Source organism: Ovis canadensis, chromosome 3 (assembly GCF_042477335.2).
Source record: "Ovis canadensis isolate MfBH-ARS-UI-01 breed Bighorn chromosome 3, ARS-UI_OviCan_v2, whole genome shotgun sequence".
NCBI lineage: Eukaryota > Metazoa > Chordata > Mammalia > Artiodactyla > Bovidae > Ovis > Ovis canadensis.
The window spans coordinates 184,960,969-185,031,207 of record NC_091247.1 but is presented as its reverse complement, the minus strand read 5'-3'; the positions used below and the strand labels follow the sequence as shown (position 1 = coordinate 185,031,207).

General features: G+C 52.1%; 2 protein-coding genes across 2 annotated transcripts; both read right to left on the bottom strand.

The window, feature by feature from the left end:
- Window positions 1–31,493: 31,493 nt before the first annotated feature.
- Window positions 31,494–49,614, bottom strand: MCM5 (minichromosome maintenance complex component 5). Its single transcript, XM_069581087.1, has 17 exons — window positions 49,476–49,614; window positions 49,054–49,228; window positions 47,597–47,723; window positions 47,374–47,502; window positions 44,759–44,931; window positions 43,771–43,926; window positions 42,021–42,187; window positions 41,448–41,619; window positions 40,346–40,457; window positions 39,129–39,272; window positions 38,752–38,817; window positions 38,354–38,530; window positions 37,606–37,718; window positions 35,798–35,926; window positions 34,687–34,829; window positions 32,691–32,818; window positions 31,494–31,756 (listed from the first exon to the last, which is right to left on the bottom strand). Exons 2-17 carry the CDS (start codon window positions 49,218–49,220, stop codon window positions 31,655–31,657), a joined length of 2,205 nt encoding a protein of 734 aa, XP_069437188.1. The 5' UTR covers window positions 49,221–49,228; window positions 49,476–49,614; the 3' UTR covers window positions 31,494–31,654.
- A 2,463-nt stretch (window positions 49,615–52,077) lies between these two features.
- Window positions 52,078–66,424, bottom strand: HMOX1 (heme oxygenase 1). The gene is made up of 7 exons (XM_069581086.1): window positions 66,275–66,424; window positions 61,344–61,500; window positions 60,246–60,483; window positions 58,961–59,081; window positions 56,293–56,784; window positions 53,789–53,888; window positions 52,078–52,811 (listed from the first exon to the last, which is right to left on the bottom strand). The coding sequence occupies exons 3-7, from the start codon at window positions 60,266–60,268 to the stop codon at window positions 52,681–52,683; spliced, it is 867 nt and encodes a 288-aa protein (XP_069437187.1). The 5' UTR covers window positions 60,269–60,483; window positions 61,344–61,500; window positions 66,275–66,424; the 3' UTR covers window positions 52,078–52,680.
- Window positions 66,425–70,239: the final 3,815 nt, after the last annotated feature.

The following is a 70,239-nucleotide window of genomic DNA, read 5'->3' as shown; positions in this document are numbered from 1 at the left end:
AGTCCACCCAACACCTGCTCATGAATTGTGCAAAGTTCCTCAGGCTCACGGTCCTACAGGTGGGCACAATCTCTATTATGACTATAGCTGTGCTGCCCTGCCCAAGTTGCTCAACTTCTCTGAACTCAGCGGGAGTCACAGCACCAATGCCTTGAGATGGGAAAGGCATTTCCCCCTGTACACAGCACTCTTTTGCTCGAGCAACTACTCAGCTACCTTAGCTCTTTCTGTCCCCGCCAGGTCAAAGCAGGAGAGAGGGGGCGGGTGGGGCGGATATTCAGGGGACCATTTTCCTTCAGTGTCATCTGTTTGTTTAACCAAAGGCGGGTGACAATCCCCAGGACACCTTCAAGGTGTAAATATTTACCCATCGAGGGCTGTGGGAGGCCCTGGTCCTGGGGTGCAGTGAGGTCCTGAAGAACATCTCCCAGGCTCAGCCAGAGGGTGGGGTAGAGGGAGGGGATGAGGAGGAGTTGGAGGTGGAAAAAAAAGGAGAAATCACACAGAAATATGTCTTTTCATTATTTTATTTTCATTTTCATTGGAGTATAGTTACTTTATAATATCGTGTTAGTTTCTGCTGTACAGCCAAGTGAATCAGCTATGTGTTTACATACATCCCCTCTTTTGTAGATTTCTTGCGGTTCCCCGTGCTCTACAGCAGGTTCTCATTAGTTATCCATTTTATACCTGCTGCTGCTGCTGCTAAGTCGCTTCAGTCGTGTCCGACTCTGTGCGACCCCGTAGACTGCAGCCTACCAGGCTCCTCCGTCCATGGGATTTTCCAGGCAAGAGTACTGGAGTGGGGTGCCATAGTAGTGTGTACATGTCAATCACAATCTCCCGGTTTGCCCCACCCCCTCTTCCCCCGCTTTGTTTATACGTTTATTCTCAACATCTGTGTCTCTATTTCTGCTTTGCAAATGAGTTTCTCTGTCCCATTTTTCTAGGTTTCGTATAGAAGCAATATCATATGATATTTGTTTATCTCTGACTTACTTCACTTTGTATGTCAGTCTCTAGGTCTATCCATGTCTCTGAAAATACCACTAAGAAATATTCCTGAAGGAGAACAAACTCCACAAGTGTCAGAATTATTTAAAAAGTGTTTTGTTTGCACAAGAACAGGCCACGCGGGCACCAATGTCACCACCTGGAGGGTAGGTGAAGGTGGGTCTTGAGCAGAAATACACACACATACGGCAAACCACGAGCTGGAAAGTCGATGGGGAGCGAGGCTTTGGCTCCTGGAGGCTCCCTTTTCACTCTGCACATAACCCAGAAGGTGCAGAGAGACGACTGCCCTTATGGAGGCCTGGCCTGGCGCCAGGCACCTTCCCACCTGGAGGCAAGCATGACCCGCCCCCCCGCCAGTCTCCCTTTTCCAGGGGCACCTGAGGCAGCCGCTGCTCCCTCCTCCATCATACTCACTGGGGAGGAAGGGGGACACAAAGTGACATCGAGCTCCCAGGGAGGGCACAGAGGCCTGATTCAGAGCAAGGGCTGTGAGCCAGGCCAGTGTGCGAGGGCGGAGGGGAGCAAGGTGTCCCAGGGAGCGCGATCCAGGCAGGGCTCTGCAGGCACGCAGGCCCGAGGACCGAGCTGAGGGCCTTTGGGGGAACAGGGAGCGGGGCAGAGTTGCTGGGATGTCCGTAGTCAAGTGGACCACGGAGGGGGCAGGGTGGGCTCATATGTGCAGCCCACCTGGTAAGTAAGGCGGGCCCTGGGGTCATCCCTGAGCTGAGAGCAAGTGGGCTTCACACAAGGTCAGAGGGCAGGATTGGAGCAGAGAGAAGGATGAGGGCAGAAGTTGGGACTGAGGCCGCCAGGCCGTGGGGCCCATTCTCTTCCCAGCCAGCCCCCCTCCAACTGCCCTGCAAGACCAGCTGCCCCCAAAATAGCCCAGTGGGACTCAGACAGGCCCCAAGGCAGCCAAAGGGCCTCTAAGTGGCCTTGTCTGTTTGTGGATCGGATGCTGGACTCTCCTCGCCACCTGCTGGCCTTGGCGTCTCCCCTGTTCTCCCCAGAGAGATGCTCATTCTATTAACACACGCGGCAGCCACTCCTAACAAAGCCAAGGCCACATTCTCTGTGCTGACAGCCCTCTTTAACTTCCGCCGTGGGACAAAGGACAAGCTAGTTAACAGAGGGGGGGGCCAGTAAGATGGTGACCAAAAGTGCAACCCAATACAGAGGCGATGGAGGATACAATAGCCCCACTCCAGGAGCTCCGTCCACTTGGAAGCTGTCCTGTGTGAAGCCGCCTGGGGCTTATTGCCTGTCGGAGGAAACCAGAGACAGGAGAGCAAGAGTCTTGGCCCTTCGAGGCAGGCCTGGCAGTTTTCCTCCCCACAAACGCACAACAAAGCGTTGGCAGAACTGTCTGGCAAGGGGGCCCAGTCTGTTTGACTTGCTAAGGGTGGTAATCTCCCCACACTGAGACCCAGGCGTTCGACTTAAATATTCCAGTTGCCATGGCAACCTTCTCAGCTGGCTCTTCCCCTGTCATTTTCCATCACACATCGTGGCAGGTAGTTTTTGCTCCAATTGGAAACTTATGGTTGCCCAGGCAACCTCCTTAGAACATCCTGAGGATGCAGGTGGGCTGCAGGTGAGGTGAGGATCTGTCTATTGGGAGCCCCTAGATGGCTGCATGGTGGCCAAAAGAGGGCTCTGGGATCATGGTAGGCTGTGGTAAACATGTTTGGGGTAGAACATGGTGGGGAGGGGTAGTTCTGGGAAGAGAGGACAAAGGGGCTCTGCAGACGCACTCATTCATTCACTGCCTCGCTTGTAAGCCATTCACTCATTCTCTCCCTTGCACACTCACCCCTCGCCATTGAGCATCTGTTGTTTTCTGGCCCTTTTTTGCTTGCAGGCTGGGTAGATGGAGGAGCAGGCAGAGCCCCCACACACACACAGCACACACAGAAAAGCAAAACCAGAAAGAGCCTGGCTTTGGAGTCCAACAGATCTGGATTTTCATTTAGACTCCTGACTTTCTCCTCTTATAAGTGAAGTATAAGACTCAGACTTGCTTCTGAAGATGCTGGAAGCAGAAAACACTTGAGAGCCCACAGCAAGGCATGGAGACAGGTCTTCTGCACCTGAGGAGCGTATGGGCAACGACTGTGGCTCCCATGGTCCTCCGGTGGCAGGGAAGGCTGATCCTGGGGAAGGGGGGCAACTGGGAAACTGGGACTCAGCCAGTCAGAGAGCAAGGCTGGCTTTGTCACACCCCCTCGGAGGGAGAGAACAGGGTTCCTTCCTTCCTCCCCTGAGCTCAGTCCCAGAAGAACGCGAGGGAGGGATGCAGAGGAGAGAGGAGTGTGACATCCCAGGAGGGCCTCCTGGCCCCCACTTAATCCCAACAACCCTGCCAGGTAGCCTTCTTTCCCCTATTTTGAAGTTTAGGAAACTGAGGCCCAGAGAGGTGGAATAAGGTCACCCCGAAAGCAAGCAAGTTGATTAGGAATTCATCTGTGGGTTGTGCTCCTTCCACAATCTCTCATTTAATTCTCACAACAGGCCTAGGAGGCAGATTTCATCATCCCAACTCTGGATGTGAAAAGTCAATCAAAGCCAAGTGAGGAGGCTCACCTAGGATCATACAGCTCCTTCCCAGGCCCACTCGGCCCAACACCCTGACCTCGGGACCGGAGTGGGCCTGTCCAGCCCAGAAGTCACCCCTGGGAAGGGGGAATGGAGAGAAACTGACATCAACCCATCATTTCTGCCCCATCTGCAACCCCCACCAGCCTGGCTTTGCTGGGACCTGCGCCTGGCTTCTGGTCAGAGCAAGAGATGGGGAGAGAGGCCTGGATGGGGCCCAACGAGTTCCTGTGTCCCCATGGAGGCGGACACAGGCAGGAGGCCAGGCAGACAGCTGGGACAGGACAGCCCCGATTCCTGCTCCTTCAGTGAAATTGTGAACACCAGATGTCCGGGCACCACAAGAGCTGACCAGAAGCCCCTTAGAAGTGTGAAGGCTGGGGTGGGAGGAGAGGGGAGGGAAGCAAGCGAGCTGGGGAGGTGGAGAGCTGGGAGTCCTCCTTCCAGAGCGGGAGGCCATGGCTCAGACACAGGACGTGACGCATCCAAGGCAGTGGCTGTTTTTGTTCAGCCACTAGGTTGTGTCTGACTCTTTGCTACCCCATGGCCTGCAGCACGCCAGGCTTCCCTGTTCTTCACTATCTCCTGGATTTTCCTCAAACTCATGTCCATGGAGTCAATGATGCCATCCAACTATCTCATCCTCTGTTGTCCCCTTCTCCTCCTGTCCTCAATCTTCCCCAGCATCAGGGTCACAGTGACCAAAGGATGTGCAGATCTGAGATTCAAACCCAGCTTTGCCTCCCCCTCAGGGCCTCTGCAGCCCACAGAGGGTCCACTTCCGTCACGGTCCGGCTTCTGTTCCCCCCACGCACAGAGGGGGCAGCCCCGAGGACTCAGACCTTCACTGATACCTCCATCCACCAGTTCCTCCTTCTTCCCCGAACCCTGCAGGCCTCCTTCCTCCCCAGGAACTTGGCCTCTTGCTCCTTTTCCTCCCCAGAACACTCCTCTCCCAGCGATGCTCACATTCCATGCAAGATTACACGTCCCCTCCTCTGAGAGGCTTCCTCTGATCATCTCATCTGAAACAGGCACCTCCTTTGCCAAAAATGATCAGTTTTGGGGGGCAGAGGATGGAGTGCTAGACAAGGGAGGCAAGACAGCCGTGCTGGGTGATGGGTACCTCGGGCGAGGGAGGCCAGTCGTTGATCCATTCTCTGTAACTTTCTATCTGCTCGACGTTTCCCGTCATAAAAGGCTTTATTCATTTATTTAAGGCTGCACCAGGTCCTCTTCGCCGCATGTGGGCAGGGGCAACTCTCTCCTTGCGGAAGGCAGGCTTCTCATTGCAGTGGTTTCTCACGTTGTGGAGCACAGGCTCTAGGCACATGGGCCTCAGTAATATGCTCCAGAGAGCTGGCTCAATAGCAGTGGCCCACGGGCTGAGTTGCCCCAAGGCACGTGGGATCATCCCAGACCAGGGATCAAATCCCTGTCCCTTGCATTGGCAGGATTCTTTACCACTGAGTCACCAGAGAAGCTCCCCATCATAAAAGTTTTTTAAGGGAATTCTCTGGCTATCCAGGGCTAGGATTTTGTGCTTTTACGGCTGTGGTCAAGGTTCAATCCATGGACAGGGAACTAAGATCCTGCAAGCAGTGCTGTGCAGCTGAAAAAAAATTAAAGCTTTTAAAATAACAAATACTAGAAATTTACATTCCTTCCCCCCCCCCCCATCACCCTGTTTTATTTTTCTTCATAATACCTTAACTCCACCCAACATCGCTTCATGTGTCTAGCTGACCGTTTGTAAGCGGTTCCATGAGAGCCGAGCTTTGTCTTGTTCACCTCTAAATCCCAAGGGTCTGTGCCAGACACGTAGACACACAGTTGGTGCTCAGTAAATATTTGTCGAGTTGAAAAAAGAACCAGATGCAACAATGGATGTGTGTTCTAAAGAACAGAAGTACGCCAGTTCAAGTTTTGGGTCTGAGCCCATTTTAACCACAGGTGTGGGACTGAGACAGGGATGAAGATACTCCTCATTTACTCACTCCACAAACGTTTAAGGACACCCCTTCTCGCCAAGTCCTGCACTGGCACTGGGTTCTCCAAGCCGAGTCTTCAGGGAGTATGCTGGAGGCGGGCCACGTGCTGTGCAAACCCTTGGAAGGCAAACCTCACTCAGTCCTTCTCAAGAGGGCATCGGGGAGGGCCTCCTTATAGGAGTGACCTCTAAGTTTAATCTTAGGATAGTAGCATTTCTCCAGGGGAGGAGGATGGATGTTCCAAGCAGAAGACACAGCCCAGTCACAGGCCTAGATAGGACAGCTGGGACAATTGCCTACTTCAGAGTGACCAGGGCAGAGAGGGCCAGGGAGGCACCCGGAGGCCCAGGGTGGGGTGCTCAGCTTGGACCAGAGTGTGCAGGTCTTGATGGCAGGCAGAGGAGGGTGGAGGATGACAGAGAGGTCGTGTCTGTCCCACCTGCCTGTCGGTGCCAAGGACCCGGCAGCTCATCCTCACTCCTGGCTTTTGGTGCTTGGGGTTCCCTCCACCGGGAATGTGTTTCCCCGTCTCTGCACAGGTTCTCCTCCTCCTCCAGGTCTAGACACGAGCCTGGGCTGCTCTGAGCTGCCAGCATCAGAAGAGGCAGCCTCAAGGATTATCCATTTCCACTCCCTTTCTGCCTCCTGCAGAGCCTGTGGCAGGTTCTTCTCTCTGCGTCCACACCACTCTTGTGTGGCTTTGCAGAGTCTCCCCCGCAACTCCCAAGAGACAGGGTTTCTTCTCCCAGCACACTGATGATGGACGTGACCATGAGACCTGCTTTGGCCAGTGGAATGTGGGCAGGAGTGTCCCAGTTCTGAGCCTTAAGAGGTCTTCAGGTTGCTCCCTGCCCCCTCACCCTTCTGCCAATCCCAAGGGACAAGTGTGTCCTAGACAGTCCAGGGATGGGAGGCTACTGAGGCCTGAAGCCAAGTCCCATGGAGCCCAGAGAGATCCACTGATACCCGGTGGATCCACAGATTTGTGAGAATAAGTGACTTGATACACAGCCCTTAGCCTTCTATCATTGTTCTTCCCATCTGAGCTCCAGAAGAATTAATGCTTTTGAATTGCAATGCTGGAGAAGATCTTGAGAGTCCCTTGGACTGCAAAGAGACCAAACCAGTCAATCCTAAAGGAAATCAACCCTGAATATTCCCTGGTAGCTCAGCTGGAAAAGAATTCGCCTGCAATGCAGGAGACCTCGGTCTGATTCCTGGGTCAGGAAGATCCACTGAGGAAGGGATAAGCTACCCACTCCAGTATTCTTAGGCTTCCCTGGTGGCTTAGATGGTAAAGAATCTGCTTGTAATGTGGGAGACCTGGGTTCTAACCCTGGGTTGGGAAGATCCCCTGGAGGAGGGCATGGCAACCCATTCCAGTGTTCTTGCCTGGAGAATCCCCATGGATAGAGGAGCCTGGTGGGCTACAGTCCATGGGGTTACAAGGAGTCTGACATGACTGAGCAACTAAGCACAGCACACAGCGTTCATTGGAAGGACTGATGTTGAAGCTGAAGCTCCAATATTTTGGCCACCTGATGCGAACAGCCAACTCATTGGAAAAGACTCTGATGCTGGGAAAGATTGAAGGCAGGAGGAGAAAAGGGCAGCAGAGGATGAGATGGTTGATGGCACCACTGACAAGAATTTGACCAAACTTCAAGAGATAGTGAATGACAGAGGAGCCTGGCTTGCTGCAGTCCACGGGATCACAGACCCAGACACAACTTGGCAGCTGAACAACAGAGTCGCCACTGCCTTATCTTGTACCAGACCACTACTGTGTCTTCAGTGCCTAGCACAGGGTCTGATGCATGGGAGAACTTATAATACATGTTGAGAGAGTTCATGAATGTGGTGTCTGGAAAGGTCTGAAACAGGAAAGGCGTGAGTGTACACACGGGGCAGAAGGCTGAGTGACTGCTGCTAGGGGAGACAGACGTGGTGGGGTGGTACCCTGAAGAGGGGCTGGGGAGGAAGCTCTCATCACGGCCCAAAAGTGGGAAAGGGGTCAGCCTTGGCAAAGAGCAGAGAAGCGTAAGCACAAAGCTAAGTCTAACTTCCCCTACCACACCCTGAGCTCATCTCAGCTGACCGGAGACACTCCTGACTTTGATGGGGATTGAGAAATTCACCCTCAGCACATGGGGAGGAGGGGATGGTTCACCACCGGAGGGAAACCAGGGAGAGCACAGGGTTGCTTTTAGTGGTTTAATTCCACCTGCGGGGTCATGGCCCTGGATCGCTTACTGGGGACAAACGCCACACTCTAGTGGCCCTCTGATTTCTGGTGGCCTGGAGGGGGGAGCACAGAGAGGCTAGGGGCTCCACAGTCCACGAAGCAGCTTTTCCCTCCCTCTTTCTCTTTCCTCGCCACCCCCATAGAAAGCACTACAGACCCACATATAGACCACCCACACCCTTAATCCCAGGATTAGAGATGAAGCAGAGAAAACCCCACAGTGATGGACTCTCAGGCACCATGGGGAGAAGGGGACCCCTGTGCAGGTCCCCAAAACCTCATCTGGGTGGGGAACCCCCAAGCTGGCGAGGAGGAAGCGTAGATAGTAACACTCCCATCTGTTCCCTTCTTTGCAGCTTTCAAAGCACTTTCCTACACATCCCCACGTTTAAACTTCACAGGACTCTGCCGTCTTCCCCACGAAAGATGAGGAAACTCAAATTCACTGACTTTTCCCAGCACACATGAGGGACTAGAGCTGGCCCGGGACCCCGGTCTAAGTCTAACTGCCACTTGTAAGCTTGTTCTGTACATGAGTCAAGTGGAGATTGTTGCCCAGAGGTGGAGGCGAGGGGGATGCTGTGTGACCCACCAGGGACGTCTGGGCAGCAGGTTGGGGGAGGGGATAGGAATCTTCAGAATAAATCTCACCCTCAGAAAAGACCCTCAGAAGGGATTTGGGTGATGAGATGCTCAGAGAACAGAGGCAAGAGAAGGATGAAGGAGGTGAGAGCGTACAGTTACATCATGAGGAAGAGCTGCTCAGGCTCAGATTTGAGGAGAAGACAGTCTGCACGGTTCTATGGATGGAGTCCAGGGAAACTTTCAGTTCCTCGATTACTCCTCCATAAGACTGGCAGCCTCTCGGGCTGCGAGGCACCCAGGACATTACTCTGCACTCACTTCAGTACTCCACGGTGAGATTTTGCTGGTGGTGTCTGTGTCAGCCTTGCCTGCAGACTTTGAGTTACCCCCTGACTCACTTGGGGCTTCCCAGGTGGCGCTAGTGGTAAAGAACCCACCTGCCAATGCAGGAGACATAAAGAGATGTGGGTTTGATCTCTGGGATGGGGAGATTTCCTGGAGAAGGACAGAGGAGCCTACAGGCCACGACTGAAGTGACTGAGCACACACACCAGACTCACTCATCACTCACTCACTCATTCACTCACTCACTCATTCACTGACTCAGCAGGACACCTGGCGATTCTGGGCGCTGGAGATGCAGCCATGGCTGGACAAGGTCTCACCGTAGGCGCTACCGGAGCCAGCACCAGGGGGAGGAGAGAGGGCTTCTTTGGGCCCCACACCTGGATACCTGACTTTCTTAGTGGGGATCCAAGCGCTGGAATGTTCCAGCCAAGAACTGGTCACAGTTCCTACTTCCTCCCCAGAACAGCCTAGCATTCCCAAAGCAAGGCTCCGTCCTTTCTCCAGACACTACTGTGTCCTGTTAAATCAGATCTGCCCACCAAAGGAGAGCACACTGGCCCTTATTCTTCAGTGACCCCTGGTGTGTTCTTGGTTTTATTTGTTCCAGCGCTTAGTACAGAGTTGGGCACAAAAAGCCATGGTGAGATGTTCGCTGACTGGATACAGATGAATTTGTCCATCCAGTAAATATCTAGGTAATGCCTGGTATTTGCAAGGCTCCCAGCCAGGCAATGGACACACAAAGGTAAACCAGACACACCATCACTGGCCTGGAAGAACCCAGGGTTTGGAGTTGATGACAGGCACAGGTCAGAACACTGCAATACAGCGTGATGCGGAACCACGTCTGTGTGTTTGCTCCAAGTTTCCAAGCATTAGGTATCTCTAAGAACGTCTGCGGAACTGAATTCAAGGGCTAAATGCCAAAAACATTTCCAAAACGCAGTCAAATACATCTAACATCATATTACATTTTCCTTTACGGCCCAGAAGGGCCACTAGGACTGCAAGACACTCTTATCCCCATTTCCCAGGTGACACGTCTGAGGGTCAGGAAGGTCAGAGAGGGCATGGCAGAGCTGGGGGCAAACCCAGGGCAGTGTGGCCCAGCGTCTCTCTTCTTCCTCTGACAGCCCAGATGCTGTTTTCCAAATGGCCGGGGCTCTCTCCTGCCTTGTCTTCCTCTACCAGTCGGAAAAGACCCATCTGCGGCAGGAAGGAAGGACATCAGCACAGAGGCGCATAGACCCAAGAGGTAAGGACCAAACAGGAGAACAGTAGCTTTCCCAGGGCTCTCCTAGCTGACTCCCATTTGCATCTCACTGGCCAGAGGCAGGTCACAGGGTCACATGATCAACCTAGCTGCAAAGGAGTCTAGGAAGTGGGTGTGTTCTCAGCCCCAAGCACACCTGGCCTTCTCTCAAAAGGAGGAAGGGAAATGAATGTGGCTGGGCAACTTTGCTGGGCCTGCCTCATTCTGGATGATGGCCATGAAAGGGATCACTATGCGGATTATCACTATTATTATGGCCATTCCCTGCCTGTCCTCGGCACACCTCCCATGCCTAAGCCAGGAAGGTACTTTCCGCATCCCAGCCCACATACACACACAAACACACACACACAGACCCTGCAGAAGGGACTCCCAAGCCCCCGTCCCAGCCACTCAAGACACAGGTCACTGTGGCACCCTGCCAGGCTCAGGAAGACAGAAGAGCCCAGGGCCCCAGGATGTGCCCAGAGAAGGTTCTCAGCCCTGCCCCTCCCCCAGCCCCAGCCCCAGCCCCAGCAGGAACCGCTATTTTGAGAGCAGGCGTCACCTCGTGATGGAGCAGTTCTCACCGGAGCCAGGCACACCTTGACTGATGCTCTGGCTCTCTCAGCCTCCCCTCTCCTGCCACCTATAGCCTTCACTCCCCAGCTTCTTGCCCCGTCTCTGCCTCCTCTCCCACTCATAAAGCTCTTTCCAATCCCCTCCCTCCATCTATCTAAATCTCTCCTTTCTCTCCTGCCTCCCAGTTTTATTAAAGCCAATCCACAGTCCCTGAGTCCCTAGCAGTGACCACAACACTGATGCTGACACGGATTGAGCCTTCACTATGTACCAGGCACCAGGCTATTCTTTTACAGCATCGTCTCATTTCATCATCAAAGCAATCCTGAGGCATCTCCGTTCCCACTTTACAGATGTGGAAACTGAGGCATGGAGAGCCCCAGTAACTAGCCCAAGATCATAGACTTAGTAACACAGAGCAGGGATCCCAACCTGGGTGCCCTGGCTCCTTCACCTCTGTATCTACAGTCTGCTCTTCTCCCCCAGGTGCCTGCACTGGACTCGAGGACACAGGCCTGAAGAAGGAGCAGCAGCTGCCCTTGAGTTCACCGTCCAGGGAGGGGCAGCGAGGACTCGGCCTTCTGGATGGACAGGGGACATCCCCTCTGGACCATCGCTGTGCTGGCAGCCACAGGACTGGAAGGGGCGGAGCCATTACCCAGGAGAAGGTGGTGTCCTCCCCGGAACAGGCAGGCAGGAGAGGGACGTCAGGCCGAAGGAAGAGCAGGGTCTGGACAGGAAAAGAGACACAAGCACAAGGCCGGGCTGGGGTGAAAGGGTGAGGAGCTGATGCTGCCCTGAGAGCAGGATCTTCCTTACATCTGCACCTATCCCTTCTCCAGCCGATCTTCCCAACCCAGGAATCCAGCTAGGGTCTCCTGCATTGCAGGCAGATTCTTTACCAGCTGAGCTATCGGGAAAGCCCCATCTGCATCCCAGGAGCTGCACTTGCCACACCCCGTGCCAGGCCCACACAGGCCACCAGGGAAACTTTAACCAGGGTGACCTGTGAAGGTGGGGGCAAGGCTGAGGAGGGCCAGGGCCCTGAGAGCAAAAACCCACATCCGTGACTGGCAAGCAGAGGGGAGAGCTCCTCTGGGCCAGGCTGGGAGGTGCAGCCTCTGCAGGGGTGCAGCCGACACAGCAGCCCCATGGGAGGGTGCCCAGAACAGGGTCCCCAAGCTCACTGCTCCCCGCATCCACCTCCAGTGTCCCCGATACATGCTGGTCAAACCCAACAGAGAGACAAAGGACAGGGAGTCTGCTGATGAATCCGTGGTGGGCAGAGTCATGCTCCCCCAGGGCATCCACAGAGGCACCCCTGGAATCTTACAGGGCAAAGGAGCTTGGCAGATTGGATTCAGTCAAGGGCCTTGAGGTGAGATTATCCTGGATCATCCAGGCTGTGCTTGCACGCTAAGCCGCTTCAGTCATGTCCGACTCTTTGCGACCCCATGGACTGTAGCCCACCAGGCTCCTCTGTCCATGGGATTCTCCAGGGAAGAGTACTGGAGTGGGTTGCCATGACTCTCTCCAGGGGATCTTCCCGACCCAGGGATTGAGCCCCCATCTCTTAAGTCTCTCCTGCATTGGCTGGGCAGGTTCTTTACCACTAGTGCCACCTGGGAGCTTAAAGAAGGAGGCAGGAAGGTCAGAATCAGAGAAAGGAGATATGATGATGGAACCTGCGAGGCAGAGAGAGACAGAGAGGCTGAAGAGACCACTGCTGGCTGTGAAGATGGAGAAAGGGGGCCACGAACCCAGGAAAGCAGGCAGCCTCCAGAAGCCAGAAGAGGCAAGGACACGAGTTCTCCTAGAGTCTACAGAAGAAAGCAGCCCTGCTGACACCTTGGCTTTAGCTCTGTGAGCCTAGTTGAAGTCTTCTGATCTCCAGCACTATAAGAGAGTAAATTTGCCTGCTTTACTATGCTGTGTGTGGTCACTGGTCACAGCAGCCACTGGAAACCTCTGCACTGGCTCTGTAGGTCAGCCTCCTAGGACAGGAAGCAGGGAGAGAAGGGCAAGGTGGCTCTGGAGGGGCAGACATGTGGCCAGCACAAGAGCAAAGGCACAGTTCAGTTCAGTTCAGTCGCTCAGTCGTGTCCGACTCCCTGCGACCCCATGAATCGCAGCACGCCAGGCCTCCCTGTCCATCACCAACTCCCAGAGTTCACTCAGACTCGTGTCCATCGAGTCAGTGATGCCATCCAGCCATCTCATCCTCGGTCATCCCCTTCTTCTCCTGCCCCCAATCCCTCCCAGCATCAAAGTCTTTTCCAATGAATCAACTCTTCGCATGAAGTGGCCAAAGTACTGGAGTTTCAGCTTTAGCATCATTCCTTCCAAAGAAATCCCAGGGCTGATCTCCTTCAGAATGGACTGCTTGGATCTCCTTGCAGTCCAAGGGACTCCCAAGAGTCTTCTCCAACACCACAGTTCAAAAGCATCAATTCTTCGGTGCTCAGCCTTCTTCACAGTCCAACTCTCACACCCATACATGACCACTGGAAAAACCATAGCCTTGACTAGACAGACCTTAGTTGGCAAAGTAATGTCTCTGCTTTTGAATATGCTGTCTATGTTGGTCATAACTTTTCTTCCAAGGAGTAAGCGTCTTTTAATTTCATGGCTGCAATCGGTATCTGCAGTGATTTTGGAGCCCAAAAAAATAAAGTCTGACACTGTTTCCATTGTTTCTCCATCTATTTCCCATGGAGTGGTGGGACCGGATGCCATGATCTTCATTTTCTGAATGTTGAGCTTTAAGTCAACTTTTTCACTCTCCACTTTCACTTTCATCAAGAGGCTTTTTAGTTCCTCTTCACTTTCTGCCATAAGGGTGGTGTCATCTGCATATCTGAGGTTATTGATATTTCTCCCAGCAATCTTGATTCCAGCTTGTGCTTCTTCCAGCCCAGCATTTCTCATGATGTACTCGGCATAGAAGTTAAATAAGCAGGGTGACAATATACAGCCTTGACGTACTCCTTTTCCTATTTGGAACCAGTCTGTTGTTCCATGGCCAGTTCTAACGGTTGCTTCCTGGGTGCATACAGATTTCTCAAGAGGCAGGTCAGGTGGTCTGGTATTCTCATCTCTCTCAGAATTTTCCACAGTTTCTTGTGATCCACACAGTCAAAGGCTTTGGCATAGTCAATAAAGCAGAGGCACAGTGGGCATCAAAATCATGAGACATGTTAGGGGATGGTGAGCTGTCTGCTGGAGCTGGAGCATAAGACACGTGGCAGATGGGGCTGGAGAGGGTGGGAAGGAAGGCCTTGAAACAACACCAAAATCAGGAGCCAGAACTTTGTACTCGGGCAGTGGGGAGCCATGGAGTGTTCCTGAGCAGGACCAGCTTGATGAGATTTGGATTCCATCAGATTGAAGAAGGATTGGACAGGAGCAGGGAGGTTGGAAGGGCAGAGGGAGGAAGCTAGTCAACAAGCAGTTGTGGTAAGCTGGCTGACTGACAGGAAGGGCCCTCAGAAGACAGACAGGGGATGCTGCCTGTAGCTCTGCGTCTCCTGTAAGCAGCTTCAACCCCGACCAATCGGCCCCTGACCAGCCCTCACACTCACTCCAAGTTCCTACCTCCAGGTCTCCACACCTACCCCTTCCCTGGCCTGGAGACACCCCTGCTGCTCCTCCCCATTGAGCTTTCCCAATCTGCCTGAGGACACCTCTTTCAGGGAGCCATCCCTGAGGAGCCTCTAGAATCACAGGGGCCTCAGGAACCATCTCACCCAGCCCTTCCCCTGCTCTCTCTCTTCCTCCCCCCCTCCCTTTTTTTTTTTTTTTTTTTGGTTAATTTTGTTAAATTGAAGTATCTGCTCTGCTTAGTAGCTCAGGCACGTCTGACTCTGCGACCCCATGGACTGCAGCCCACCAGGCTCCTCTGTCCATGGACATTCTCCAGGCAAGAATACTGGAGTGGGTTGCCATGCCCTCCTCCAAGGGATCTTCCCAACCCAGGAATTGAACCCAGGTCTCCCACATTGCAGGCAGATTCTTAATCATCTGAGCCACCAGGGAAGCCCAAACTGAAGTATAGTTGATTGATAATGGTGTGTTAGTTTCAGATCAGACAGTAAAGAATCTGCCTGCGGTACAGGAGACCTGGATTTTTTTTTCTTTTTTTTTTAATTTTAATTTTAATTTTTTTAAATTTTAAAATCTTTAATTCTTACATGCATTCCCAAACATGAACCTCCCTCCCACCTCCCTCCCCATAACATCTCTCTGGTTCATCCCCATGCACCAGCCCCAAGCATGCTGTATCCTGCGTCAGACATAGGCTGGCGATTCGATTCTTACATGATAGTATACATGTTAGAATGCCATTCTCCCAAATCATCCCACCCTCTCCCTCTCCCTCTGAGTCCAAAAGTCCGTTATACACATCTGTGTCTTTTTTGCTGTCTTGCATACAGGGTCGTCATTGCCATCTTTCTAAATTCCATATATATGTGTTAGTATACTGTATTGGTGTTTTTCTTTCTGGCTTACTTCACTCTGTATAATCGGCTCCAGTTTCATCCATCTCATCAGAACTGATTCAAATGAATTCTTTTTAACGGCTGAGTAATACTCCATTGTGTATATGTACCACAGCTTTCTTATCCATTTGTCTGCTGATGGACATCTAGGTTGTTTCCATGTCCTGGCTATTATAAACAGTGCTGCGATGAACATTGGGGTACACGTGTCTCTTTCAATTCTGGTTTCCTCAGTGCGTATGCCCAGCAGTGGGATTGCTGGGTCATAAGGTAGTTCTATTTGCAATTTTTTAAGGAATCTCCACACTGTTCTCCATAGTGGCTGTACTAGTTTGCATTCCCACCAACAGTGTAGGAGGGTTCCCTTTTCTCCACACCCTCTCCAGCATTTATTGCTTGCAGATTTTTGGATCGCAGCCATTCTGACTGGTGTGAAGTGGTACCTCATTGTGGTTTTGATTTGCATTTCTCTAATATGAGTGATGTTGAGCATCTTTTCATGTGTTTGTTAGCCATCTGTATGTCTTCTTTGGAGAAATGTCTATTTAGTTCTTTGGCCCATTTTTTGATTGGGTCGTTTATTTTTCTGGAATTGAGCTGCATAAGTTGCTTGTATATTTTTGAGATTAGTTGTTTGTCAGTTGCTTCATTTGCTATTATTTTCTCCCATTCAGAAGGCTGGAGACCTGGATTTGATGTCTGGGTTGGGAAGATCCCCTGGAGAAGCAAATGGCAACCCACTCCAGTATTCTTGCCTGGAGAAGCCCATGGACAGAGGAGGCTGTCGGGCTACAGTCCATAGTGTTACAAGAGTCAGCCATGACTAAGTGACTAACACTTCCATATATATATAAATACATATTTCATATTTATATATAAAATACTTATTTACATATTCACATAATACATAAATATACATATTCTTTTTCAGATTTTTTACCATCCAAGTTGTTCCCTTCATACATAGTAGTGTGTCTATGATACTCCCAAATTCCTAGTTTATTGTTACCCTGCCCCCCCCGCCCCCCCTCTCTTGCATCCCTTCTCACCTCCACTCACATGGCCCCACAGCCAGGATGTTCATCGCCTGGATTCGAATCCCACCCCAGGAGGTGCCTTAGCCTCTGTAGCTCGATGTCTCAGCTGTAAAGTGAAGACAATGGTAGCACCTGCTTGGTAGGGCTGTTGTGAGGACTAAACAGATGTGAACACACAGATCTGTCGGCACAAAGCCTGTGGGGTGCGAGATAGGTAGATGGCAAGCGTGCACGTCTGCTGTGATGACCCTCAGACAGAGTTCAGGGGTGTGGGGGCTCCTTCTAGAGTTGAGTTGAGCACAGGCTTATGCTCCTTCCTCCCACTGCCCCCAGGGCAGCATGCATCTAATCCATCTTCCACATGGTGTCCTGTAAATATTTGAAGGCAGCGATCAGTGTCCCCTGAGCTTTCCTGTCTCCAGGTAAAGCAGCCCAGTCCCTTCTCTTGTGACTCCCACAGTGAAGTTTTCAGACCTTTCTGCATAAACTTTTTGCAACGCCCGGGCAGGGCTCACCTGGGACACAAGCTTCCTTCGCCGCAGGCTCACTGGGCTTTGTGCTGGCCTCTGGGGACACTGAGGCAAGGAAGGTCCCATCTCAGCTTCCAGAGCAGGGTCATTTCTATATACTCTTCATCTCTGTCTGAGAAGCAGTGATTTGGTTGCCTAGGAGATGATGGTCTCCATCTGGGTCCCCTGCCTGGAGCATCTCCAACCTTTCCCCTCTCGGCCCTCACTCCTGAGGTGGTGAACAGGAAGCCAGGAGAGTGGGGAAAGGATGGGTGGGGAATTACCACTAACTTGCTGTGTGTCCCTGGGCAAGTTGCTCCCTCTCTGGACCTTGCCCGGGAGACTACATAAAGACCAGGACTGCATGCAGGTGTGCCTAGGTGGATGGGCAGTGCCAAAGGAACAGTAAGAACACGGGGCTTCTCAGAGAAAACATGAAGCTGTGGGTTTGGGTTCAGAGCAAACCCTCCCATCCCCACAGCCCTCCCCACATCCTCTGTGAAGTCTGTTTCATCACACAGGAGAGAGGGGTTTTCAGGGAAACTGAAGAGAAGGCTGACTTCCACATCCTGGGGGAGTCTCACAGAGCAGAGGGGGCCCCCAAGAAGCTCCAGAAGCTATGTTCAGAGGAAGTGGAGCTGCAGGGCCCTGGGGGAGGGGGTCCGGAGAAGCTGCTCTCAGAATTTGCAAGGGGGGGGGATGATTGACATCTGGACCTCATGGTGCTAGACGTTCTCCTTCCCTCGGGGAAGCCCAGCAAAAATATCATTTCCTTTTCGCTCTCAAGGAGACAGAGGCCCCAGAGGTCTCCAGCAAGCCCACAGCAGAAACAGGACTAGAACCCGAGCCTCAGCCTCCAGCAGAGGCAAGGGAGGCAGTGCTTAGGGGCTGGCGGGAGGGGACGGAGGGGGTTGAGGTGGAGGCCTAGAGGAGCTCCCCTTTCCTCCATCTGCCCCTCTCTCGGCTCAAGCATCAGGAGACGGGCCCGCAGGACAAAGGCTGCTGCAGGAGGGCCTGGGGACAAAGCCACCACTGGGTGGACCAAGTTCTAAAATAAGCCCAACTCCCCATTAGTATGGTCACCGTGGCAACCAGCAAGTTGTGCAGCAGAAGGAAACAAGTACCACTGTCAGTGCTATGGGGAAGAGCCTGCTATGGCCAGGCCCTGGGGTAGGCACACACAGGCTGTCCCACTGAAGCCACTGTCGTCTTCATTCGGCGGATGAGAGCACTGCGGCTGAGACAGAGACCCCGGCCAGAGTGACTCGGAGCCCAGGTCTGTCTGCTTCCTGGCCCAGCATCGGACAGGATTTGGGAGGCCTGGATCCAAACTCCCAACTCTTTCTCTGTCTCCTGGCCTCCCAGGCACCTCATTTCTTCTGAGCCTCAGTCTCCCCCTTCCCACCTGAAGCACTGTTAAGGGGTAGAGATGAAGCGAGTTCTGCATCCCTCCAGCACGGCAGGGGTGGGGAGCACGTGTGATTGTCCATGATCTGGGACTCGGGGATGCCTGTAATAATCTCCTGCCCTATGGGCCTAATTACAGTGCTGGCCTCCTGGGATTCATTAATAGTGCTTCCCTTTGGCATGGAGTGTCACACAGACTTGTTAGTTGATGCTCTATCTGTGCCCAAGCTTTCTCGTCCCCTTCTTCTGGGGACCAGCCCTGTCCCCTGGCCACAAGAGCAGGAAATGAGCCAGGTCTGACCAGTCAGTCATTGACCTCATCTCTCTGGCAACTGTGATTGGTCCAACAGAGAAGGGCATGCCCAACAGAGCCAATCAGACAGCTCCCCTGGGACTGGTATGTGGCTACCAAGAAAAGGGAAGCTCTTGCTTTCCCAGAAGATGGGGGAGGTTGCAGAGTTGGGATCTGCAGTGACCTTGTCACTCATACCCTGGAGAAGATGTGACTACCTCCCAGGCTTCAGCGGCAACAGATGCTATTCCAGCTAGTCTAATCAAAAATAAATTTTTTAAAAGCATATTAAGTGGCTGAGTGTCCATGAACAATGGCCCAAAACGCACTGTAGAACTGGGCCACCATCAGAAAGCTGTGCAAGAAGGAAGTCACCCCTTGGCTGCCAGCCAGAACCATGCCTACTCCACTACAGTCCACGCAAGGAAATCGGTGCTCTCTGCTCTTTCCCCACAGAACTCAGCTCCAATTCTGGTCCACGCAATTGTTCCTTATGGCAGGATTTGCGTTACAGCTACACTGCTACCTGCAGGGGAGCCTGGAAAACGTAGCTGCGGTTTTGCAGCTTCTGCAGCACAGGAGGCATGCGATGTGGAGGGTGTGCGCAGCGTGGCCTACGTCACAGGCAGAGGCTGGCCCTCGCCCTCGTCGCTGTCATCTGGGGAAACGCTGACACCACGGCAGACACGGCCCTCAGCTGGAGTCGGGAAAGTTGCCTGGGCTCGGCTGTATCCTCACTGTGTGTCCTCCACGAAACATCTCTCACTTGAGGCTCAGTCCGTTCTTCTGTCATTTAGGGATGTGGAGACCTGTCCCAAATGCATCTCCAAGTGGTTATGAAGGTCCAGGTGAGAGAGTAGGCGGGAAAGACCCTGTGCACAAACCTACTAGTCAGTGAAGGAAGGCTTTAAGGCTTTAAGGAAGAGAGGGTGGGATGACTTCCCCAAGGTCAGGTCAAGGTCAGGGAATACCACGTGGAGGACTAGAACTGGAGACTGTGAATTCTCCCTTAGGTCTCAGGGGAGTGGGAGGGAGTGGAGGGAGGAGCAGAAGAGAGGGGTGAAACGGCTCCAGGAAGTGGTGGTGGTGGGTTGTATTAAATTGTCTTGTGGCTGTATAGCAAATTTCCCCAAAACTTAGTAGCATAAAACAACATACATTTATTAGAGTTTCTAGGATCAGGAATCTGGGCATAGTTCAGCTGGGTTCTCTGGCTCAGGGTCTCTTATGAGGTTACAGTCAGGGTGTCAGCCAGGACCATGGTCTCATCTGAAGGCTTGTCTGGGGAAGCTTCCATGCTCACTCCCATGGCTGTTGGTAAGTCTGCGGTGCTGGCAGGCTGTTGGCACAGCCAGGCAGCTCACAATGTGGCAGCCAGCCCCCAGCAAGCAAGAGAGAAAGGGAGAGAGGGATAGGCCACCCTGATATAAGCAACCCTCTTTTGTAACCAAATCTCAGAAGTGGTAATCCATATTCTACTCTTAGACTCAAGTCACTAAATCAGTCCCCACTCAAGGGGGAGGATGACGTGAGAGCACATGTACCAGGAGGTGGATCATCCCGGCCACCCAGAAGGGTGTCCACCACAGGCCCCAACCCCCAGGCCCTCTTCTCTGAGAAGAAGGTGGGTCAGTGGGTACGGGAGGCTGCTCCCAGCTCCTTGGCACCAGCCCTGGGTCCTGTGAGTGGAAAAGCTGAACTGAATCTGCACCTGGCTGTGCCCCTTCCCCGGAGGGAGGAAGATGGAGGTGGGAGAACAGGACGGAGTGCAGATTACACACACAGGCAGCGGCAGCAACATGCCCCCCAGCAAGATGAGGTTTTATCCAATAAAACAGGAGGCCCTGAGGCCTCAAAAAGCAATGTGTTATCACATGAGGAGCACTGGACTGAGAGTCAAGAATTCAGGGTTCTGACTCTGGGGAAGCTTCTAGCTGGCTGTGTGTCTGTGAGGAAGTTACATGCCCTCTCTGGGCCCCAGTCTCTGCAACTGTAACACAGGGGTGGTGATCTGATATTGCCCAGGTTCTCTCAAGCTCCAGTGGTCAGTTTCTCCTCCATGTGAAGGGGATCACAAATGGATGGAGGTCACCTAGGGGCTTGGCCTGGGCCTCCGCCACACTCCCCCAAGGACCCTGCCCCCAGGAGCCTCCCCTTCCCCTCCATCCTCTCTCCCGCTGGCCCTCTCCTTAGTGCAGTTCCCTGGCCTTCCTTCCTCACCCACCTTTTCTATGTTCACGCAGCCCAGCCTGCTCCCAACCCCATTCACTCTTTTCCAGCCCCCAGCCCCCCCACAGAGCAAGGTGAAACCAGACTGGGCTTAAGGAAAGGGCTGAGCTGGTGGCTTGGGCCAGGGGACTAGACGGCGGTTGGAAGCTGTTCAGCTGATGCCTGGGGTTGGCGGCGGAGGCTGGTCTCTTGTCTTCCTCCCCCGGGAAGGTGGGGGATGATGCTTCCAGACTTTAGGCAGCTGCTCCGTGATGTTCCTCCTCCCCCTCCTCACCCCAGCCCTCCTACTGGAGAAGCAGGGTGCACATGGGGGCTGTGAGCAGAGCCAACAGGGCAGTACTCTGGCTCCAGGCCTGGGGGGCTTACGGAACTGCAGCCAGCTGCCCCAGCCCCAGCCAGCCCCCTTGGCTCCGTCTCAAAGCACAAGGCCACCCCAGGACCCACACGCTGGACCTACAAGGAGCAGCTTCCTCTTGGAAGATAACTTAGCACTTGGTGCTCGCTCACAGGCCTGGCACTGATGCCCTTTTCTGGGCCTTTATCCCCCAAGTCGGGAATAAACAAGCTTTGTTCTCTCTAGTCCCAAGAAACACAGTGGATGCTCAGTAAAATTTTTTAAATGAACTAAAAAAGATTGATGACGATGATAATAATAGAAACTTTTATATAGTAGTCACCATGTGCCAAGCACTCTCCTAAGAACTGTACACACATTAAAGCATTTAATCCCCATCACAATCCTATATTGGAGGCACTATTAATATCTCTACAACAGAAGTGCAAGAATGAGTGAATGCCATATTCTTTCAATGGGAAGGCATTAACCCACAAGAGATCAGATCCACAAACAGGCACAAAACATGAGAGGCTGTGTGATAAGGTAAGAATCTCTTCCCTGTTACATCCATCTCTTTTGATTATCACATTTCCCCAGGGAGGTATATAGGGCAAAAATAAAGTTCTACTGCATGTCACAGGGAATTATATTCAATATCCTGTAATAAGCCGCAATAAGAATATGAAAAAGAATGTGGTGTGTGCATAAGTGACTCACTTTGCTGGGCAGCAGAAATTAACACAATGTAAATCAACTCTACTTCAATAAAATAATTTTTTTTTGTTTTTTTTTTTCAATCAGATATTACCTAAGTGGAAAAAAATCAAACAAATATATAGTTGATTTGAATAAAAAATTGCTATGGGTCTAGGCCTTCCAAGCCTCTAAGACTATGAAGTCCTTCTAAGACCAGGCTTCTCAGAGGCAGCTGGCAAAGATATGGGGTGAGATGCCCCTGGGTTTGAATCCTGGCGGCACCCACTACTGTGACTTAATCTCATGGCACCTCGGTCTTCTCATCCGGAATCAGCGACGAGGATAACTTCTTTCCCTAGAACACTTGAAGATTAAATGAGATGAAGTATGTCAGGTTGTCCCCCCAGGGTCTGGGACACAGCAAAACCTTTCTCTAAATAAAGCAAGCGGTGAACACCCAGAGTCTAGAGGATTCTCCAGGCTGAGTCCCAGCCAGGGAGTTTCTGGATTCCCAGGGAGGGACCCGAGGTCCCTGGGAAACCACTGGTAACAGCAGGCAGGCAGTGAGGGAAGAGAGGAGGGAGGGAGTCACGCTGCCGCTGTGAATGGGGCTCTGGCGCCCCCTCCTGGATACTGCCCTCCTCACAGCCCTGGGAGAACAGGAGGCTTCACTTTTTCAAAAAGCTCCCATTTCTTGGGTTTATTTTCAAAAATGACCAGGTTAAAAAATAAAAAAGAAAGAAAGAAATAGATATATGTTTTTAAAAAGGACCAGAGACCTCCCTGGTGGTCCAGTAGTTAAGAGTTTGCCTGCCAGTGCAGGGGACACAGGTTCAAACCATGGTCTAGTAAACTCCCACATGCCTCAAGGGCAACTAAGCTCATGGGCCACAGCTACTGAAGCCTGTGCATCCTACAGCCGGGGCTCCACAAGAGAAGCCATCGCAACAAGAACCCTCAGACTGCAACCGGAGAGTAGTCCACACTCGCTGCAACTACAGAGAGCCCAAGGACAGCAACGGAGACCCAGCACAGCCAAATACATAATTTTAAAAAAATTTAAAGAAAGGACAAAAGCTAAAGACGGGAGGCCCACTGGTTCCTCTGGGGCTCGGTATATGGCACTTGGCAAAAGTTATGCATTTCTTGGCCATGACTTAGTAACATTATTAACCACAGATACCACCTGCCAGGGGCTTCCTAGGTGGCACTAGTATAAAGAATCTGCCTGCCAATGCAAGAGACAGATGCAGGTTCGATCCCTGGGTCGGAAAGAGCTCCTGGAGGAGGGCATGGCAGCCCAGTCCAGTATCCTTGCCTGGAGAATCCCGTGGGCAGAGGAGCCTGGCAGGCTACGGCTACGGTCCACAGGGTTGCAGAGTCAGACACGACTGAGCAGGCATGCACACACCTGCTAGGCGGGAATGAAGAGCTCCTCTCACTTCATCCTCCCCACGCTTGCTCAGTCTGCGTGACTATCAGCCTCTTTAAAAATCTGAGCAAACAGAGGCCCAAGGAGATAAGCTGAATTCAGGGCACACAGCCAGGATGTGGCGATGTTGGGATCCAGACCCCACCTGGCACTCAGGAAGGATCGGTGCTTGCATCTCCCACTGATGCATGGAGAGCTGGTCCTGCGATGGGGACCAGGCTGAGTGCTTTCACATGTGCCGTTCAGCTCTGACCATGACTCTTTGAGGTGGGCTTTTGTCTCCCCCTTTGGTAGGGTGACCAGCTATTCTGGTTTGCCCAGGATGGCGGGCGGGGGGGAGTTCTGGGATGCGGCACTTTTGGTGCTAACACCAAGAATGACGTACATGTGTCACAGTCAAGGAAACTGAGACCCAGAGAGGGTGACATACCACAAGTGACTCCACGCCAGTAAGACGGGCAACCTAGAGGAAAGAGACGAATCCTCAGACAGCGACAGACAGCCCTGCTATCGGGCTCTGGAATGAGGCAGGGCAAGTGACTCAGAAGCACAGGCTGAGCTGGTTCCATTAAGAACAAAGCGAGAGGGTAGAAGGGGATGAGAAGAAATGGTGGGACAGACAAGAATCCCCTGAAAGCACTATCAATGTCTCCTAATAAGAACACCCTAGGTTGGTAAACTGGACCCTCCACTTATGGGCTGGGCCATTCTTTTTCTTAAAGTCCGACCCATGATTTCCCATCTGTAAAGTGAGGATAATAACCTTGTACTGTTGCTCATTCATTTAATCAGTGTTCACCCAGTTCCTACTGCGCACCTGGCATGAGAGAGGGGAAACATAGGTACATATGTAATTGGTGGGTGTGAGTCCCTGCACATAGTAAGCTCCGATCAGCAAGTAGCCTGGGAGAATCCTAGACCCCAAATTTGGAAGAACAAGCCCATTGTTCAATGGGTGCTTGACTGCCTACAGAGACAGGGAGCTTGCTACCCCACAACACAGCCCATCTGTTAGCAGGAACCAATGCACCTTAGTTCCTGTATGTCTATGAACATTTAACAAGTTTTACTCTGTCAGGAGCTAAGTGTTTTGTGTGTATTAACCTGCCTAATCCTCATGGCAGCCCTCAGCATCTGGGCAGGGTTTGGGCTGGAGCAGTCAGTGCTAGCACAGGTTTTCTGACCAGTTTAGGATGTGGGTTTTTCGTCTGTCTCTCTGCCTCTGCCTGGCTTCTGCCTGAGTTGGGGTTCACCCTCCTGATAGCATCTGAACTCTACCCCCTCATTACCCATCTGCATCTTCAGGCAAAGATTTCACTACCCACCAGCTCCAGCCAGACCCCCTGCCCTCAGGGCTCTCTGGGAGCAGGGATCTGGCTGTGAGCACCCTTCCCACAGCAGTGAGGAAGCTGGCATCACCATCCCCCACCTACCCACCCCAAATTCCCGAACACACCCAGGAGGTGTCTCCCCAGAGAGCAAACTGAACATTCAGGCCTTCCCGTGAGCAGCTTCGCCTGCCCTTCCAGCTTCCGAGGTCTATCCTGGGCCCAGGCCTCCCACCCCGTCCATGCCCCAGCACGAAGTCCTTTCTGGGGCCACAGAGGCCTGTTAGAGAAGAGATCCCAGCAAAGGTCTCAGGGGTCTTGAGACACTATGGACAGTAAAACATCAATCTTATCTTTTCTTTGTCTGATAGACGTATCAGGTAGCTCCATTGTACATGAGAATCCTCAGTTTGATTCCATTGCTACCACTCTCTAGCTGTGTGACCTTGGGGGAGTTACTTAACCCCTCTGTGCTTGTTTTCCTCACCTATAACATGAAGGTAATAGAGCACAAGCTCACAGGGCCTCAGGGAGGATCAGCTCATAGAATGTGAGTGCCTAGCACACAGCAGCGCTCAGTAAGTAAGGGGCATTTACCATTCATTCATTCAACAAGCACTGTGTTGCGGAACTAGACTCAATCTTCACACAAACTGCCAGGGAACAGCACAGGGCAAAGGAAAACCCCAGAAGATCCTGGTCCTCAAAAGCGTGCTCCCAGTAAACCCCTAGGGCCTCGTCTCTAGATGTCCTCTGTGAACCCTAAGCTGCTGGGACAGGGGCTTTGGCTTCCCTCAATCCCAATGCCACACATTTCTGACTGCTGAGTCCTCTCTCTCTGCTGAATGCCTTTGCTTCTTCCCTCATCTCAGGTCCCTAAGAGGTCCTTACCTGGCACCATCCTGCCTTAGCATCTGCAAAAACCCACTCTGTGGGCAAAACGGTCACTTTCCCTCGGTTTTACCCATCCCTCCAAGCCTCCCCACCCCACCTAACAACCCCGCCCTGTGTGGTGGGCGGAAGTGTATCCTTAGCCCTTATTTTCTGATTCACGAGCAGTAATACGTGCCATGCACTTGGAACCCACTTTGAAATGTTTGTTTTATATAGTATTAGCCCACATCCTGAACACTTCCGGTGTACCAGGCACAATCTGGTGTGTTTTATAAACGCTAACCCACGGAATCCCCACATCTCTCCTGAGGAGACAGTATCATCCCCATTTGCCAGGTGGGAAAATCAAGGCTCAGAGAGGGTAGTTAAGTGGCCCAAGGTCATAAGCTAGAAAGTGGCAGAGCTGGGATTAGAGACCAGGCCACCTGGCTCCGAGTCCATGCTCTTCAAAACTATGCCCTTATTGCCTCATATTTTAAGTGAAAAATGGTTCTTTTTGATCTGGTGGTGGTTTAATCACTAAGTTGTATCTAACTTGTGACCTTGTGGATTGTAGCTTGCCAGGCCCCTCTGTTCGTGGGATTTTCCAGGCAAGAATACTGGAGTGGGTTGCCATTTCCTTCTCCAGGGGATCTCCCTGACCCAGGACCTCAACCTGGGTCTCCTGCACTGCAGGCAGATTCTTTACCGACTGAGCTATAAGAGAAGCCCTTCTTTTTAGTCTATATTCTATCAGAAGTTGTAATTGAAAGCCTTTTAATGTACTCTTTGGCTAGACCGTAATGATTAAACAAATGTCTACTCTGGCTCATCCAGACATGAAGTTTCCACTTATATCTTTCATTATCAAATACAAAACTGACATACATGTGTGTTTAAGTTCATATATAAAAGTTGTTATATTTTATATAGAGTCGGACACAACTTAGCAATAAAACAACTACCACAGAAGTTGTATGGCATCCAAAGCAGAGACATTGCTTTGCCAAAAAGGTCTGTATAGTCAAACCTATGGTTTATCCAGTAGTCATGTATGGGAAAGTTGGACCAGGAAGGCTGAGAGCTGAAGAACTGATGTTTTCAAACTGTGGACAAGGCTCTTGAGAGGCCCTTGGTCAGCAAGGAAATCAACCCTGAATATTCATTGGAAGGACTGACGCTGAAGCTGCAACTCCCATACTTTGGCCACCTGACATAAAGAGCTGACTCACTGGAAAAGACCCTGATGCTGGTAAAAATTGAAGCCAGGAGAAGTGGGCGATGGAGGATGAGATGGTTGGATGGCATAACCAACTCAATGGACATGACTTTGAGCAAGCTCCAGGAGATAGTGAAGGACCAGGAAGCCTGGTGTGCTGCAGTCCATGGGGTGGCGAAGAATTGGATAAAACTTAGCAACTGAACAACAGTGGCAAAAATATAAAGACTCCTTCCATGAGCTAGAGGTATAATGCTTGTCTCCTGCGTCTTTTAAAATCCAGTATTTTTTGTGGTTTTATTTCTTACAGAGTAGAGAAAGGCATTTAGGCTGCTATTTGCAAGCACGTCTCTAAAATAACACATCTCAAGAGTGGACCATGTTCATTTCCAATGAATAAAAAGCCAGACTGATATAATCTTCACTGCATTTTCCTTTATAAGACAGGTCTTAGCACATCTGCACTGTGAAACTTTTGATCCAGTGTGTGTGAACTAACAAGGGAAGATCATATGGAGAAGTTGCCACTGCAAGTATGTGTGTGCTCAGTCATGGCCACCTGTTTGCGACCATGGACTGTAGCCCGCCAGGCTCCTGTCCATGGAATTCTCCAGTGAAGAATACTGGCGTGGGTAGCTACTCCCATCTCCAGAGGATCTTCCCGACCCAGGGATCGAACCCACGTCTCCTATATTGCAGGCAGATTCTTTACTGCCTGAGCCACTGGGGCCGCCCCACTATGGGGCCGATTAAACCATATCTGACTTAGGACAATTGCAATGATGTAAATTTCCAAAGCCCTAGACAGAGGTGCTGAATCACAGACCCTCCTCCGCTCTCTCCTCACTCATGCTTTCTCCAGGATTTTGGACTGGAGATGGGGGTACAGGGTAGTTCTCTTACTGGAAACCTAAGTTCAAAGACCCACAGAAGCCAGGGATGGATGGGGGGACAAGGGCACTAGCAGAGGAGCTGGGCCATTCTGGGTAGGAAGAGGTGGCAACAGTGCAGAAGGCAGAGAAAACCAGACACCCAGCCTTCCCTGGGATCTCCTCCTCTATGCCAGGCACGGGCCTGATGGGACATCTGGCATCTCAGTGAGTCCCCACAGCAAGGTGGGACTAAGGGACTTGCCCAGTGGAGGAAGAGGTCTGCAGGAGGGCTCTCTCTGGATGAGGGGAGGGAGATCTGAGAGCAGTTAGGTCTCAGGAGAGGGAGCAGCTGGGGATGGAATAGAAAGTGTGTTAGGACCCTTCTCGGATTTTCACCAAGACCCTGGGCCCAACTCTGCGTGTCTCCCAGCCGCTCCTGCTCGCATCCTCAGCATGAGGCCCACTCCTGCCCCATCAGCCAGAGCCAAGCTAGTGGCACCATTTGGTCCCTCTGTGCCAGGCCTGCCACAGCAGTGCGTTTGCCCCTGGGTATCATGACCATCCATGGCTGGCAGCGGACTTTTCCCTGGACAGACACCTCTGCCAGGCCGAAGTGAAGTCGGTGTGGCAGGTGGGCTCAGAGCCCAGCTGGGTTTAGATCCTGACCCCAGCCTCGCTCACTGTGACCCTGCCTCTCTAAGCCTATTTCCCCATCTGTAACAGCAGCCGTGACTGCTAGGGGAGCGAGTGCACCCCAGCTTCAAATGTGGGTGAAGAACTTGGAAAAATCCCTTTTCTACAAATCCCATGGTTTGGGTACTAACCCTCACCGGCTCAGACCTCGGGGAGCACATTCCCAGGAGAAAGCTCCCTCTCCACCTCCTAGACATGTAGACCAGCCCTGCTGCAGGACTAATGCTCGATGCTACTCCAACAAAGGAATGGAAGGCTGGGTCCCGAGATGGATGGAGCACTCAAGAGTCTCCGTCTGAACAAGATGAAAGGCTGAGATGAAACAGGAGTGCTCAGATGCTCTCAAGAAGGTCAGCATCCAGACAAGACAACAGAGAGCCGTGAGAAAGGTGCTCCTCCAATTATCTAAGCAGGAATGGGCTTTGAACACAGGTGAGTCAGAGCAAAGCTGACTTACCCCTTCTCACCTCTCCATTTCCTGGAACAGCGTCATCCATCGCAAACAGCTTTAAGCAGCAGGAGATTGTTGCACAAAAATACACTTGTGATTCAACAATGAGCACAATGAGGCATCAAATCTTCCTGTTCACGTTTTTAGGAAAAGCAAATCATCTTTGAATTTCTCATGACTGTCTTCCTTTTTACATGGTGGTTATTTTTAAACACTTCAATAATTTATTAGAATAAGATGTTTACTGTATGTTGGTACATTCATGCTTTTTTTTTTCTATTTCCAAATATATTTTCAATATCAAATACCTTACACAGTCAAAAGCTACGGTTTTTCCAGTGGTCATGCACGCATGTGAGCTGGACCAGAACGAAGGCTCAGTGTCAAAGAATTGATACTTTTGAACTCTGGTGCTAGGGAAGACTCCTGAGAGTCCCACGGCCAGCAAGATCAAACCAGTCAATCGTAAAGGAAATCAACCCTGAATATTCATTAGAACTGATGCTGAAGCTGAAACTCCAGTACTTTGGCCACCTGATGCAAAGAGCCAACTCGTTGGAAAAGATACTGATGCTGGAAAAGATTGAAGGCAAGAGAAGGGGGAGAGAGAGGATGAGATGGTTGGATGGCATCACCGACTCAACGGACATGAGTTTGAGTAAACTCCAGAAGATAGTGAAGGACAGGGAAGCCTGGTGTGCTGCAGTCAATGGGGTCACAACCAAGTGAATGAACTGATCTGTTTTTAATTTTGTGAATTCTACCTTTTTAAAAGCAAAATATACTCAAATTGTTATTTCAGAATTAAGCAAAATAATGAGCAAAAAATGGCATTGCTGATTTTCTCAAATATTACTATTAGTAGCACTTTCTACTACTCAAACCTCACAACTCATGGTGATGACTCCTACAACCTCCATTTAGTGATAAAACTCAGGTGCACACAGATCAATGAAACAGAACAGCTAGCCCAGAAATAAACCCACTTATCTATGGTCAATTGATTTACAACAAAGGAGCCAAGAATATACAACAGGGAAGGGACGGTCTCTTTCAATAGATGGTGTGGGAAAGACTGGGCAGCCTCATGCAAAAGAAACTGTCTTACACCTTACACAAAAATTAACACAACGGATTAATGGCTTAAACATTAAGACTGAAACCATAAAACTCCTAGACGAAAACATAGGCAGTAAGCTCCTTGACATTGGTCTCAGTGATTAATTTTTTGAAGTTGATACCAAAAAAAAAAAAGAACAAGTGGGACAATATCACTAAAAAGCTTCTGTACAGCAGAGAAGAGGATCAACAAAATGCAAAGGCAGCCTATGGAACAGGAGAAACACACAATATCCAAAGTACATACAGAACTCATACAACAGCAAAGAATAAAAACCCCAAACAATCCAATTAAAAGATGGGTAGATCCGAATAACCACCTTCCGAAAAGACATACAGATGGCCAACAGGTCCAGAAAAGCTGTTCAGTATCACTGATCATCAGGGAAACTCAAGTCAATACTACAATGATATCACCTTACACCTGTCAGAAGGGCTATTAGCAAAAACACAACGAAAAAAAGTGCTGGTGAAGACATGGAAAAAAGGGAACACTTGAATACTGTTGCTATGAAGGTAAACTGAGACAGGTACTAAGGGAAAAAAAGAGTATGGGGGTTCCTCAGAAAGCGAAAAATAGAATTACTATATAATCCAACAGACAGATACTTCTGGGTATTTATCTGAAGAAAATACGACACCTTAATTTAAAAAGGTATCTGCACCCCCATTTTCCCTTCAGCATTATCTACAGTACACCAGGTATGAAAACAACCTGTGTCCATCGACAGAACAGTAAAAATGTCACACATACATACAGCGGAATACTACCCAACCATTAAAAAATAATAATGAGATCCTGCCACGCATGCCATGGATGGACCTTGAGGGCCTTATATTAGGCAAAGTACATATCCAAAGTACAGATGCAGAAAATAACACTGCGTGACTATATCTACATGTGGAACCAAAAAATACCAAGCTCAGAGACACAGAACAGAGGTGAGAAGGTCCGCGGGCTGCGGCGGGTAAGTGCCGGCAGGGACAACACATGGGTGAAGGGGGTTAAAGGCACAGACCTCTAAGCACACAATACATTCATGCAAAGGTAATGTATGGCACAGTGACTGCAGTTATGAGATATACTGGGTATGTGAAAGTTGCCAAGAAGAAAGATCTTTAAATTTCTCATGACAAGAAAACAAAGCATCTAGTTACGTGTGGTGGATGCCAACTAGACCAAGAAAATGAAACGTAAAAAAAAAAAAAAACCACACACACATCCCTGGTGGGGTTAAGAGTCCACCTTGCAATACAGGGAACACAGGTTCAATCCCCCACATGCCACAGGGCAACTAAGCACGCATACTGCAACAAAGACCCAGCACAGCCAAAATTCACAAGACAAAAATACAATTTCAATTGCTTAAAAGAGTCTGAGGCCCACAGAAGTCAGGCATCCCACTCAGGGTCACACAGTTTGCGGTGGCCCACCGGGAGAGAGCCAGCCTACTGAATCCCAGTACCCCTCTCTCACCTACTTTGTTCTAAGGCCAGGTGGGAATCCAGGTGCCTGGATGCAAATGCCTGGATCAATCTCAGCACACTGCCTGGTTCCTTCTGGACGTTCACTGCCAGCAGGTCTCTCCTCCTAAACACATCCCTAGGAACTCACCGCCACGTACAGATGAAGAAACCGAGGTGGGGAATAGTTCAGTGCATCCGGCCAGTCTGATGCAGAACCATAGCTCCTGACCACACATTAGCTGCTGGGGAGCAGCTTCGGGCTCTCCTAAGCACGCTTATACTCTGGGTCTTGCTGATTCTCACCAGTGTGCATAGCACGTGCCCCGCCCAGAGCCCAAGGGGCACAGGCAGGTCAGAAACCCAGGTCTGCCAGCCTCCAAAGCCTGTCCTCGCAACCCGGTGCAGAGGCCCACAGATATCCACAAACACACCATGGCTTTATTATTTCTATACATTTCCAGAAGCACATTTCCTGGGTCTACAGCCAGGGCAGACTCCAGAGGCAGCAAGGCAGGGGGCGGCGGGGTCCCTCCGTCCAGAGCGCGAGGGGGGCTGGTGGTGGCGGCGGCGGCCGCAGGCTCACTTGAGGCGGTAGAGGACCTTGCGCTGCATGCGGTGCTGGATCTCGCCCCGCCGCAGCATGAGCTGCAGGACCTTATGGATGGCGTGCTCCGGGTATTTCTGCGGGACACGGGGCAGGGTGAGCGGCATACCCCCAGACTCCCCACTGTTCGGGAGCCCAGGCACCCCCTGCTCATGGGAATGCTCCAGCCTTCACAACCTACCACTCTGCATCCTAAATGGGCTTACCCGTCCTAAGCACCTACTACACACCAAGCTTTGTTCTAAATCTTCACATACTTACACTCATTCCACCCCTCAACATCCCTGAGCAGCTGGTACGTGCTCATTTTACATTTTACAGGGGAGGAAACTAAGGCACAGAGAGGCTAAGTCACTTACTCCATGGACTGGAGCCCAGCAGGCTCCTCTGTCCATGGGACTTCCCAGCAAGAATACTGGAGCGGGTTGCCATTTCCTCCTCCAGGGGCTCCTCCCATCCCAGGGATTGAACCGAGGCCTCCTGAGTATCCCTGCACTGGTAGGCGGATTCTGTGCCACTCCTGACATCCCCGAACTCCGCTAGGTCTTGGTCCACTCACCCCTCGAGTGAGTGGGGTACCACCTACCACATAAACTGGATGAAGAGATGACATACACGAAAGGGAGCTGACCCAGAAACTAGACTGTCCATGTGACTTCAAAGATGGTGACAAGTTCCCCATAGCTTCTAGAAGGCCCTTCCACCATCTATGGGATCAAGAGCTCTGTCCCCAGTGGGCTGGAAGGCTCACCCTCTGGTTTTGCACCCCCAACCCCACAAAAGGCAGGCAAGTAGGGGAAGGGAGAGACAAAGGGCTGGGGGAGCCTGGGAGGTCCCAGCAGAACCTCAGACCCCGGTCCTTTCCCCTTAATGCGACAGAGAAAGTCGTGAGTGGAGAGCACTGGGGACAGGCCTGGGCCCAGGCACAGCCGCCCCTACCCCATCCCAAGCCTGCCTGCTGAGTGCAGGACATGGTACAGGGTGTGTGGGAACCCGGCCCTGCAGGCCCACCTGCTTGGTGAAGTCCTGGATGATGCTGTGCTCAGACACCTGGGAGCCAATGGCGAAGCGGCGCTTGAGCTGCTTCTCGATGCGGCTCAGCAGCTCCTGGTCCTCCTGGCTGGTGAAGCCTTCCACCCCTGTGGGCGCGAGGAGGGAGGTGGGTCGGTGGGTAGGGACCTCGGCCTGCCCACAGCGGGGAAGGGCCAGCCAGGCCCCAGAGAGAACATGAGAGGAAGACAGAGAGGGAGCCCGGGGACAGCCAGGGCCTGAGCATGACGGCGGACAGAGGCCTGGAGTCAAGGACAGAGGCCTGGAGTCGAGGACAGGGCAGGCATGAGCAGAAGGATGCTGCAGGCAGAGGGAACAGCAGGTGCAAAGATTCAGAGGTGGGAAACGTGCCCACCTCATTCAAAACCTAGTCGTAGGGCCAGGAACATGGCCAGAGGGGGGGCCAGAGGCAGCCAGGTCCCACAGGCTGGAGGGCACAGCCCAGGTTTTCCTGATTCTGGTGAGTGGGGCAGCCACTGGAGGGTGGTGAGGAGGGCCTTGAGCTGAGGACAGGTCAGGAAGACTTCCTGGAGGCGGCTACGTCAGGATAGAAAGCTAGAGGGGACCCGCAGTGACCCAGGAGCATGCAGGCTGTCCTGGAGACCACATCAGTGAGGCACCCCAAGCAGCCCTGGCAAGCAGCTCCTGATTTCCGACAACTGCTGGAATGGGGTCTCCTCTGCTGACCCAGGCCTGCAGACACCTTGGTGTTTCAGCTACAGAGAGGAGCAAGGTGGGAGGGGAGAAGCTGCTGAGAGGGACTTCAATGCTTAAAGTTGAAATGAGTTCACAAGGCAAACTCTTACATAGCCTGCAAAGCCCAACTCTAATTACCCTGCCCCAAATCACACCCACCCTGTGCCCTCAAACATCCGAGGGAGCCCTCCCCACCATAACCAAATATCTCAGGGGACAGGAAGCCCCTCCAGGGCAGAGATTGAGTCGGCATCACCAAGGGGAGGGCAGAGGCAATCAGCCCCCACTCACCTCCCCAGGTCCAGCCACACTGGCCCTTGAGCCTGTTGTCCCTGGGGTCTTGCCACTCAGCCCTTCCTCTACCCAGGGGCCCATTCCCACACCCCAGGGAGCCAGGTGTCCACTCATGCCCATCCCTGCTTCTTGCCACCTCCTGAGAGCCCATCCTGGACCTCCCGACGGGGACACAGCCCCAGCCCTCTCCAACACGCCCGACCTGCTGGAATTCTCCCCTCTGCACTCTTGGCTCCCTGAGTTTAGCATGTCTGCCTCTGGTGTGTCTCCCCAGGAGAAAGGGGGCCTTGCAGGCTGGAACTCAAGAGATCTGCTTGCTCCTGCCCTCCTGGCACCTGAAACAGCCCGGCAGACACTCAGCCCTGTCTGCTGGCGAGGGAACACATTCGTCCCAGGGGAGCCTGGCACAAAGTCAACGCTCTGGGAAGTCCGCTCAGAGGCCTAGCTTGAAGCAGGCGGCAGGACTGATGGCAGCCTGAGCCACACTGGACTCGGGGTCAAGAGACCTGCACTCTAGCTGGGAGAACGGCAACCAACCTTGGGCACCATGAAAAGGCCTCTCTGGGTTTCAGTTTTCTCATCTCTAACAGGGGAAGGACTAAGCACCCAACCTGACTTCTGGGAGCGGCTGTAAGTAAAACGGGGGAAGAGTGTCGGAAGTGCTCAAACGGTTACAACTCAACAAACAAGGCTGGTGAGTGCTGTTCTTAACCAATGATAAAACTGTGAGCCTTAATAACGGACTGGGCCTAAGAGGATTGTGCTCCAGGGTCTCAAGAGGCTGCTGTTCTCATCTTGGAAGAAAATGGCTGGTGGGGGTGGGGACGGGGGTGGGGGGTGGCTTCTTCGCAGGAGGAAGCACAGAAACCTCAGCAAGTGCAGAGAAGCAACCAGCACAGCAGGCATCCAGCACGAGCCCCACCCAGAGTCCAGGGACCACCCGGCCTGTCTCCCCACATCTGCTCACCTGACAGGGTGCCAGACAAGGCAGCATCCAGCGTGGACACCTGGAAGAGCCTCAGCGCCTCCTCCACGTCTGCCTCTGTGGCGAAGGGCTGCAGCTTCATCTTGCTGAGGGCCTCGGCGATGCGCACGATGGCCTCCAGCTGCCTGTGTGAGAGCAATGGGACGCCAGGGTGCACTCAGTCCATCGTCCCTCTTCTGTCCAGCCCCTTCACAGGGAAGACTGCTGGTTGTCCCCATGATCCATCTCTCTTAGCAACAGAATCCCAACTTCTATTCCAGTACGTGGTACCCAGGTACAAGACATTTCCCAGTCTCCATTGCATCTAGATATGTCTGTGTGACTAAGATGTGGCCAGTATGTTTTAAGTCCAAACATTTTATGGGAACTTTAGTAAGTGTCCTTAAAAAAATAGGCACTTCCTTTCCTCCCTCTCCTGTCACCTGGAATGCAGGGATAATGGCTGGAGTTCTAGCAGCCACATTGGACAATGAGAATAAGGGTGAGCCTGAAGGAGCCCAAATTGCTGCTGATGACTGAAGAACCATCACACGATCTTAGACTACCTGCCCTCAAACATTTTCACCTAAGGTGGAAATAAACTCCCAATTTACTTAAGTGACTTTATTTGGACCTTCCATTATATAGAGCAAAACCCACTTCTATCTAATCAGTGCTGGAAACAGGATTCAGATGAGGTGGTTTAAGCTCTTAGTCACTCAATTGTATAAACTCACCACAGTGGAGAGAGTTAACAGCTAAGACAGCTGAGGCCCAGAAAAGGAAAGCAATCTCTCAGGCATCACACGGGGGGCAAGAGGCAAGGACCCGGTCTCCTGACTCCCATCCCTGGACCTTCCCTCATCCTCAGGCTTCCCTAAAATGGGGGAAGCTAGACAGAATTCAGAAGAGAGGGTTCCAAGTTTTCCCAACAATAAACAAAGTAAAAGATACAGATAAGTAGGGAGGCCACTGTTTTCACTCCTAAAGGAGTGGTACCTGCCCAGCAGCCTGACCATGGCCAGCACCAGTGATCAGCAGTGGGTTCCAGCCCCACAGGGCACACCAAGCCCTGTAAGCCTAGGCCGTGCATCAGCCCACCCAGCCCGCTCACCGGACGGTGATGGGGATACTGGAGCGCCGGTCGCTGTCCCTCTCGTGCTGACGGGCCCCGCTCCGCATGATGATATACCGATTCTTCAGCTTCTCTGCAGCCTCTGCTGACAGCCGGGGGCCACACTTCCTGCAGGACAGAGGTTGGGGAAAGCAGCTGCCATGAGAGCAGGAAGGAATCTTGGGGTACCCACCCTGGCTGGCCTCTGCTGGCTTGAAGACACAGTTTCTGGGCCCACCAGATGGCAGGCTCACAGCAGTGCTTCCCCCCACCACATTCAGGGGTGAGATGCACAATGACACCCACGAGAGGTTCCTGGTGACTGCTGCCCAGGGGCTGGGAACATGCCAGTCTAGGGGGTAAGGGGCGGGAAGGGTGGCAGCGGGAGACATTTGGTCAGATGCACCTGCACTCTATCCCCTCCACCCCAAAGGCCCGCCCCAAGCCAACTGACAGTTGCTGGTTTAGGGGACCTCAGGTCACCTACTTCAGGGCTTCCCTGGTGGCTCAGCAGTAAAGCATCCGCCTGCAGTGCAGGAGACCTGGGCTCGATCCCTGGGTGGGGAAGAGCCCCTGGAGGAGGGCACGGCAGCCCAATCCAGTATTCTTGCCAGGAGATTCCCATGGACAGAGGAGCCTGGAGAGCTACTGTCCGTGGGGTCTCAGAGTTAGACATGACTGAGTGACCGAGCCCAGAGGGAGGGAGGAAACTCCCCAAGGCCCCCTGGGACCTGGCATCAAGGGAGAACAAAAATTCAGGGCTCTCAGACTCACACACAACTGCCCAAGCCTCCAAGGGTGGGGCCGTGAAGAGCTCAGAACCATGACAAAGACCCCGGTACACTGGGCACTGGGTCACTGGGACAAAAGTGGTGAGGAGGCATCCACCCAAATGCAGTACTTCACCTCCCATCAGAAAGGCACTCGAAGATCCCTCCACCCAGTTTTTAGCTCCAATAAGAGACAGAGGAGGTGCGTGTCCAGAACCTTAGTACAGCAGCGAAAAGCACAGCCTGTGGAGCCAGGCACCTGGGTTCAAATCCTGGCTCTACTAGCTCCTGCCTGCAAACTTGGACAAGTTACTTAACCTTTCTTTGCCTCAGCTTCCCCATCTGTAAAATGGGATAACAATATGCCAACCTCACAGGTTTGGGGAGAGGGATAAAGTTCACTTATGTATATACAATAATCAGTTTCCTGGTGGTCTAGTGGTTAGGATTCGGCGCTTTCACTGCTAGGGCCCAGATTCAATCCCTGGTCAAGGAACTGAGATCCGGCAAGCTGTGCAGAGCTACCCAAATTTTAAAAATTAAAAAAATGCTCAGAATAACACCTGGCACAGAATAATCACTATATGTATGACTACCACCACTGGTAGTCTGTGAGAACAATATTTAAGGCTGCAGCTGCTGTTCACTGAGTGTTTATTTGGCGCAGGGCCTCGCCAAGCGCTCACGAATCATCTTGTGTGATTCTTAGAAAAACCTGAGGGCACAAGCACCCTGGGAAAGCGAGGCTCAGAGGTCAACTGATCTGCCTAAGGCCACATAGTGGGGGCAGGCGTTACCAAAGACCATGTCCACAGTGCCTCCCCACACATCAGAGTCAAGTGCGCCTTGAAGACCACCTAAACCCTCCACCCTCATTTTAGAAACGGGGAAGCTGAGGCCAAGAGCCACGGACTGGGTGACTGTAGGAGGAGGAGGAAGAGCTAAACCCTAAGGGCTCATCTCAGGTATCCTGAAAGGGCTCTCCCCGACCAGGGAAGACTGGCAACCCCACCCCGGGGGCCAGCGTCCACGACTCACGTGCGGCAGTAGGCGATGAACTTCTTCAGCTTGGCCAGGTCAATCTCGCCCTCCACGGCCTGGGCCTGTGTCAGTGCGCTCACGTGCAGCGTGATGACGTGTTTAGCCAGCATCTGGGAGGCAGAGGGGACCCAGGGTCAGCGCCATGCCTTCCTGAGCCAGGTCCCAACACAGAGCTGAGCAGGCGGAGAGGGAGAGCTCCCAGGGCTAGAACCAGTGGAGAGGAGGTGGCCCTTCTCTCCTTGGGGGCTGTTAGCTGGTAAGACAACATCCAGAGCTGCCAGGGACCTCCCTGCCGCCCCAGGGTGGGGCGAGGCTGCCTGAGAACAAACCTCCACCCAGGGAGGCGGAGCCAAGTGAGAAAGAGGCAGACAACCCTGAGACCAGACCCAGCTGGGCCTTGCATCTCCAGGCTTGCCTGTAACACAAGCCCTTGAGTTCCTCCAGAAAGACTAAAAGGAACTGGGGTTCTAATACTTGCAATCAAAGGTCAACCCCCTCATTCCACATACAAAGGACCAACACCCAGGGAATGAGAGACCCCAAATCAAATCGCACGTGGTTCACAGGAGAGGCAGGACCAGCGACCCCCAGTGTAGTGTTTCTGGAGTCTGCAACCCACCTCCTTGGGGGCCCACTGACAGGCTGATCTGGTAGCCAGGACTCTGGACCCTTGAAGCCCCTAGTCTGCCCACCCTTCCCCTGCCCGAGACCTGCAGGCCTGGGAGGAGCCCGGTGCCCTACGTACCACATCCCTCTCCTCATTGTGCTCATCCTTGACGATGAAGATCATGTCAAAGCGGGACAGGATGGTGGGCATGAAGTCGATGTTGTCCTCCCCCTTGGTCTCATCCCAGCGGCCAAACACCGAGTTCGCAGCAGCCAGGACGGAGCAGCGGGAGTTGAGGGTGGTGGTGATGCCAGCCTGAGAAGGGAGTGTGGGGGCAGCAGAGGACAGAAATGAGAACTCGGGCTCACAGCCTTCTCAGGTCACACACACACACGACTCCAGGACCACTGCTGCAGTCAACAGAGGCCGGGCGCTCGGGACAGCCTGAGGGTGGGGCCAGGGCCCAGCCCTCGCAGCACCCCGGGCGTGGCCGGGCCAGGCCGCCCTGTGGCTGGGGCCCCGGGGAGGGCGCTCACCTTGGCGATAGAGATGGTCTGCTGCTCCATGGCCTCGTGGATTGCCACACGGTCGTCCTCTCGCATCTGCATGGAAGAGAAGAATGTCCACCAGCCCCAGGCGAGGGGGCTGGGGTGCAGCGGGACCAGGACACCTTACAGGAGCTACTGTTCCTAAGTGCCAGCCAATGGCAGGAACCAGGTCACCTCTAGTCATGGGCATAACGTGCGGGCTTGGCTCTCATCTCCCCACTCTCTAGGCTCGGAGAGGTTTAGTTACGTCCCTATAGTGATGGGAGGTCTCTACATCAACAGAGGGGTTTCTGCATTCACACCCCCAGCCCACGGCCACCAGGCGCCACCAGAACTGAGCCACCCCCTCACCCTGCCAGGCTCACCTTGTCAAACTCATCAATACAGACAACCCCTCCGTCGGCCAGGACCATGGCCCCGCCCTCCATGATGAAGTTCCGGGACGAGGGGTCCCTTATCACCGAGGCTGTCAGGCCGGCCGCGCTGCTGCCTTTCCCAGACGTGTACACCTGGGGGAGGGCAATGGGAGGGTCAGGGCCCAACACAGCCCCCAGGCTCTGACCCCAGTGAGTCAAGGGGCCCCCAGAGCTGGAGCTCGCACAGGGTCACACATCACAGCGGGGTGCAGAGCACAGAAAGTCTCAGCGTTCCTCCTCTGATGGGGGGCCACCAGCCCCACCCGGCCTGGAGGTTCTCCCCAGGGCTGGTCACATCCATCACTCACCTGAGCCCGACTGTCTCACGAACCAGCCCCCAGGAGCTGGGCTCACCGAGCAGTAAACTGAGGCCGAGAGAAGTGACACCCTCCCAGTAAGGTGGGCTCCGGACTCTCCGAAAAGACTACCCCACCCTGAGTACCATCATCTTTGTAGAGACCTGAGAACCACATGCTGCCAAGGAGCCTCTGAACTGTGGCAAGTCCTAAGCAAGGTGTGCTTAAGTGTATGAAATACACAAGAATTTCAAAGTTAGTGCTAAAAAGAGTACAAGGTATCTTCTTCAGGTTCTCTTATGTTAAACCACACACTGAAATAATAACATTTTACACCGCTTAGATTAAGCAGAATTAAGATTGTGTACTTGTGTACTCAGTCATGTCTGACTCTTTTGCAAGCCCACAGACTGTAGCCCACCAGGGTCCTCTGTGCATGGAATTTCCCAGTCAGTACTGGAGTGGTTTGCCATTTCCTTCTCCAGGGGATCTCTCTGACCCAGGAATAGAACCTGTGTCTCCTGCATCAGCAGGGCGATTCTTACCACTGAGCCATCTGGGAACCCCATCACCACTTTCTTTTGCTTTTCTAAGAGGCTACTAGGAAATGTACACTCCCCGAGGCTCACAGCTGGAGTCCACGTGTCTCCGCCGGGCGGCACTGGCAGAGGACACCTGGCCCACCCCGCGTCTACCCAGAGGCCACGCTTCCCTGCATAAGACCACGCAGCCATCCTCACCCCACTCCAATCCCCCAGATGTGCTGATCACCACACAGGGGACCCGGCTGACTTTCTCCCCCGTGGCCCCTCCTGTAGCTTCATCCCTGTGGGGAAGCCAGGGCAGGCAGAGGTCATTCGGGACACTCACCCCAATGGGTGAGCACTTCTCCACGAACTTCAACAGCTGGGACTTGGCCGTCCCCGGGTCCCCCAGCATCAACAGGTTGATGTCTCCTCGGCGAGTGAGGCCATCTGGGAGCCTGGGGAGACGGGTAGGAAGGCCAGGTGAGCAACAGGAGAATCCAGCGAGGGCTGGTTGGTCACAGCAGTCTGGCTATCACTCCCGCCCCACCACGTCATGAGCCCTGGAGTAGGTGGGAGGCAGGGGCTCTGGCCTGAGAGCCACACTCCTAGCCAGCTATATCTCCTAGTCTCCTCTATGGTGACCTGCCACCCAGAAAGGGGAGGGTCAAAGGAAATGACACCAAGAGCTGGGCTCAGGCACACACAGACAGCATCTGATAAACACGTGCCCCAGCTGGAGAGATGGGAGCCACCAGCGCGCCACTGGCGGTACCGTGGAGCAGACACCACGAGGGCAGGCTCCAGGCCAGGATATGTGCCTGTCAGCAGTCTCTTTAATGCTCTATGCCTCAGTTTCCTCATCTATGAAATGGGCTCAACCATAGCTTTCTCATAGGGCTAACTTGGGGACTGGGCTGCAAACAGATAAAAACATTCAGAAGACTGTCTGGCATATGGTAAAACTCAGTAACTGGAAGATGCCAGTAACATTATCACTCTTTATATCTCTACTGTTTCAGACTCTCAAAAGGACACATGAGGTCCCCTGAGTGTTAGGCTTCCATCTGTCATATTCATATGGACATCTGGGTACAAAGGGGTGGTGTCTCTTGCCTAAAACTGCACAGTAAGTAAGTAGTTGTCAGAGATTTAATCCCCAGTCTCCAGACTCCATGCCCAGAGCTCTCTCCACTCCATCTGCCAGGTTCCCCAAGTTGCCCCACCTACCCAGGATCGGAGGGACTGCTCTGCAGGGAGGGCATGGATTGGCCCCCTGCCAGCTGACAGCAACCCTGGGAGGTGAGAAGGGTGCCTGAGAGTAGGAGGTGGGACTGAGGGTCCCAGGCAGATGGAAAGAGTATTCCTGTCCTGCCCATCCGGCAGCTGCCCTGCTGTGGGCAAGTCACCCATCCACTCCCTGGACCTGGGAAGGCTTGGACCCCCACCTCTTTCGGGAGCCCCCGAAGAGCAGGCAGGCGATGGCCTTCTTCATGTCGGTGCCCCCGAAGATGGAGGGAGCAATGCTCTTGGAGATGAGCTCGTAGACATTGGGGAGGGCGGCCAGCCGCCGGAACTCCTCCTCCTCCTGCGGGGTCATGGCGCCAGCAAAGGTGCGGCCTGGGTGGGCAGAGGGGGCGTGGGTGCATGAGGGCCCACCCTCCCAGCCCAGGGCCTCCCAACGGGCAAGGCCCCCAGGGCCGGGCAGCATGAGCATCAGTCTGAGCACAGACAGACCCCACCTCTCGCCTGAGGACTGGGCCTGTGTGCTGCAGGCTCCAGTGAGCAAGGGGAGGACCTGGAAGCGGGGGGTGAGGAGTTAGGGGCCAGATCAGGGGGGCCCTCAGGGACCACCGGGATGTCTTCTATCTTGCTGAGGGCAGTGACAGGTACCTTTGGTTATGAAAGCACTGCTCTCCCTGGCTGCCATGCAGAGCAGAGTGTAGGGGCGGGGGTATAGACAGGGGGACCAGGAGGAGGCCCGGGGAGGGACAAGAGGAGTCAGCCCAAAGCCCACTCACCAGAGCCATCTGTGTCCACCTGGATGCCCAGGACCCGGATGTAGGCGCTCCGGATGCCCACGCCCACTCTGTCGCGGCCCCTGTTGGAGGTCAGGCCAAACTTCTTGATGGAGTAGATGCCCATGATGGTGACCCTGTTCCCAGGGACGACCTTGTCACACAGGTACCTAAGAGGAGGGTGGGGAGGAAGGAGGAAGAAGGTGAGAGTCTGGTGGGGGCAAGAGCCCCTGGCTCCCACCATCCCTCACACTCACCGTTCACCGTTCACCTCAGCATCTCTACAGGAGGCTCATCTGGCTCTAGCGCCGCCCTGCCCCAGGGCTCTCGCCCTCTCACCACAACCCAGCCCACGTTTGGCCGGCACAGCTGCTGGGAGGTCGACAACCCTTGGTCGTAGCAGCGGCCTGACTGGGTAGGTCAGAAGGCCCACGCCCAGCTCCTCAGGGTCCCCATCCCCACCTGGCCTGCTGTCAGAAGCACTGCAAGGCTCCTCTCAGCCATCTCAGGGGAAGCCTTCCTCCTGAGGCCCTCCCAGCCTCCCTGTAAGGGCCACTCCCCATTTTTGCCTCTTCACAGCTCCACGAAGCTCAGGCAAGTCACTTTGCACCTGGATTTTAATCTCCACTTTAAAAAAAATAGCTGCAACAAGGAAGTCTCCAAGCCCCTCCGGCCAGAACCATGCTCCAGTGCAGCATGGACGGGACGCTGGGGCATGTATTCGTACTCTGCCACTTACGAGCCGTGTGACCTCAAAGTCACCGCACCTCTCTGACCCTGGAGGGCTTTGATAAAGTGATCTGCCCTGCTGGGTTACTGTGGGATCAAGTGAGGTGCCAGACCAGAAGGGCGTTAGGCAAAACAGACTCCCATCCCTAAAGGGCCCTCACTGCCACTGCTAACATTCCGGGGCTCCCCTCTTCCCAGATCCCACTTCTTCAGCCTTAAATCTAACCCCAGACTGCACAAATAATCTAACACCAAATACTTAATTTGTATGAAGGAACTGTGATAAACACTTCATTTGCATTTTCTACTTTAAATCTCCCATCAGTGATGAGAGATTAAGGCCCGTCACTGTCCCCATTTTCCTGGTGAGGAGACTGAGGTTCAGTGAGCTCATGTCACCTGCTCAGCAGTCTGACCTCTATCTACACCTTCCACTGTCGCTGAGGGAGCTAACAATCTGTGGATCCCCTCGTCCGAAAAGCGACTGCACAGACTACCTGCTTGAGGCATCAGGGTGCGTGAGCCCAGGTGAAGAAGCCCTGTCCATATCTCCACGCCATCCTCCCAGGTCCCTGGAAGGGGACCGGGCCAGCCTAGCACCCTCTCCCCACTTTCCGATTACCCAGCAACATCCAAGAAGAGTCTTAACAGAAAGCCCGGGGCGGGCGTCAGCCTGGGAAGAGGATCCTCCCCATCCAGCTGTGCCACCTCAGGCCTCCCGGTTCTAAGAGCGCCAGGGAGACTCTGCAGGAAGAATGCAGGCAGCAGCAGCCAGACCCCTCCACCCAGGGAGCTGGTCCCAAGTGAGACTGACCTGCTCCTGCAGAGTACTGGGAGACGAGGGGAGGAAAAGCCTGGAGGAAGCACCAGGCACAGAGCAAGTTTCCGTAACCAGCCCTATTCCCTGCTCCCCAGTGCACTCGGGGTCCACATATGGCCCCTGACCGAGGGGTGGGAGGCATGGCCAGCCAGCCTGCGCACAGCCCTGACCTGGTGTGGGGGGCACAGCCAGGGGCCCGCTCACCGGTCACAGTAGAGCTGCATATGCCGGGGCATCTCCCCGTGCGGCACGGCGTCCGGCAGCTCCTGCAGCTTCAGGGTCTGGAAGTCCACGCACTTGCATTTGTCCGGCATGATGAAGTACGGGTCTAGTGGACACTTGGGGCGCCCAGCCTGATCCCTGTAAGGAGAGAGGAGAAAAGGGTCACCAGAGCTACCCCCAGGGCCCCAAGCCCAGGGAACCCATCAAACAAGTCAGCGACAAGCCTGGCCAGTGCCAAGTTCGGGATCTCCAGGACAAGCTCGGGGAAGGCACTAGAGGAGGACGGCTCGGCGGGGGAACACACGGGGTTAGGGTTGGGGAGGCCTGCTTGGAATCTGGCTCCCATTAACCAGTGTTAGACAGCCACATGGGGGTGTCTGGCAGGTAGCCAGACTGGAGGCTGGGGTTCAGTGGAAACACACATCTGCATGTCCTCTGCACTCAGGGTACTCAAAAACCCAGATCAAAGAGGAATTAAGTGTAGAAAAGAGAAGTGTGGCTAAGCCTGAGATTAGGAAGCAGAGGGGAACCAGAAGCCAGAAAAGGGTGAGGGCCCTGAAGATCAGGGTTAGCAATCATGTTCTGAAAGAAGCCAGAGACACATATTTTCCGTCTGTGGGCCACGAGGCCACAGGCAACACAGCCATAGGCCACATGTAAACCAAGGAGCCTGGCATGTTCCTGGGCCTCCGCTCCAGACCTGCCCCAGTGAGCCAGGGTTTGAAGACTCCAGGTGGACTCCCCACCCCGGCCCCCTGTACAGGCTGCCTGGGTTCCTTGGAGGGACAGAACTCACCACCGCAGAGGGGCAGGGGGACACCACCCTGTTCTCAAACCCAGGACCCAGGACGGGCACGCCGCGGCCCCAGCCCCTCCTGGCTGCAGCGCTTCCTCCTCATCCTTCACACCTCTGCTCACACATCTCCCCGTCACCCCCCAGGGTGCCACAGGGCCCGTGAAGCCCACTTACGTGTTGCACTTCCGGGGCAGGGCGTAGCCCTCCAGGCCGGGGCGCATGGCAATGTTGGTAAGCGTGCTGTGGCAGCTGCGACACTGGATGGAAATGCGGGTGGCCTTGGCGCGGACTCCCGAGGCCGCGATCACGATGCCCGGGATCTTCACCAGGTGGGACATTGTGTCCGACTGCAACAGAGCCGCAGGGAGGGGGCTGGGTGAGGGGAGCCAGGGACGCTCAAGATCACATATCAAGAATCTCTTCTATTCTAATGTCTGCTGAAATATTTAGGCATAAAGTACATGTCTGTGATTTACTCTAAAATCCTTCAGCAGAAAAAAGGAGAAAAGGCAAAATATTAACAGCCGTTAAACCCAGATGGAGGCAGATGGGGTCATTACACTATTCTCGCTAGTTTTTAAAATATATATATTTACTTATTTGGTAGTGCCTGGTCTTAATTGTGGCACTTAGTGTATATATACATATGTATATGTATGTATGTGTGTATATATATATAAATATTAGTTGCAGCATGTGGGATCTAGTTTCCTGATCAGGGATTGAAGCCCGGTCCCCTGCATTGGAAGCAGAATCTTAGTCACTGGGCCATCAGGGATGCTCCCTCACTACTTTTGTGTGTGTGATATTTTTATAATAAAAAGCAAAATAAAACAAGAAAAGTTCCTTTTATCATCATCTTTTCTTCCTATTTCCAGCAGGTGTTCTGAGACAGGCAGGTAGGCTACGGGTTTGAGGTGATGCCCCCTCTGAAGCCAGTGGGGTGGAGAGGGGAGCAGGAAAGAGGCTGGCCCTCTCTGGTGACTGAGACCAGGGGCACATGTGCCCAGCGGACCCCAGAACTGCTGACACCCACGTCAGAGCTTGCTTTCTGGAAAACACCCTACAGAGTGCAGGGATCTGAGCCCCCAGGATTGGAAAGGACTGGGGCTGCCTCAGGCCCGAGGCCACCCTGACAAGCGATCCTTCTAGAGAGGGCTCCTCCTCTAACAGAACGCCCACCCGAGCAGGCCAGTCACTGGGTTTTCCAATGGGGCTGAGAAGAGGAAATCTGTTCAAGTGGGGCTGAGGTTTGCTTTTCTGAGGGAATAGCTGCCCCACAAACAGGCCCAAATCCGCCTCCATGAACAGGCAGACACATGATGCTCGGCTTCATTTCAAGTGCCAGCCCGCCTGCGCCTCCCCCCTCGCCCCTCAGCCTGGTGCAGCATAGAGACAAAGCTGGCACACAGCGCAGCTTCGAGAGCCCGCAGCCCGGCCCTGCTCCTGTAACAAGGCATGCCACTGTGCCAACCAAGGAAGGTCTGAGGGGACCTGAACTGCGCAGCAGGGCACGAGGGCTCCAGCAAAGGCCAGTGCGTGGCCTTTCGGTGGCACAACCTGGGCCCAGAGTTCACCAGACACAGGCATGGGTATCCGTTCATTTGCTTCTCACCACCTTCTAACAGAAGAACCAACGTTTGACCCTCACGTCCTCCTCAGGAAACTCCCCTGGGTCCCACTCCCGCCTGCTTTATAAATTCTCCTTTCACTTGGCAGCCAGAGGAAGCTTTTAAAGACAGAATCAGCCCATCCTCCTACTTAGCTCTCAATCTGAACTCCTCTCCACAGCGGCGAAGGCCCTGGCCACCTGGCTCTCCGCTCGCTCCCTCCCCTCCCCTCCCCTGCCCTCACTCCCTGGGGCCCAGCCACAGTGGCTGCCATCTGCCCCATGTCTGTCCCTTGAGACGGCTGCTGTCCCCACCCCAGTGCCTTTGCACCTGCTTCTCCTTGAGCCCGGAACACTCCTCCCTTGAGCTGTCACAGGGTCATCATCCCTCAGACTCGTCCCAGCACCACCTCTTCAGAGAGGCCTCCTCCAACCGCCACCTGGCCCCTCACGTTGATCCTCATGGCTCATGTCCTGGGACCTGAAATCAGCTCAGTGCTCCCTGTCTGTTTCTCTCACTATAAGCTCCACCGAACCAGGTACTGTCTGTCTACAGTGAGAGTTGAACCCAGCATCCAGTGTGAGGTAGCCACTCAAAAAGTGTTTGCTGGATGGCAGACGGGCCCTGCCCAGCTTTCCTGTGGCCCCATCACTCCCCAGTCACACTGACCGTCCTTCCCTCAGCCTGGTACACGCCCTGGCCCCTCACCTTGCAAGCTTTACACTAGCTTTGCCCTGCCCTCCTCTCCCCACCCCGTGTTCCCTCTCAGCTGTTTGCACGCTGCTCGTTCTCACCCACAGGTCTCCACTCAGATGTCCGCTCTGGAAAGCAGCCTTCTCTATCTTTTCCAGAGGGGCCCTATGCGTTCTCATCACTTCCCAATTTCTCCCATTGCTCTCACAGTCACCTACAGTTATCGTGGGTGACATTAACCATTTATCCAGTCTCCCAGGGAAAGAAGCTTGTCCTTGAGTTCAGTACTGCTCCTCCAGGACCCAACTTATGTCCTGCCCACAGAAGGAGCTCAGCAAGCATGTGTCCAAGGAGCTAATTTTTAGAGGCAGAAACAGACTCAGAAAGGTTGAGTGAGTTGCTCAGGGTAGCACAGCTGGCACTCAGGTCTCTCTCCAAAACCCCTCCACGCACACAGCCACCACCACCACCCTCCAGGGGCCCCACCTTCAGGCTACGGATGCTAGACGGGCTGGCGTCCGACTTGAGCATGACCTGGATGTCCTGGAGTACCTCGTCACCAGCAGGCCGTGGCCGGGTCACCTCGTCAGCCACCTCCTTGGCAGCTTCCTCCAGCTGGAAATGGGGAGGGGACAGGCTGTGAGTGACCAGAGCAGGGCCAGCCCTGGGGGTTCCGGGGCAAGGGTCCCAGGGCAGGGGTCCCACTTACCAGCTGCAAGTGTTCGGCTGGCTGCTTGTACAAGTAGTCAGCCAGCTCCTCATCGAAGCTGGCCAGGTCCTCCATCTCCACCTCGATCCAGTACTCCCCCAGGTTATAATGCCGCTTGAGTTCATCCCTGGAGTAGGTGCAAGGATGGGCACGGGGAAGAGGAGGCAATACTGGCAGAGGCGCACCCACACCGAGTCTGCCCATACCACTGCCCGGCCACCAGCTTCCCAAACACTTCAAGCGCCAGGTGGATCTACTATAACCCAGTAAACCATCCCCCATGCCCCTACAGAAGCATCTTCCAAAGCAAGCTCCATGGAAGCAATCCAAGTCATCAAAGACAAACCAGTCCTTTCACTGGACTCCCTGGAGCCTTTAACCCTCTCTCAGATATTAACAAGGCACACAGCTGAAACCTGGCAATCGAAGGCAGCAGAGACCATGCCTGTCTTATCAACCACCAGACTCTTTTTACAGAGCATCCCGTGAGACTATTATCCCAAAAACACTTTTGGGGGCCACTGACCTCCTCAGGCTCATCCCTTTCTACCTTATGTTCAGAGCCATCTACAACAGCCAGTCTGGCTCTGAGAGCCCCTTGTTGTAACAGGCCACCCCATACTGCCCATGCGGGCACCTCCTGCTATCAGAAATGCCTTCCACACCAGATACTCTTCTCTCAGCTCTAGATCACCTGAAGCCTCCCCTAACTCCTCTTGTACACTCCCTCTTTGAGGCAATCATCACCTTGTAATTTACTTGGGCATGCCTACGCTTCAGTCCCACTGATTCAAAAGCTCTTCGAGGGCAAGTAGTATGAATCTTTTCATCTTTGGACCCTAGAGTTTGGCACACAGATGGTCAGTGTCAGCTGGTGCATGAATAAATCGAAGCAGGAGTGGCTATGCCCATTTTACTGATGAAGAAACTGAGGCTCAGAGAGACTGTCACTTGGAAGTCACTGAGCTAATAATGCATCAGGCCCAAGTGTGGACCTGTAAATTCATGCTGTCTGCATTTAAGGGCCTACAAGGATTTGGTGGGATGTCACCATTGTATAATTACTAGGAGCAAGGGCTTTGCCCAGCTCATTCAGTGCTGCAGCCCACGACCTAGAACAGCGGCTGGCATGCAGCAGCTGCTCAGTCAATAGAAGGTGACTGACTGGAAAGAACGAATGAGTGAGCAAGTAAGGTAAAGCATAACTACCATCTCCAGAGAACTGAAGATAACTCGCTTTACAAAGTATTGCAGGCATAACATAGAAGGACTATAAGAAACAGATGAATAGAAGCAAATCCTGGGAAAAGAACCAAAGGGCCCAGGTGACTCACTCAAAAGTTAACTTAAGATATGAAATGTACAAAACCAAACGCCATGAGGGTGCGGGGCCCCTTCGAGTGGAACTTAGCACCGCTGGGACCGCATCTCCCCTCTTGTCCCGCTCCGGCACGCACCTGTACTTGAAAGTGAAGCCAGTGCGGTCGGTGCCCACCCGGTACTGCCGCAGGAACTCCTTGAAGCGCCTCTGCAGCTGCGATTTGCGGGCCTGCCCCTCATCGGCCGCGTTGTCGCCCCCGAAGCTGTCACTGTAGAAAATGCCGGGGTCGTCGAAGCCCGACATGACTGCACCTGACGCGGAACAAGGAGATGGAGCAGACTGAAGGGCAGATGGGGGCGTGCGGCGTCCCCTCCGACACGCAGGTGCTCGGCTCCGAGTGCGAGGCAGACGTGAGCCCGGTTCCGCCTCCCAGACCTCGACCCCAGCTCTCCCATGAGACACCCCTGCCCAGCCCTACTGCGCCCCAAATGCAGACGCCGGCCGTCCCCCGGGGTGGCTGGCTCCGAGGGGCCCACTCCCCAGCTCCGCCAGCCTCACCTCCGCTTTCCCGCGCTCCCCGGAACAGCAGACACAAGAACCCCCACTGTCCGCCGCCGCGTTTCGCGGGAAAAATCTGATGTAGCGTTTGGACGCCGCGGCCGCTGCGCCCTCATTGGTTCGCCGAGACCCCGAGGCCAGCGATTGGACCGCTCTGTGCCTACAGGTCCCGCCTCCAAAGAAATTGCTGAAGGGGATTGGCTGCAGGGCGCAGGACGTCGGGATACCCTCCTTCCGGGCTCCATTTTGCTTGCGGGACAATTTGGCGCGAAACTGACCGGGAGGAAACGGCGGGGCTGGGCGCAAAGATGGCGAAGGGGAGGACTTTGCTGTGTACTCGTCTTAAGCCTTTTTCAGGAGGAAATGACCCCTTTCCGACTACAGGCGGAAGAAGCTATAGGTCTCTGAGAAGTACTTGCTTCTCCGGGTGTGGTCACTTGCCGGGTGTGAGCCTGCTGTCCCCTAGCGTCTGGAGGGGGCGCTGCCCTCCTGCCCTCCCCGCTCTCACACCTAAACAAGTTGGGGATTAATCAGAAATAATCCACCTCTGGTCTCCTTAACGCCTCTAGGACTAAAGTCAGACTTGGGACTCCAGGGATGTTTTCTTAGCACAAATGGTGTTTTTGTTTTTTAAGTTGTAGAAGAGTTTTCATTATTTGGCAATGCTTAAAATTTGCGAAAATTCACAACCAGATTCCCAGCCTAGGTTAGAAAAACGGGAAGATCCAGCAAAACTTGACGGATTCTCAAGTGGCAACAAGGACTACATAATCTCCCCTCCTTTCTTTTCCGTTCTCACTGGAAGCACTAACTACGGGAACCATCTTTTTATTCCGTAGTCTATATTGACACATTTACGGGCAGTGTTTAAAATATGAGTCTCTTTAAAAGTGTCAAAATTATACCAAATGAATTCTGAACCTTCAGGGAGGTCCCTCTGCATGGAGACATAGCTTTAACTCATTCTAGTTAACAGCTCTTTAATCTTCCACCGTGTGAATAAAATACAGAATATTGGGAGGGGGGTTCATGTTTGGGAACGCATGTAAGAATTAAAGATTTTAAAATTTAAAAAATAAAAATAAATAAATAAATAAATAAAATACAGAATATTAAGCCATTTTCCTGTTGGTAGAATTTAAAGTGGTTCTTTCTCCCCTCCCTCTCTTCCTTCCTTTCTTTGTCACTGCAAACAATGAGTACTGGTATCCTTGTCACAGAAAATTGGAAACTGGGCCTGGGTGAAAAGAACCAAGTAAATATTTTGAATGCCTACTCTTGGTAGGCATACATTATCACACAAACAGTGGCTTCTAGACCTAGTTGCTATGCTATTTGGAATCTCCCAAGCTTCCGGTATCTAGCCATTACAGAGTTCTGCTCCAAGTCTCCAGAATCAGAGCTTCTCAGGTTGGGGGTCCATGATACCCAGGTATTCTGATGTCACCATCAAGACTGGTGTTTGACCACTAGACCCTCCCACCAGCTGTGGAGTGCATGTGGTTGTTAGTTTGCCAGTGAGCAAATGGAGACATGAAGTGACTTGACCAGGTTCCAGACTTACTTTACAGAGCCAGAACTAGAGACAGAGGTCTCCTGGATCCCAGTGTTCACGTTTGAGTCTCATTAAGGAAAAGATTTGTCCTTTGCTTTGCTAAATACACTTTCAACCTGGGGCTTTCACTCTCCCAGATTGGGGGACTACATTTTTACTTTCAGTGGCTTTTAAGACTTTGGGGCTTCCCTGGTGGCTGGGTCAGTAAAGAATTTGCCTGCAATGTAGGAGACTGGGGTTCAATCCCTGGGTTGGGAAGATCCCACGGAGAAGAGAACGGCTACCCACTCCAGTATTGGAGAAGTCCATGGACAGAGAAGCCCGGTGGGCTATAGTCCATGGGGGTCACAAAGACACTACTGAGCAACTAACTCACTTTGAGGACTTCAGACAATGGAAAAGCCTTGGCTCTAGAGCTGGCCGGACCTGGTTTAAATCCTTCCTTACCCTCTAGAAGTGGTAACTCCTAAGTTTTTCTGAGGATCAAATGAGATGACATCATGTGAGGTGACTCGCACAGTAGAGAATCACTTAGCAAGAATCACAGAACACTGATCTCCCTCATTTCATTATTAAGAGTTCATATTCTGTGCTGTTGGCATTTTACATGCATCTCATTTGCTTCTCAAGACAGGTGAGCTGGGTCTCTGTATTGGTGTTGAAGGTGACAAGCCCCAGAAGGGTTAATACCTAACCCCAAAGGCAGTTACAGAAAGAAAACCAGGGGTTTGAACCAGGGTTCTTACTCCAGTCCCTACAATTCACTGTACAAGACACAGGTCTTATTCCAGAATTTGCTCATTTCAGCTTTACAGTGAATCCCGTCCTTGGTAAAGCTGTCTTCCATCAAGCAGGGTTCACCCCAAAGACGTGCCACTGACTGCTTCAAGGTCACCCCCACCACCCTTAGAACAGAGCACAACATCCCAAACCAGCTCCTATGACACCCACACTTTCACCCCTTCTGCCCACCAGACTTTCAAGAAACACGTGAGGAAGAAAGGTCAGCTCCCCAAGGGTAACAGAGCCCAAGAAAAACACATCAAGTTACTATCAGGCCATTTAGTTTATTGTTTCACATGAAAGTTAGCAATCAAGGCCACAGTCCTGTTAAACACTTCCCTCCCCACCCGCCACAACCCACCCCTACCCTGCTATAAGAACAGAATAGAACACAACAGAATACCACAGTTCAGGCTGAGCCAGGAACACAAAGTGGCTCCAACAAAAACAAGACGGAAACATAAGACACAACATCTTTGAACATATACAAAAATTTCCATGGCCCGCAGGGCAAGCGGTCACAGCAGGTCAAAAGGGAGACTTCAGACCCAAGGCTTTCGGAGGTTCACAACAGCTGTTGCTCTGGCTACATCTTCTGGGCTCTGCTGCAGGAACAGGAAGGGGAGAGTGCTGAGGGGCCAGGGAAGACCCCGTGCCCCACTCTGAAGTGCAGGTCACTGACTGGATGTACTCTGGGTTGGTGGAGATGTCTCAGCCTCCTTTTATCCAGAAGGGAGGGACGCAGGGAGACAGCAGGAGCCCTGACAGCTGCCCCCTGCCCCAAGCTCAAGGGAAGGAAGCCAGCCAGGAGGCTGCCCCACTCCACGAACAGTTTTCACGGCCCCCCAGGAGGCAGCACACTCGCATTCACATGGCGTAAAGCCCCACAGCAACCGTGGCCACCAGAAAGCTGAGTGTGAGGACCCATCTCAGGAGAGGTGCCTGGGAGAGGACGCTGGGCTGGGGCTTCCCCCCGGGCGCCTTGGCGGGAGCCGAGTCTGAAAGAAAAGGCAGATGATGTCAACTCCTGGAAGATGGAAGCAGGGCCATTTGACGTCACAGAAAAACACATCAGAGGCGCCTCAGCAGGGTCTAGTAAAGTCCCCACTAGTTGCAAACCAGTAGCCCTCTAGCCACTACTTGGATACCTCCTAAGACAGGGAGCTGACTTACTTCTCTCCAAGCTGTCCACTCTTCCATTTTCAGGCAGATTGTGAGAAGTACTCTCCAGGGGTACCCAGGCTACCACAGTTTGAGAACTGATGTGTTAGGGCTAAATCCCCCACCCCCACTGGGTAATCTCATCAGGAATGGCCACATTCCAGTGTTCCCTGCAAAACCCCACCAACAGAGGGGTCCATGTAGTCCTGGCACACGTGAGCTATGGTGGCACCAGGAGCAGAGGCCTGAGATGACCTGCCAACCAGGTGGCCGAGCTTCACCCCTCCCCTCCTTTCACTCCCCAAGCCACACTCTCGCCACAGGGAGGGAGGGGACATCTGTGGAGCACTCTGGTGCTCTGGAAGTTTCCCGTATGTTCTCTCAGCACTGCCACCCCCTAGCGAGCTCGCTGAGCGGCCTGAGGGAGGGACTAACCCAAGACAGGACCCTGCATCCACAGCGGGGGGCTAGCTAGAAGCTGCCCTGGGCCCCTAGCCCCAAGTCAGGGGGTCTCTGCTTGGGAACTGTTAACAGACCCCCAAGGGACCTACAGTGTGTGGGGGGGGGGGGGAGCGGGGGGAGGACTTGCCATGACTTCAGAGTATCCTTTGAGTACTCAAAAGTGACCTAGAACCAGCCCAACCCCCCTGATTCTAGAATGGGGAGACTGAGGTGCAGAGGGGTCATCTGGGTGAAGGCTGGCTCCACCCCCGACTTCCCATATAAAGCCTGGAGAAGACAGAAGAGTCTGAGACACCAGAACCAGACGGCTGGGCCACGTGCCCTCCACACACGCCCCCCGGGAGGCCCTCACCTTGTGCCTTGCTGCCGGCTCGCCTGTGAAGGTCTGGTCCCTGCGAGGGATCACGGTCCTTGGGCTTCTGGGTCAGCAGCCCCTGCAACTCCTCAAACAGCTGCAAGAGAACAAAGCGCACGTCTCCATGAAAGGTGGGGCCACGCCTGCTGATGGGAGGTCTGAGGTTTCATTGTGAAACAGCACGACAGAACAGAATCACAGTAAAAATACCGAACATCCAGCTTAAGACATAAGATGTCACAAGTTCATTAACTCGCCTGTCTGGTCTTCTCCAAATGCTCCCCAATAACAGCCATTCTGAATGGCCACTCATGCCCGTATGCTGGGTCCCTTTGCAAATTACCATGTCTTGAGTGGTACCCAAGCAGGCACTCAAGGCTCTGTGGTACTCATTAGCCAGGGTTACAGACCAGGACATTGTTGCTCCAGAAATTCAGTGCCTGGGTGGTGACTAACCCAGAGGTCACACGGAAAGGGCCAGCCCTCCCATGGGGCTCTGGCTCCAGAGCGCCTGTTCTTTCTACACCACCTTTCTGAAAGATACAGCTTTTCTTAGAAGAGTGACCAGGTGTGCTGGGTTTTTAGTGGTATGCAAAGGACGCACATTGCTCAATAGCAAGTGCTATGACCAATCTCTTCTGGGGTCCCAGGCTGGGAATAAGGAGCCAGGAAAGCATAAACTAAGAGCCCAGTTCCCACAGGGCCTCCAGATAGGAGGAGAGCGACAGAATTCTACAACATCAGGGTAAGAAGGAATCTCACCCCCACTGGGAACACCCACCCTGGCTCTGCCTAAGAGATCACCTTTCAAGGCAAAACCCATCTTCCCCTGGATTTGAGACACTTGTAGAAAGAACAGATCACGCCTCCTGGCTGGGCTGAGAGGCCCAGATGGCGGAGGCCAGGTCTGCAGCATCCGTGAACCCTGCAGTGCCAACCTGGCTACATATGAGCACACAGCCTACTTGTATGTCGTCACAGGGAGTTGTCACAGAGTGCCACAATGGTGATGCTCACATCGTACAATAACCGTAGCTAACTGCCCACATCCGCTGATCATCGAAAAAGCAAGAGAGTGCCAGAAAAACATCTATTTCGGCTTTATTGACTATGCCAAAGCCTTTGATTGTGTGGATCACAAGAAACTGTGGAAAATTCTGAAAGAGATGGGAATACCAGACCACCTGACCTGTCTCTTGAGAAACCTGTATGCAGGTCAAGAAGCAACAGTTAGAACTGGACATGGAACAACACACTGGTTCCAAATAGGAAAAGGAGTACGTCAAGGCTGTATATTGTCACCCTGCTTATTTAACTTATATGCAGAGTAGTACATCACGAGAAACGCTGGACTGGAAGAAACACAAGCTGGAATCAAGATTGCTGGGAGAAATATCAATAACCTCAGATATGCAGATGACACCACCCTTATGGCAGAAAGTGAAGAGGAACTAAAAAGCCTCTTGATGAAAGTGAAAGAGGAGAGTGAAAAAGTTGGCTTGAAGCTCAACATTCAGAAAACTAACATCATGGCATCTGGTCCCGTCACTTCATGGGAAATAGATGGGAAAACAGTGGAAACAGTGTCAGACTTTATGTTTTTGGGCTCCAAAATCACTGCAGATGGTGACTGCAGCCATGAAATTAAAAGACGCTTACTCCTTAGAAGGAAAGTTATGACCAACCTAGATAGCATATTGAAAAGCAGAGATATTACTTTGCCAACAAAGGTCCGTCTAGTCAAGGCTATGGTTTTTCCAGTGGTCATGTATGGTTGTTGAGAGTTGGACTGTGAAGAAAGCTAAGCACCGAAGAATTGATGCTTTTGAACTGTGGTGTTGGAGAAGACTCTTGAAAGTCCCATGGACTGCAAGGAGATCCAACCAGTCCATCCTAAAGGAGATCAGTCCTGGGTGTTCATTAGAAGGAATGATGCTGAAGCTGAAACTCCAATACTTTGGACACCTCATGCGAACAACTGACTCACTGGAAAAGACCCTGATGCTGGGAGGGACTGGGGGCCGGAGGAGAAGGGTCGACAGAGGATGAGATGGCTGGATGGCATCACCGACTCGCTGGACATGAGTTTGAGTGAACTCCCGGAGTTGGTGATGGACAGGGAGGCCTGGCGTGCTGTGATTCATGGGGTCGCAAAGAGTCAGACACAATTGAGCAACTGAACTGAACTGAATGTTCGAGGGCTGACCCTGTAACATGTCCTGCTTTGGGGACTTGATTGATTTAAGCAGTCACAACAACTCTGTGAGCTAAGTGCTATTATATCCCCATTTTACAGATAGGGAAACTGAAGTACAAAGTGATTAAGAAAAAGATTTGCCTAAGATCACCCCACCAGGTAAGTGACAGAACTGGAACCCTGGACCCCAAGCCCCTGCCCTTAACCATGACCGCTGACGCCCCCCGCCCCCAACCCTGCGAGAAATGTCCCTGGAAGAGCAGCTGGAGGCAGGGTGGCCACGCAGCACAGCCCAGACCCTCACCTGGATGTTGAGCAGGAAGGCGGTCTTGGCCTCGTCCAGGACCCTCTGCCGGACCTCGGGGGTCATCTCCAGCGTGTTCATGCGGGAGCGGTACAGCTGCTTGAACTTGGTGGCACTGGCGATATTGGGGAAAGTGAAGAAGGCCAGGCCCTCCCCAGAGCTGGGCAGGTTCAGGGCCTTCTGAGCAATCTTCTTGAGAACTTGGCCCCCAGACAGGTCGCCCAGGTAGCGGGTGTAGGCATGGGCCACCAGCAGTTCGGGCTCGGCGCGCCCCACCTCCTGGAGTCGCTGAACATAGCGCTTGGTGGCCTGTGTGTAGGGGATGGCCTCCTGCCAGCGGGGCCCGTACCAGAAGGCCATGTCCTGCTCCAGGGCGGCCCGGCGATGCAGCTCCTCTGGGAAGTAGAGGGGAGTATAGACGGGGTTCTCCTTGTTGCGTTCGATCTCCTCCTCCAGGGCCACGTAGATGTGGTACAAAGATGCCATCACCAGCTGAAACCAGAGCAAGTAGGTGGTTATCAGAGCACCCAGCCCCTTCGCACTATCGCCTTCAGTCATCCTTGTCACCTCCCCAGGCTGGGCTCCCACCTCCTGCCAGCCCCTCCAACCCTCCCCACGTGGCAGCCAGAGAAAGTGTCACAGGAGAAAATTTTCATCGTGCACTGTCTGAGCCTAAAAACCTTTTATTACACTGGAAAAAATACGAATCCTCATTTCATCCTTGGAAAAATCTAACAAAGGAATGGCTATGCCCATTTTACAGAAAAGACACTAAGGCTCAGAGAGGGTATGAGACACAGAAGTCACAAAGCTAGTAAGAAACAGAAATGGAGCCAAGCACAGGCATGGCTTTCTGGAGAAAGTAAGTGAATGAAAGTGCTTACAGGAGATGCCAGGCACCTCTCCCTGGCTTTTGACTTCTGGGGATCCATCTGCAGGGCACAGCTCTCCCCAGAAGACCCCTCTGAACCCCATCACCTCTGAAAGCTGGGCTGGGGGACAGACAGCCCAGTGCCCCTTGGCTCGGGTAACTCCCATTACACATTAATTTTCTAGTTTTGAGTTAGAAAGAGGACAAAGTTTAGATGTTCCGGCTGAGGTTTTCAGGTTATTTCTGAACCTTTAATCATTCATGGGAGCACTGTCTCTCACCAGGGCAGAAACCCAGGCAGCCTGGTACAGAGCAGCCTGGGTTTTCAACTGTGACCGACCTGGTCCTAACTCCGCTCGGCCAGTCCTTGGTTGGATGACGGTGGATAAAACCACTCACCCTCTCTAGGCAATCTGGGGCCTGGGTGACTCTGCACAAGGTTCCCTTCCTTACGTAGAAGGGTAATCTGACCACAGAGTGATGGGGCAGGTATGGGGATCAGGGAGGATGGCAGAGGTGAAGCACTAGGCGCGACCTGGTAGTCAGCACTGAAGTTGGACCGTGATGATAAAAAACGCTACCTCCATCAGCACAATCTGAGCGAGCACTGGGTCCTCTCCTGGATCTTTGTGCAGACTCTGAACTCAGGGGCCAAGAAGGAAGCTCCAAAGCGTACAGTGGCTGGGCATGGGGTACTCCAGCGGCCACCTCCCCACTCCCACTGCCCCAGTCACGTTACAGCAACTGTATGTCAGCTTTTTCACGTGGGTGGAGGGCAGAACGAAGGAGTAAGGGCTAGCCTCACACCCACAGGACACAGCCCAGGGCTGTGAGCCCCTTAGAGCTGCAGGTTAAATCGCCCTTCACTGAAGCACCTCTCCTGTTGGAAGTAGGGGGCGTCTCCCAGTACGCAAAGGCAGGGTGTCAGGAGTGGTGAGCCACAGCTCCCCACGCACACTGTTCAACCCAAACAAGCCTCTCCTCACACCCAGCACCTGCCAGGTTCTTTTCTCACATGCTTTCCTTCTACCTGTATGAAGTTCACAACTGTGCTGGGTAATAGCAAAAATTCATGCCTCAAATACAACGGGCACTTAAGGAAATCATGCTGGGTATTCCCCTTGGTCCAATGGTTAGGACTCCGTGCTGCCACTGCTGGGAGCATGAATTCAGTTCTTGGTTGGAAAACTAAGAGCCCACATGCTGTGCAGTGTGGTCAAAAAAAAGGAAAACCCTGCTGTTGAAAAGGCTCATTTCACAGGTGAGGAAAAGGTACCTTGGGGAGGTTAGATGGTGCCCGTATTCTTACTATTAAGGAACAGAAGTACTCAAGCTCCAACCCATACTCCCCTCTTACCTTCGCAGCCAGATAAGATAACCAGGCTTGGCTCAATTTTGGCCTCTCCCATTTGCTTACAGGCTGTGTGACCTTCTGTTAGTTACTTAACCTCTCTGAGCCTTCCCTTCCTCATCTTCCTTATCAAAGCTGAAGCACTAATTAAAATTAAGTGAGTAAAATGCCAAGCAGGCACTAGGTGGTCACTTAAAAGAGTACCACTGCCCCAGCCCCTCCACAATACTACACTGCAGGCTGTGAAACCTGCTGTGTGACCCTAGGTAAGTCATTTCCACTCTCTGAGCCTCAAGGTCATGACCTGTAAAATGACTCCCTTGAACATGCTCAGCGGCTCCCTCAGCATCCCTAGTAGCCATCCCCACTAATATCACTGCTCTGCGCTTTGGGTGCACTCCCACCCAATGTTCCCCTGCCAAGGCTGGTACCTCCAGTCCACATACCTTAAAACCTTCTCGGGTCAGCTCACCCTTCTGAAAGTTCTTCATGAACTCGGCATTCTCTGCCTGGGTGTGCACCTCCTTGGTGGCCTCCTTCAAGGCCTCTGACAAATCCTGGGGCATGCTGCAGAGAGAAGGTACAGAGGTGAGCAAGGGAGTCGAGGACAGGGCTCTGGGCACAGTCCCTTCCAACGCCGAGCTTCTGAGGGGTACCCCTGCCTGCGTGCAGGACTTAAAAAAAGAGATTTCCGCTTTTTCAGGCTTCTCTGCAGAAACCCAGGTTCCCATCTAATACACAGCCACTTTCCCAACTACCTTTAAGATGCAACCCCAGCCACACTTTTCAGTTATTAAAACACTGTGTAATACGGGTCCCCCAAACCAACAGGAAAGGTCTGGCCAATTATTCTCAATAGAGAAGAGAAGGGAGCAGCATCGGTGGGCAGGGTGCACACTCAATTCACCTGCAATTGCTTCCACTGGCTTTTAGACCCAAGATTTAACTCATTAACTTTGTTGAGGTTTCAGATACAGATCTCATGATCCCTTGTAATATTCTGCTCGCACAAAAGTATTGAAAAAGCTCAAGTAAAACTCAGTTTTACTCAAAGAAACAGTCCCTTTGGGGGAGTATTTCTGCCTTATGTCTGCATCCACCTCCCACACGGGTGTCATTTCTCCTTTCTGACCTGCACTCCTTCAGAAACATCACCCCCTGTTCTGTACATGCTGGTCAAATTCTTGGAAGATGGGAGGAGCCAGACTCAGAGGTGGACAAACCCAGGGCCAAATTCCAGCTAGTCCTTGGCTCTCTTGCTGTGCCTGCTCTACTATGCCACTCTAATACTGAAAGCGCGGGCTCAGTAGCCGAGCTGATGTGCTCCTTAATTCGACAGCTAGCTAGCCAGAGGTGGATGCGGCCAAGAAGAGTCCCCAGTAAGAAAGCCAGGCTTTGTCGCCCAGGCTCCAACAATCGGCGGGGATCCCGGATTGAGCAGATCACTACCTCCAAGCACTCGCACAAGTACAAAACCAAAACCAAAGTCGGTCCCACGACAACACTCCCATCGGGTCATCCACAGGGAGCCAGGCATGTCAATCATCTTTCATCTCTCCAACTGCCCCACCGGGGGGGACTGGCACCCAGCTCCTCCTAACACCAAAGCCCCAAGTGACCGCCCGCCCATTCAGCGAGGTCGCTTCCTGCTTCCCGGCTCGGTCTCGGGAGCTCTGCAGGAGGAGGGATCTGCCCTGCCCGGGAGAAGCCGGTCCCCCGCCCCGCACTTGCCTGTCGGGCTGCTGGCGCTCCATCCTGCGGCTGCGTAGGTGTGGGGTCGATGCTGGCTCCGAGAACTCTGGCTCCGACGGCGCAGAACTGGATCGAGGAGGCGGGAGGGATACTGTGCTGAGTCCCAGCTTCGCCGTCTATTTATCCCCGGGGCGAGTCACGTGGCCGCCGCCCGCCGGCCTTTCCCCACTTTGGGGCCCGAAGTTGCAACACCCACGGGGGCCGGCCCGCCCCTGGCCTGCGGGGGTGGAGGAGGAGCGGTCATATGACCCTTAGAAAACAATCTATTTAAAACAAGACATTAAAAAAAAAAAAAAAAACTTCTGGAAATCTGTGCAGCAGTGTGATTTTGCCCCTTTCAGAGCCTCCAGCCCAGAAATGGTACTTGAATACCCCAGGAATCTGAATGGTTCCAGAGAGCTGGGAGGCAGGGCTTCTCAGAGCAGGAGGCTGCAGGGCAATGTCAAGGACTCACCGTCGCCAGACCCTGTCTGCAGTCCCCCGCACCAGCCTGCTCCCTAATTGTCACCTCCTTCTGGGACCCTCAGCTGGCAGCCTGCTTCTTCATGTTCCCTTTGGCCATTTTTTCTTTCTTGAGCACCTACTAAGTGCTAAGGACGGTACTGTTTTCATGGTTCATCCCTACAGTTACCCTGTGAGGTAGATCTCTGCCATTTTACAGAGAAAATGAGGCTGGGGGTGGGTGGGGGCAGGGATTAAGTGACATGACCAAGGACACACATAGAGCAGGAAAACAGGACCCAAACTCCAGGTCTCTGCCTGTCTCCTTCAGGCCCTCTTAGCACTTGGTTCCCAGATGGACAATGATGTTGGTCATCCAGGCCACCTCCCTGCTCACCTGTGTAGGGGCTCATTGAGTCTGAGTTATCTCATCCTCATGACTCAAATGATAAAGAATCCACCTGCAATGTGGGAGATCTGGGTTCAATCCCTGGGTTGGGAAGATCGCCATGGCAACCCACTCTAGTATTCTTGCCTGGAGAATCCCCATGGACAGAGGAGCCTGGCGGCCTACAGTCCCTGGGGTTGCGAAGAATCGGACATGACTGAGTGACTAAGCACACGTGCGGTACCCACCTGGACCTGGAACAGAGCTGGTCCTGTGATCAACTATGGAATTGATACTGCACGAGATTGATCACTTAGGATGGGGGGAAGCAGATCACTGGGCGAGCCCAGATGACAATGCAAATGACAATACCAAAGTCTCTTCCCAAAGTTGCAATTCTGGATTCTAGATTAAACAAAACAAAACAAACAAAGAAGTTTAACTTTGACTCAGGACAAGGATGTTGTTTGGAAAAGAGGTAGCAAGTGCTCCACTTCTGAAGGAATGTGAGTACAAGCTTGAGGACTGCCAACCCAGCCATCAAGCGTGGATTCTTGGATTGGGGGACTACACCGGCTGAGGTGGTCCTTCCTGGGCGTAAGCAGAAGTCTCTGATGCTTGGGGACAGTCTGGAAGAACCAAGCAAGTACTGGAGGTCAGTGTGTCCATCCAATCCAAGGTCAGAGCTCTGGCCCATGATCCATCCTCTTCCAGGATCACTGACACCTGAACTTCAGCCACCAAATCAATCTAGAGACATGGGGGCTGTTCAGTCTTCTAGAGAGGGGGGCTATGCCAAAGAATCTATATATCGATCTTTTGCTTCGATGAACAATGATAACAATACTAATAGCTAATGTTCACTGAGCCCTTCCTGTGCGCCAGATACTATACTAAACACATGTATTAACAGGTTAAATCCTCATAATAACTCCATAAGGCTGTTACTGTTATTGTCCCCATCTTACAAATGAGGAAACTGTGGCAGAGAGGTGAAGATAAGGGTTTGAACCCAGGCAGTCTAGTACAAAGATTTCAAAAGTTCAAGGTAGGGCGTCATGTCTCAGAATCCAGTAGAAGGCGAGACAAGCCAAAAAACAAACCATGGTTTGTCCCACTAGAGCCCAGAAGTCACCTCCACGGTTGTCCTTTAAAGGCTCATTCTACAGAAGATGGCATTTACCAGTTCACAAGATTCACAGAGGTAAGGACTAGAACTGGAGCTGCTAGCAGATTTCAGAAAAGAGTTGCCAGGAACTTTCTAGAAAGAAGGATTATTAGAAACAGGTATCTCCATTAGAATGTAAGCTCCAGGACGGCAGGGGTTTTGTTTTGTGAATCTCCAGAGCCTGGAACTGTGCCTAGTAAGTAGCAGACAATCTGTACTGAATGAATGAATATATGCCACAGGATCTCTTTCTGGTAGACACGAGCTTACAGCTAGGTTACCAGAAAGAGTTGGAATCAAGCTTCAAGTTTTGATCTTAGTCCAACTTTACTGATCACTTACTGTGTATAGAACCCTTATGTGCAAGAACATTTAATCCTGGCAAAAGCCCTGTCATTTTCATCTCTGTTTTGTCCACGTAAATACTAAGGTACAAAAAGGTAAAGTCGTTTTCCCAAGTCACATGGCTAGTGATAGCCAAGCCAGGATTCAGAGCACAGCACTTGGAAGCCAGAATCCATACTTCTGACCCCCATATCACATGCCCTTTTATGGGAGGCCAGGCTGTCCTCCAAGAGTTTACAGGATAAAAGTGGGAAAGTCTGAATGCTTGCCATCAGCCTGTCCAGTCAGAAAGCCCAGAAGGTAAAGCTCATATGGTCTGCCATTCTCAAACTTAACATAGGGGAGCAGAGGACCCAAGAGGAGAGTGACTTTGCCAGGCTGTGCCCCACTAGGACACAGAGCCTTCAGTGGCCCAGGGGTCCTGGTTCCGAGTCCAAGTTCACTCCTCCCTACAGCTTCTTCCCTGGGAGCCCCTGACTTAGCCAGAACAGACCCATCCCACCCTCAACACACACACACAAACACACACAGACAACCTCAGGGCAGAGGGGGCTGGATAGGGCTGATCTGGTATCTCCTGTCCCAGTGTTGAGCCTGTGGCCTTTCCCCATGCTGATTCAGCTTCCTGGCTTCCTCTTCTCTGTTCTCAAACAACTTGAATGATTTAAATGATAGTTCTCCTCCTGCGGTAGGCTAAATAATAACCCCCACCATGTCTACATCCTAATCCCCAGAACATCTGAATATGTTACTTATTTGACATGGCAAAAAGATTTTGCAGATGGGATTAAGTTAAGCATCTAGAAATGGGAAGATTATCCTAATATGATCAGAAAAGTCCTTATAAGAGGGAGGCTGGGAGGTTACAGATACAGAAGGTGATGTGATGAAGGAAGCAGGACAGAGATATTGGAAGATGCTGTGCCGTTAACTTTGAAGATGGAGTTGGGGGCCGTGAGCCGAGAAAAGCTGGTACCCTCCAAAAGCTAGAAAAGCTGAGGAAGTAGATTCTCCCCTAGAACTCCAAAAGGGATGCAACCCTGCCCACCCTTTTCAGGACTTCTGACCTTAGGAACTCCAGAGAATAAATCTGTATTGTTTCAAACCACTGTGTTTGTGATATTTGCCGTGACAGCTTTGGGAAGCAGGACAGGGTGGACAGAGAGATCCGTCCTGCCATCTCCCTGCATGATGCCTAGTATTCCACCATTAAAGTGCTGTTGTTGTTCTTTAGTCACTAAGCTGTGTCCAACTCTTTGTGACCCCATGGACTGGAGTCCGCCAGGCTCCTCTGTCCATGGGATTTCCCAGGCAAGAATACTGAAGTGGGTTGCCATTTCCTCATCTCGGGTATCTTCCTGACCCAGGGATCGAACCTGCGTCTCCTGCACTGCAAGCAGATTTTTTTTTACCACTGAACCGCTTGGGAGTTCCCTGCCCCCCCAGATAAAGCTTAATTCCATCAAAGAACTCACCACCCTCTCTCTGGATTCCCTTGCAGAGCCAAATACTTGAGCAGCTGAAATGGGCCAGTTATATTACGTGTGGAGCTGGAGGTACAAAGCTGAAGAGGCTAGAACCCCACTTTGACAGAACACGGGTGCTCAGTGTCCTCATGAAGTCTGGGCCCAGAGAAATGATCCAGAAAGGGGGTAGGGAACACCAAAGACATATGTAGATGGAATTGGGAAAGAAACACTGGAGTTTGCTCTGAGCCAAGCCTTCTCCCAAACAGGGTCCCATTTCATCCTCCCCATACCCAGGAGGTAAGCATTTATCTGTGGTAAGCAGAATCGTGGCCCCACAAAGATGTCCTTGCCTAATCCTTACAACCTGTGAATATGATCTGTTATCATCGAATAGGGTCATTACCCTTTGCAGGAGGCCAGTTGTAAATGTCTAACCTGGAGCCTGTCTCCTCCTCAATCACCCTTTGCACATGTAATTGAGGTCGCAGATCTCAAAGTAAGGAAATCACTGCAGAGTCTCTGGAAGGGCCCAGTCTAGATGGGCCCAGTCTAGCCACATAAACCCTTGCAAGCACAGAACTTTCCCTGGCTAGAGATGTCAGAGAGATGTGAAGTATGGGAAGCAATCAGTGATTGTGATGCTAAGTCAGTCAGGTCAAGGTGGTCTCCACAGGCTGGGAGGTGTGGGAGCATCATTGTTTGGGGCCACAGGAAAAAGTCAGAGTTGAGACCCCAGGTGGCTCAGACCTGGCAGGGACAGGCAGCAGCCTGGAGGTCAGCGTGGCTGCAGCAGAGAGCAGGAGGGGACAGGTGGAAGACGACAGCAGGAGAGACATGTAGCCTGTGAGGCCTGCAGGCCATTGCTAGGACCTTTGTAAGTAGGGGAGACCCAAGGGCTGGGAGGGGAGGAGTGCTGGGGTCTCACTGGGTTTTCCTGGGATCAATCACTGGCTGCTCTGGGTGACACAGGACACTGGCAGAAGGCAACTGACCACACAAATCCAAGGAGAGATGAGGCTGGCTTGCAAAGAACAGAGAGGTAAGTGGCCTAGGACACGCATGCATATTGTAAAGACAGAGCTTTACATGTTAGGAGAAGAATAGGAAATGGGATGTGAGTAAGAGGAGCTGTCAAGGATTAACTCCAAAGTTTGGGTTCAACCAGCTGGGAAGATGGCATGATCAGTTGGCTGTGATGGGAGACCTTCAGCAGCTCAACCTTGGACACATCCCTTTTGAGATGTGTGGGACAGGGCTTTTCAAACGCTGTGCAAAAATTTGAGTGAAATGGGAAGCGTCTACCCTTTTCTAGAAGTTTCACTTCCTCCTGCCAGCAGGGAAGACTGCCCTTACCTAAGCACCCAGCTGGAGGCTGAGGAAGCAGCTGGCGTGACTCAGCAAAGTCTGCCTTTCCTGTCTCCGCCTGTCCCCCCTCCCAACCATGACACAGCAGAAACGGCACGAGGGGAACGTGGAAACCGAGACTCAGCTTTCCTAAGGCGCCGCCCCTCCGCCCGCCTGGAAAACGGAAGCGGTATGGGCGGCAGGGAGGGGCCAGGGCTCCTCAGGCACTAAAGTGAAAAACCTAGGCGAGGCCTCCGCTGAGGCTGGGGGAACACAGGTTTGGGGATGAGAAGTCTTTCGCTTCAGCTGGACCGGTTTTCCAGGCGAGTCAGTGGACCCCCACCTGGGTGTCCTCAAGCAGGGGTAGCCCAGACCGCATCCATGCCTCGCACGGATCCAAGAGAACAAGCAAGTCCTTAACCCAGGGAGGGTAGGGGATGGGGTGGAACAGGGAACGCCATGGTGGTGTGCAGGCTACGTGGAGCCCAGCCTTGGTCTCCGCAAGGTAGACGAGCCCCAAATCATGAAAACCATCCTCAGTCTGGACTGCAAAACACTGAATCTTTCTAGGTTGCAAGAAGCTTGATAAACAAGATTGACAGACACCCCAGGGACAGAATGAACGTTTGGACCTCTTGTAACAGACAAAAGATGAACATGGCTAATAAAAGAGCTCCTTATAGAGATGTATAATTGAATCACTTTGCTGTCCGCTTGAAACTAACACAACATTGTAAGTTAACTGTACCTTAATACCAATAAAAACAAAGCGGAAAAGGAAGGGGGAGGGAGAGCTCCCAGAGGCAGTAAGACAGTCACCAGGAAATGTTAGCATTTAATAGGAGTTGATTACCATTTCCCTTCTAGGAGAACTGGGTACCCCAGTGAAAGAGCCGGAGAAGAGGGCCTGCCCAGGCCCAAGATGAAACACTAGTTCATTCCTTATCTCTTCTCCTCCTCCTCCGGCTCCTGATTTGGCTGATAAGGCAACTGAGGTGCCGGCAGCACTTCTCTGGTTAACACTCGTGATTAGCTCCACGTCACCCTTGGGATAAAGTGCAAGCTTTTCAGTCTAGCCCTCTGCCCTCAGCCCAGGCCACGTCTCCAGTAGGAGGGATCTCACCCCTCTCGTTCCCTTACACCCTGTGTGCTAGTTTCAGGAATACCTGACTACTCCAGAACTACAGAAGCTCCCATCCCTCTGGGCCTTTGCTCAAGTGGTCCCTCTTGCCTAGAATGTTCTCTCCTGTGCTTTTGCTTGGCTACTCACCTTTCAAGACTCAGCCCAGAAATAGACCTCCATGAAAGAGGTAAACCTATAAAGCATATAGAATAAAGCATAAAGGAAAGACTTACTGACCTTAGATTTGGCAAAGATTTCTCAAATACAACCAAAAGAAAAAAGCAGAAAAAAAAAAAAACCACCAATAGGAGGACTTCATTAAAACTTTTGCTTTTTAAAAGACACTGTGACTGGGACTTGCCTGGTGTTTGAGTGGCTAAGACTCTGTGTTCACACCCAGTGTAGGGGGCTGGGGTTCCATCCCTGGTGAGGAACTAGACCCTGCATGCCACAACTAAGACCCAGCACAGCCAAGTAAATAAATAAATACTAAAAAAAAAAAAAGAAAAAGACACAGTGATGCAAGAAAAGAGGCGTCTTTTAATAGACACCTATTCTATTTAATAAAATACAAGAAATATTTGCAAAAATACATTCAACAAAGGACTTGTCTATACAATATGTAAAGAATCAATATGATTCACTAATAAGGCAAATAAGTGAATCTTTTAAATGGGTAGAAAGTTTCAGCAAATAATTTACCAGAGAAAATAGATGGATGCTAACTAAGCACATGGAAAGACATTGAAGTTCATGGGTCATTTTGTTGTTGTTGTTCAGTTGCCAAGTCATGTCCAACTCTCTCAGCCCCCCAGGTAGCAGCACAACAGGCTTCCCCGTCCCTCACCACTTCCCGGAGTTTGCCCAAGTTCACATGCATTGAATCGACGATGCCAACCAACCATCTCATCCTCTGTCGTCCCCTTCTCCTCCTTCCCTCAATCTTTCCCAGTATCAGGGTCTTTGCCAATAAGTTGGCTCTTCCCATCAGGTGGCCAAAGTATTGGAGCTTCAGCTTCAGCATCAGTTCTTCCGATGAATATTTAGGGTTGATTTCCTTTAGGACTGACTAGTTTGATCACCTTGCAGTCCTAGGGAGTCTCAGGAGTCCTCTCCAGCATCTCAGGTCATTAGGGAAACACAAGTTAAAACCGGTATGACATACCTCTATATACCTATTCAAATAGCTAAAATTAAGGGCTGACTCTTCCTGCTATTGAAAATGCAGACAAAGGAGAACGTTTACTGCTGGGGGGAACATGAAATGGTACTTGCCAGAGGCCAAAGGCCAGAGTGTGCCCCACCACACTCTGGTATAAAGCTTATGCTACTTTGGTATAAGGGTTATTTTGAGCTGAAGACAATTGAGAAACAACAAATGTCAGAAAACCACTTCTCTGCTTTCCCCCTGATTTGTCTGAAAGCAGGCTTAGACAACTCTAGACTCTTAGCCTAGGGATGGCACCCAAAAGAACTGGCATAACAAACCTTTCCAAATTAACCCTTATCTTCCATGAGTTTCCCCGGTATGCTTACCCTCCTGCTGCTTGCTGCCCCCAAAGGCCTAAACTCTTTTTTCTTTATCTTGTCACCTCTCTACACCCTTATTCTGTTAAGATGCTACATAAGCCTCAGTTCTAAGGACCTTTTGACTAATTCAGCACAGTGTTTCTCCCACGTGAATAAACCCTCTGCGTTTTAACACACTCTGCTTCTCTTGTCAATTTATCTTCCCTCAGTTTAATTTCCAGGGCCCCAGGTGGAAAACCTAGGAGGGTAGAGGGTAAGGTTTTCTTCCTCCTTTACAGTACAACCACTTGGAAAAACAGTCTGGCAGTTTCTTAAGCGCCTAAACATACACCTGCCACTCAACCCAGCCATTCCATTCCTAGGTATTTATTTGCAAGAAATGAATGCATGTGTCTATACCTGAACATGAATAATCACAGTAGCTTTATCTGCAAAATCCCAAAATGAAAACTACCCATCTGCAGGTAAATGGGTAAACAAACTGTGGTATGAACATACACTGAATAATCAGCAATGAAACAGAATGAACCACTGATCCATACAACATGAATAAATCTCAAAAGGATTCTGCTGAGGAAAAGAAGTCAGACCTTCCCCTAAAGAGTACTTACTGTATAATTTCATTTATATAAAATTATATATAAATAGGGCTTTCCTGGTGGCTCAGATGGCAAAGAATCTGCCTGCAATGCAGGAGACCTGGGTTCAACCCTTGGGTTGGGAAGAGCCCCTGGAGAAGAAAAATGGCAACCCACTCCAGTATTCTTGCCTGGAGAATCCCATGGACAGAGGAACCTGGCAGGCTATGTCCATAGGGTTGCAAAGTCGACATGAATGAGTGACTAACACTTATATATAAATTATATATGAAGTGTATATAGAAATACATAAAATTCCAGGAAGTGTAAACTAATATAATCAGCAGTTCTCTTGATGGGGGGGACGATTACAAAGAACCATGAGGAAACTTTTGGGAGTGATGAATAAGTTCATTACATTGATTGTGGAGATAGCTTCCCAGTATACTCATGTCAAAATTTATCAGTTTGCATCCTTTAAATATATAGAGTTTATTGTATGTCAGTTACATCTCAATAAAGCTGTAAAACAAACCAACTCAGCTCAGACTTTTCCTGAAGTTCTTCCCCTTGCCTTATGGGTCCCTGGCTGAGGTCCCTGTCCCCTAGTAGCCTCCATCCTGACTCTAAGATCCTTGAAGATAGCAAGGATCGTGACACTCCCTATATCCAGTCCCTTTGTATTAAATGATCTCTTCATATTAAGTGAAGGAGGCTTAGCAGGGTTAAATTTCCTGCCAGTGGTCACATAGCTCACCTGGGACATGAGGGAGGCCAGGTATGTCTGGCTGTAAAGCATACTGAAGTTCTACAACAATGAACTGTCTAGAATCCTGGGCCTGAGGTGGTGAGGAATGAAGAAAGACTAATATATTTTTCTAACATTGCCCAGTCTCCATTAATACAGGTCCAGGGACTGAAGACCACAGCCAGACCAGGCAGCAGTCCAGTGTTAGGGAGCTCAGACTGCTAAAAAGCTTGGCCAATATGAAGCCTGACTGTGGCTCCAAAACCTGGTTGGACCTGGTTCAATCTGATCACAGCACTTCCACAAAGGACTGCAGTCACATCTGGGATTCATGACTTATCATGTATATATATTTCAACACTAAGCTTTTATTTCCTTGTCTGGCAAAACAAGGAGTCATAACAGCATCAGCTCAAGGGGATGTGGTGAGAATTAAATCAGCTCAAGATCTGTAAGAAGCTCAAAGCTGGGCCTGGCACAGGAAGCCTGCAGTGAGTGTTAGCTGTTGTTTGTTCTGAGAGTGGCATCTAATTCCCCTTTCAGGGCCCCCAAGAGCCTTTTTCCTATCTAGAAGTTTCTGGATGGTTCTGAATAGGGTCAGGCTCACTAATATCTGACAAACTTTGCTCTCAGTTGGGAGTTTCGAACATCAGATTTCTCATCTTAACTTTTTTCTCAAAAAATCATCTTTGAAGTAATTCCAAATATACAGAAATTGCAGAAATATTACAGAGAATTCCTGTATGTTTCCACCTAGATTCACTAGTTGTTAGGTTAGAATTTGGTCCCTTTTGTTTAACCATTCATTCTCCCTCTTTCGATTATATATATGCTCTTTT

Coding starts and splice junctions, on each gene's coding strand:
- MCM5 (XM_069581087.1), bottom strand. CDS start 49,220: ATGTCGGGCTTCGACGACCCCGGCATTTTCTACAGTGACAGCTTCGGG. Junction 47,724..49,053: donor GGCTTCACTTTCAAGTACAG/GTGCGTGCCGGA, acceptor CACCTACTCCAG/GGATGAACTCAAGCGGCATT. Junction 34,830..35,797: donor AGTATCCCCATCACCGTCCG/GTGAGCGGGCTG, acceptor GCTCTCACACAG/GCAGCTGGAGGCCATCGTGC.
- HMOX1 (XM_069581086.1), bottom strand. CDS start 60,268: ATGGAGCGCCAGCAGCCCGACAG. Junction 56,785..58,960: donor TGACCCGAGAAGGTTTTAAG/GTATGTGGACTG, acceptor CTCTGGTTTCAG/CTGGTGATGGCATCTTTGTA. Junction 52,812..53,788: donor AGCCGGCAGCAAGGCACAAG/GTGAGGGCCTCC, acceptor CTTTTCTTTCAG/ACTCGGCTCCCGCCAAGGCG.